The 60,948-nt window shown below is 33.5% G+C and overlaps 2 pseudogenes across 1 annotated transcript; one reads left to right on the top strand and one right to left on the bottom strand.

The window, feature by feature from the left end:
• Window positions 1-15,460: 15,460 nt before the first annotated feature.
• On the top strand, window positions 15,461-16,145 carry LOC149557808 (prolyl 4-hydroxylase 1 pseudogene; annotated as a pseudogene).
• A 10,567-nt stretch (window positions 16,146-26,712) lies between these two features.
• Window positions 26,713-28,907, bottom strand: LOC149557807 (putative anthocyanidin reductase; annotated as a pseudogene). The gene is made up of 5 exons (XR_016364921.1): window positions 28,560-28,907; window positions 28,099-28,207; window positions 27,415-27,762; window positions 27,034-27,254; window positions 26,713-26,955 (listed from the first exon to the last, which is right to left on the bottom strand). The product of XR_016364921.1 is annotated as a putative anthocyanidin reductase (transcript).
• Between the last annotated feature and the right edge of the window lie 32,041 nt (window positions 28,908-60,948).

The raw sequence follows: 60,948 nt of genomic DNA, 5'->3' as shown, positions 1-60,948 counted from the left end.
ACATTGGAAGTCATCTAATATAACCAAAGTGAAGGTGTTTGAACCATTTTGGAATTCTAGAGACGTTACAAAGTAAGATTTCTAGAAAGCCCTTGGGTAAAGGGGCTAGAAAGGATGGTTTTATAAAAACCATTGTAAAGTTGATCACGAGACCAAAAAAATAAAAGAATCCTTGCATTTGAGTCATCTCTTAAGACTGTTTTGGGTCATCGGAGTTCCAAAAGTCAAGGGATTGTGAGTTTCTTTGTAAATGGCCTTAAACTAGGCCTGGTTTGCAGACTAAAATAGCTAGTTTTGAGTCTTTATAATAGTTGGTATGTACTAGGTGCATGGTGCATGGTAATCTAGCCTTCTGGTGTTGTCAGTTTTGATTGTTCTAGAAAATCACTTTCAGTTTGGTATTGGAAATAGTTTGGAGTTGGAGGAAAAATGATGGGGAGGATCTTGAACAAGGTTCTAGCCTCAACTACTAGAACTCACTCCAGGCTTTCTCCTAGCCTCTTAGGGTATTTCTTCTATACCCTATTCCAAGGGAATCTTCTCTCTATTCCCTTATTACACTAATCCTCACCAATCAACTCAAAACTCTATTTCACCATGGGGTCCCCCTAGTGCTCTCATTGCACCGTTCTTCACAACTAGCTTCAGAGAGTTCATTCTTGGCTATATTTAATTCCAAGGCTTGTATTAGGTCTCATTCAATATTTTTTAGGATCACTAAGTGGATTGGAGTATTGGGTTTCCAATCAATTTGCAGATTGCATAGTTAAGAGGGCTACTAGGACTAATAACAAATCAGACCTTCAAAACTGATTTTTGTATTATATCTCCTCAAACCCTTAAGAAGAACTCAAAATTTTTTATGATTTGGGTACCCTTTTGGCTCCCCTTGAAGATTTTTTAGGTCTGCAAAACCAAGGTCATTCGTACAAGGGATTCCCAAAAATATGCCTATTTACAAGGGTTTCTTATTTGTATGAATAGGAATATAGAGGGTTTTTCCTTCCACCACTCAAATGGACTCTAAACTACTAATCTTCTGGAATTAATTTCCTTCACTCACCACTCTTTCCTTCCATGAATTTGTATTGGACCCAACTGATAGGAAGAGAAGGGATGAATCAATCACTGATTCATGTTTCTAGTCTATCTCTAAGACTTAGGGTGTCCTCCAAGATCACCACATGGATTTATAAGATCTTTTTCAAGCAAATATCCCCCAATCCTAAACCCTTCTCCACTATTTTGAGAAGTTTTCACTTCTTGCTATGTGCCAGGCTGCCATTCTCAATGAAGATCATTCAAAACCTTCAATCAAACTAGGTCTTCTTGACCAATCTTACCAACCACTTGTAGTATCATGGAAGGAGTCTCAAAACCTTGCAATTTACTCCTTTATCATGTCAAAATAGGTTGCTGAAGCATTCTTCCTTACCAATTTCACCAAATTGCTCCAAAATAGAGCTACAAAGAATCAAAGGACAACCTGCTATCCTATCTTGTTTGTTAGCCAAATGGATTGGTGGAGCACTATCCTTTCACCCAAAGAATCTTCTTTCACTCCTCTTCCAACCTCCTTTAGAAACCTCCAACAAAATCCACAATCTTGCAATGTAAAATGCTTATTTATGCAAGTCTTCCCTAACCGGGCTTGCTTTGGCTCGCCTAGGGCAAGAGATTAAAAGTGCTTGCCAGCATTTTGAAGGGCCTTGCTTTTTCCTGAATATAGTACATTGAGTGTAATCATTATCCCCAAAAGGCCATACAATTCCTACAGTGGGATGGTGAGTTATCTCATTTTCTTTACAAAGTGTTGTAAACTGGACAACAAACTATCTAAAAACAAAAGATTTTTACAACTACCAAAGGAAACGCTTTCAAGACAAACTTCCTAAATAAAAATTGTTCTAAATCATGCCATCTAACATTATATCAGGTAAAACATGCAAAAAAAATGAAGAAAAACCTCAAAACTGAAAAAAATAGTCCTTTTGCTCTCAAAATGCATGCTACAACACTTGTTTTTTTTCAAAATGACAACTTCTTCCTCACTTTAGGGTTTCGGAAGTCATTTATACTTCCTCCTAGGTATTTTCCTCCCCTCCTAATGTGTTTCATCAGCCTCTTTATGTTTTAAAGAACAAAACTCCAATTTCTAGCAAAGGACAACATTTTTTTGAAAAATTGCAAAATTGCAATAGAGCAACTTTTGCAATTTTTCTTGCTTGTGCCTTTTTACACTTCCAACTTGTCAAGTAGGTCACCCCTTAGCAATTTCATGCCAGCGACCCTTTCCTAAGTTAGTTACTCATCACTTAAGCTACCCATTACCCCACGGTAAGGTATACCTTGCCTTTTAGGCCATTTTGCACTCTACCTAGGATATTTTGACTTCCTACACCCCAAATACCACACTTAGGTCCAATGACCCTTATTATTATTTAAAAGAGCTCTCTTAGAGCACAACAAAAAAAAAAAAAAAGGTGAGGGACCTATGTTTCAAGGTGCCCCTGCACCACCAACACCCCATTCTATGCTCTTTTCAAACACTTATTTGTTGATTTCATTGCCTAGCCAGGTATGCAAACTCGCCGAGGGCCTCTTGGAAAAAAAAAAAAACCTCTGCAAAACAAGACAAAAATACATATTTACATTTTCTATATAGTCTATTACTTGATTCAAAAAGGCCATCATAGTCTATTACAGTCTATTGCTTTGTACAGACCAACGAACTGGCAACTTTAAAAAGATTTTTCAAACTAGTAAAGAAATTGATAAAAAAAACTCCTAATATTTACCAAAGCATCTACATTCCATACACTATCAAAACACATGAAAATAGGAACCCTATCAATCCATTAAAGGTGTGGATGAAGGGTGAAATCATAAAACTGTCATCAAAATGCTTAGTTTGCTCTTCATTCCAATGTCAAAATTCGTATAAAAGCATGTGCCAACCATCAAACTAACTTGGATTGGTATTAAATACCTCTTACCCATGTGAATCAATAGATCTCATAGGTTTCCAACTGATTCTTGAAGCCCTTATAAAGTTTTAGCACATTTTGTTAATGTTGTCAAGCAACTTTGCAAAGTTGCCAAGTGCAACTTTTGCACTATTGTGCACTTAATGGCTCCATGACCTAAAACATGGTTAAATGAACCTATTTACATGTAATTAAAACTTTTAACATATTTTTCATCTTTCCCACCCTCCTGGGATCTTGGTCAATGTTTGACCATTCTAGGCTCTAACAAGCAATTTAAGCAACTTTGCCAACATAGAAGCAACTTGGGAACTCAAACACAAAAAAAAGCTACAAACACAACTCACACACTTGGGCCTTTATCACATAGCCCTTATTCATGTGGTTTGGCCAAGACCACTACAAGCCAAAAATGATTTAAGAAACTTGGCATATTTCCTAGGTGCTCCTGCACCAACAAAGCTCAAAGCCAATGGGTAGAAGTCAATAGTAGGAAGAAGAAGTTCCCGACTACTAGCCCCTTTTTTAACATGGTTACTAAGAGAAAGTAAAAACCTAATGTGGAAGGTAAGAATTATTTTTTGGGTAGGAAGAATAATAAAGAAATAAGAGAATTGGCAAGTAAAGTTGATATAGTAAATGGGAGACAGTTCACCATCTTGGAGAGTTGTAAAAAAAGTTATAAAGGAATATCATATCATAGAATATTAGAGGATTGAATGCTCCTCATAAGAAGGATATTTTTCAGAATGTGGTTTGGTAGCATAAATAGGATGTGATTTTGGTGCAAGAAACTAAGATGACTAGAGATAAATGGGAAATGCTTTCTTTCTTCAAAATGGAAATTGTTGTTTTGTAGGTGATATTTTCCTTTATAATATGTCATGTATGTTCAAGGAAAGGTGAAGTAACCTTTTTTTGAATTTGGAAGTGGTTGGAGAAGGCACTTTGAGAAAGCCCTAGTTTTGAGGACATAAGACTGAGGGTTTGGTAGTTAGCCTATCGAATGCCCATGGCTAGGTAGATGGGTGTGAAAATATTTTTTTTTAGATCATGATAGAATATTACCATAGCCCGTATAGGGCCTTGGATTAGAAATATTCAGAGTTTCTTTGTAAGTAAAGGGTAATTAGGCATATTTTGTTGAATCCTTAGTGTTGGATCAAATAGCTGGTCCAAAGGAACTCCAAATGAGATTGCTATATGTTGTCATACTCCAATAGTAGTATTTGTAACTATAATTTACTTGTATGGGGTTTGAGAGAAATTGGTAAAAATAAGGAATTACCTGATTCATAGTGATACTAAGATCAAGCCTAGATAATGTCCAAGTAAGGGGTTTTGAATAAACCTATTAAAGATATGCATTTAGACTATTGGAGCAACCTAATTGATATATTTGAAGGCCTTAGAAAGAGTTGGGATAAGCCAATAAATTTGGTAACCCAATTTAAACATTTGGAGGGACCCTTGTGGAGAAGGGTAGGTATTTAGTTTAATGGTTTGAATCTATTCTTGAAACAAGTTATTTGTTGAATGTTTATTACCTTGGGGATCTAGTTTGACTCCTCAAATATTTGGTATCAAATCTAGTAGATCTATTGAGGGGTGAAAAATTAGTTACTTGTGTTGTAGATTGTTATATTGAGAAGATGCCTCCAAAAAAAAAAATATAGAAGGAGATACAAGAGCTGATATAAGCTACTAAAATAATGGATAGAGAGTTGAGGAAACAAAGAGACTAAGATGCAATAAGGTAAAGAGAACTGAGACAAGTAAGCAAGTAAAATGCAACCATCTTGGAAATTTTGGAAGCTTTGGAAAGGATTCCTACGAGGGATGTGCATGAAGAACAAGAAAGTAATGCTTAAGCACTTGATAATCCTCATGGAGAGGATGGAGGGGACTTAGATCTTGAAGAAAGAAGGATGATAAGGTTGTTGAAGATATTTCAATTTGGTAGAAGAAAGACAATAATTGATTTCCATATCTATCATGGCAAGATAGATAGTGAAGAGGTTTTGGGGTTGATAGATTCCCAAGCGAACTATTATAATTATGGAGATATAAGTGAAGTAAAATAAGGTAAAGCTATAAAAAACATAGCTAAGAGGGACAACATTGACATGGTGGAGTAGTGTAATGGAAAAGAAGTTTTGTAAGGGTGGAACAAACATGACCAAATGGTGAAGGATGTGCCTCTTCCATCAAATAATACAATCCAAAAATAGAGGATAAGGAATAACTTGAAAGAAAAGGAGATGAGTTTGATGACCTACATAGAGGAATTTCACAAGTTGAGCATAAGAGGTGGATTAAAGCATAAAGATGAAAATGTTTCAAGGTATCTTAATGGGCTCATATAAAACTTGCAAAATGTGATTACCTTGATTTTTCCTAAGACGCTTAGAGATAGCTTCCAATTGGCTATAAGTGCATAAGATATTGTCAATAGGAAGAAAGAGAGACAAGAAGGTGGTAGAGGAAATGCAAATAGAGGAAGGGGAAGAAAAACAATAATATAGGAATAGGACAAGGAAGAAATGACAAGTGTAATGAACCTTTTTTTCTTATCAAAGAAGAGGCTATAGAGTTGGAGGAAGATTTTGTTTAGGTAGAGGAACATGGATGTTTACAGGAAGGGTAGGGAACAAATCAATTAAGTGTCAATTAAATGATCAAGGTGAAAGGAAGATTAAGAAGAGGGTCAAGAAGTTAGAGCACATAGAGATTCAAATCCTTATGTTTAACTAATTTTAGAGACTAAAGGATAAATGCTGATTTTTATAAGGGGAAAGCAAAAAAAGTGAAACCAAAGCTATTAATTTTTAGAGCACAATATAAGAGTGAAGATAATTTGTAAATGACAAGAAATCATCTAGGTTCCAATGATAGTTTAGTTTCATATGAAATGGTGAACACTTTATATTTGGAATGGTCACTACATAATAGGCCGTATAGAGCATCACATGTAAGTAGTGATGATTTTATTAAAAGATAGATGACTATGAGGTAACTATCCTAAATTGAATGAAATCTCTAGGAATTGATTGGAATCCAGTTCTATATGATTGTGCTCTACTTTAAACAAATGGAAGTTCTGAGCATTGTAAATCTATTTCAAGTCATTAGAATGTGACTTCCCAGAAGTATGTACTTATAACTATTTTAAACTATGTAAAAATCTTCATGAAAGATATGACCCAAATGCATCACCATTGTGTTGAATCTTCTAATATACATCTCCATTAAAATATGTTTTCTGGTGTAAACCTATGAGGAATAGTTGGTCCTAGTTCAGTTGTGTGTCAATATTAGGAATGTGACCAATTAATGCTACAAACCTTAGTATTGACATAATTTAACCATATTGTGGGTTGAATTCAATTGGGTTTGGAAATAATTTATTATTACCATGTGTATGAAATGGTAGAGCAATTCTAAATATAGTAGATAATAGTCTTGCATGTTTGATATTGAGGGATAATGTATGCACATGCTATAACAAAACTAGAGGATCATATTAAATGCAGATTGAAATTTCTATTTGTCATTCAAAGCATAGTAAAAATTTTATTCTAGGAAGTCTATGCTAAAAACTATAGTGTACAAAAAACCATTACTTCATAAATCACTTCAACTCAATCATTACGTTGTACAAACAACCTCATCATATGTCACTTGAACAAACTGATCATGTTACAATAGTGTTAACCTCATGGAACACACATGGGATGAATATACATAATCAACTATTAAGCCTTTCCAACATGCCAACTCTATGATAATAATGAGTCAAATTCCAACAAATTGGAATCCTTAGAGAGAACTATATCTTTCACTGCCCCATTATCATCAGATCGAGACCTATTTTCCTTACTTTTTGATGATTGTGATCCTTTGCAATTCTAGGCATAAGATGATTAGCATACAATGGTACTTGAACAAAGAACACTAATAAATATTGAGGATGTGAATTGATAATACCATTTCGTAGATGATTTTGGCATCTCACCCTTTATCACTTGTGTGTCAACTTTATTAGCCCTCTTCTTTGGTGACCTGCAAATGAAGAATTAGCATAGTAAAAAATCTAAGATAAGATTAATCCACTAAGATTAACACACATGGGATGAATATTCATAATCAACTATTAACCCTTTCCAACATTCCAACTTTATGATAATAATGAGTCAAAGTCCAACAAATTGGAATCCTTAGAGAGAACTATATCTGTCACTGCCCCATTATCATCAGATCGAGACCTATTTTCCTTCTTACTTTTTGATAATTGTGATCCTCTGCAATTCCAGGCATAAGATGATTAGCATACAATGGTACTTGAACAAAGAACACTAATAAATATTGAAGATGTGAATTGATAATACCATTTTGTAGATGATTTTGGCATCTCACCCTTTATCACTTGTGCGTCAACTTTATTAGCCCTCTTCTTTGGTGACCTACAAGTGAAGAACTAGCACAGTAAAAAATCTAAGATAAGATTAAAAAAATGGGTCCTATTAAAGAATATAATATAAATTCAAATAATGTATCTAGATTCTAAACAAATAAAAACTAAATCTCATCACTTACACATCATAACAATACAGTCGACCTTAGTCATGTGATAGTCTTGGGGAAGAGGTTGTAACATTGTATTTGGATCCAATTGATCACTTTTTCTCTCTCCCTCTCTCCCTATTCAATCTAATGAGCCAACTAGATTTGCTCGACATTTTAGTATCTCAAGTATTGCCTCATGGTTTGACTCGCGAACTTTCCAAAGAATCTTATTATGTGGTTTTCCACCATATTTTATCAAGTGGACATGTGATGCAACAACAAGGTTTGAATAATGAAGAATCTTCCTCTCTGTTTGCCAATCCTTGAATAACCACAAGTTAGGATTCTTCATAGGATATTGTCCAAGCCATGTGCCTATTACAACCACCACACCGACATGGTACTCTAAACCTTCACCATCTATAATCGAGTGATCTAATTTTTTTTTTGGCTTCAACACAATGACACAAATAATAATCTATCCCTTCTTCATTGTCTTTAGGTGCAATAATAGCAAAAACATGGCTTGCAGTGACAAATGTACAAAATGCGGTCATTAATTCAAAAAATACTTGGGTAAAAGCTATAAAGTTACATATTGAAATTACAAAGATATATAAATAAATAAATAAATAAATATATATATATATATATATATATATATATATATATTATATTACCAAGTTGCACTAGATCTGACAAGCGGTCAAAGTCAATAGACGAATCCATCTCTACCATTTTCAGTGCTTGTGGTGGACGATAGGTGTCAATTGGGTCCAAAACCCATATATCCCATTTGTCCATCCATTCAGTTGACTCACAGTCATCCCAATTTTCCTTTGCACATGATGGACAATAGCATGCCATTTTTCGTGTGTGGATACTCCATGAACTTGCATCAGAGCTTAGAGTGTAACTCACTAGATCTTGTTAGTGTGCAACAATCTTGATATGGTGCAATGTTAGTATTATCTATCAACCAAAAAAATCTACAAACTGTAGACTCACCTTCCTTACTTGGACCCATTGTAGCGTTACACCATTGGATGATGGATTTTACATCTAGTAATATTGCTCCATCTTTGTACTTTAGTTCTTCACAAGCCAAGGCTCTTTTAATGCATGTGCTTGCGCCATCATGCTCTCCCTTACCATAAATTTTATATTTATTGAATTCTACACAACCTGTGCATCTTACTCAACCAATAGAACATCTGTGCATTCTTGAATTCAGATGCAAATTGTCAGACCAAATAATGTGCTGACGATATGATATGCCCCTATTAGCCAAATCTTCATAAAATAGTTGAAAACAACCATGTACGAACTCCGTAGAATGTGATTAATCATTGCTGATGTAAAACTGGTACTTCCTCAAAATCTTCCTATCATCCTCTATACTTGTAGGTGAATGCATGAATGTTATGTGAACAAATATGGAAACCTGTTGAGATGTATAATACTTTGCTTGCACCTCATTTTGTGGTTGTAGTGTGTAGTTCTCTGCAAAATCTACAACTGAAACAATGGTATCCAATGGAAACATATCCTTGCACAACTTGAAATATGAAAATCCAACCATCGAGCTCTATGGGTATGCCTTGCATACTCGTAAATAATCATTTCACAAAAAATCTTCATGAACTCATACACTGGAATCTTTTCAATGACTAGATCACATATTTTACCATGTCTCCCATCTTTTAGAGCATATGTCATTGTCTTGAATTTTCTGTAATCTACTAATTCATTTCCAATTGAATGCATACTATCCATATGTTGACAAGTTGATAAAAGTTGCAAAGAACCACAAAATAAGCACGTACCATCCAAGCATGATGTCTTTTAAAAATTTTGGTCATCCCCTATTTAACATAAAATGTTGGAGATGAATTCCCTTGAAGATCTTGGTGGCTCTTTTATGTCACAATCTTGCAAAACAAACTGAGAATGCAAAACTATGCATATATGCCTAAAAACATCAAAATGGTTAGAAAATTCAATATGTATCCTACAACAAAAATTTGTGTGTGTGTGATTTATCTTCACATAAAAAGGTTTACCCATCTCAAAAAATCTTTGGCTTATTCAAATTTGAGGATACATACCAATAAATTTTGCAAAAAATTGTGTCTGAGTTGAGTCCAAAAAATGTTTCGCATGTGGCTCATGATTTTGGCTACCAATCCTCCTTCTTACAACATCTCTTTGATTAGGAGAAACACGTGTATTATTTTTCCAAAAAATTTTGATCAATGATTTAAAGCTTCACTAATTTCTTTATCCTTTCGTGGTAGTCTACCTCTAAATGTCCATAACTCATTTTTTGTTGGATCTTCTAATCTCTCACGCCTTAACATGGCTCTCCTTAGGGTACCTCTACCAATTTTTAATGTTTATCTTATCTTTCTCATGAGTCAAGCTTTCTTCATTAGGCTACTTACTATTGTTGATGTGAGTACTTGTCTTGTGATATTACTATCTTTGGCGTGTGATTTATAACCTACTTTGTCATAAGCACTCATTAGATTCTTTACAATATTTTTTTCATTTGAATCCTCCATCGCTCTTAGCCCAAGAATCTTCATGATAGGCCTTAAATTCAAATTTCTCATCATTTCAACAAATAATTGACATTGACCTATAATATTTAATTCTTCAAAAAATAATCTCCACATACTATTAACTTTTCTTTGACAAGTACGCTTGCTAATCTTGTCAGTCATTGATTTCAAAATTTTAGTATCAATATCAATCAAATATTTTGGTCTTCTAAAATGAATTCTAGAAGGTGTTCTAATCTCTTCAATTCTCTCAACATTTTGAACATCAATATAAGGTTGAGTGTATTGTGTACCTTGAACCAAAGATGATGTGCCTTGGCAATAAGATGTAAAAGATGGAATATCACCTACTTGATGTGTTGATGTTGTGCTTTCAACATGACATGATGGAGTGTGTATATCTTCGGATCTACAAATTAGTGTCTCTTCTACATGAGAGGATGATATGCCTTCAACATTGGAAGATGGTACTCCAACATTGGAAGATGGTGTAGCACACGATATGACTCCAACATTGGAGGATGGTGTAGCTTCACAATTCAATTGTCTTCTTGAGCGTAACAATCTCATTCATTCTCTTTGTCTTTCTAATTCTTCCTCTTTTTTTCTTTGTACTGGTGGTTCTTGATCCTCTTCGTAAGTCAATTCTTCATTATTGCTTTGTAATTTTCTTTGTTTACGTTGTAATTTCATTTTATCTCTTTTAATTGTCAAATCTCTCTCCCTATCTTCATTTGTTTGAATCTTTGGTTTCTTCCTTGGCATGATGATGATTTCTACATGTCAAATTATTCAAACATCCAAATTACTTAAAATGTGTAAATTAAAAATTATTCAATTACATATAAAAATTATAATTATTTGAATGAATACACAATATATATCAAATGACTTGTCAAATTTCTAACCATTCCAAAATAACATTTCATTCAAACATACAATTTTCAATGAATTCACTATATATTAAATAACATGTCAAATTATAATCAAATTTGTATCTATATATTGACAAACAATATTTAAAATGGATTGCACTAACCTTTTCTATACAAGGAATATTCAAAAAGTCTTCAAATCATGTATCCAATGATTGAATTTGGTGTTTGGTAACTTCCAAAAGTGTTGAAATAGTGTTTGCTATGATGAAACCTGTGATTTCTGTTGGAATAACAGAGTGCATAACGGACCAAAAGCAAAAAATGGATGAAATGGGCCCCAAGGTTGGTTTTTTACCATTCTTAGGTGATTTGAGATAGTGCATACACACTATAAAGTGTGTATGCACTATGTGAAATCACATCACTCCCCATCTCCCCTACTCCCCATCCTCCCTACTCTCTATCATTCCTACTCTCTCTCCCATCCCCTCCCTCTCTCTCTTCCTACTCTCTCTCCCCTCTCCCATCCTTTTCTCTCTCTCACTCTCTCTCTCCCACCACCTACTCTCTCTACCTCTCTCACCCTCTCTCCTCTCCCATCCCCAACTCTTTAGATCTCTCACACACACTCTTATCCCCCCTATCTCTCTCCCTCTCCCTCTCCTACTGCCTACTTTCTCTCCCCCATCCCCTACTCTCTCTCTCCTCTCCCATCCCCTACTTTGTCTCTCTTACACACATTCCCATTCCCCCTATCTCTCTCCCTCTCGCTCTCCCTCTCCCACTCCCTCTCCTACTGCCTACTATCTCTCTCTCCCTCTCTATTCTCTCTCTCTCCCATCTTGTACGAGCTCTCTCTGCCACCACCTACTCACTCTCACACTCTATCCCATTCCCTACTCTGTCTCTCTTACACACACACTCCCATTCCCCCTCTCCCTCTCCCTCTCCCACTCCCTCTCCCATTTCCTACTTTCTCTCTCCCATCCCCTACTCTCTCTCTCCTCTCCCATCCCCTACTCTCTCACACTCACACTCTCATCCATCCCCTACTCTATCTCTCTTTCACACACACTCCCATCCCCCCTCTCTCTCTCCCTCTCCCACTGCCTACTTTCTCTCCCCCATCCCCTTCTCTTTCTCTCTCCTCTCCCATCCCCTACTCTCTCACACTCACACTCTCTCCCATCCCCTACTCTGTCTCTCTCACACACACTCCCATCCCCCCTCTCTCTTCCCCTCTCCCACCAGCTACTTTCTCTCCCTATTCATCGTACTCTCTCTACCACCCCCTACTCTCACACTCTCACACTCTCTCTCATCCCTACTCTCTCTCTTTCATAGATACACACACTCTTATCCCCCCACTCTCTCCCTCTCCCTCTCTCACTCCCTCCCCTACCGCCTACTATCTCTCTCTCTCTCTCAAGTTCTCTTCCTTCCTCTCTACTCTCTCTCTCTCCCATCCCTTACTCTCACTCTCTCTCCCATCCCCTACCCCGTCTCTCTTACACACACACACACACACACACACACACACACACACACACACACACACACACTCCCATCCCTCCTCTTTCTTTCCCTCTCCCACTACCTACTTTCTCTCCCCCATCACTGTACTCTCTCTCTCTGCCACCCCCTACTCTCACACTCTCACACTCTCTCCCATCCCCTACTCTCTCTCTCTTTCATAGATACACACACTCTTATCCTCCCACTCTTCTTCTCTCCCATCCCCTACTCTCTACATCTGTCACACACACTCCCATTCCCCCTCTCTCTCTCACCCTCTCCCTCTCCCACTCCATCTCCCACCACCTACTTTCTCTCCCCCATCCTCTACTCTCTCTCTCCTCTCCCATCCTCTACTCTCTCACACTCTCACACACTCTCCCATCCCCTACTCTGTCTCTCTTACACACACACACACATCCATCCCCCCTCTCTCCTCTTCCATCCCCTACTTTTTCTCTCACTCACTCTAATCTCTCCCAATCCCTCTCCCACTACCTACTCTCTCTCTCTCTCTCTCTCTCTCTCTCTCTCTCTACTCTCTCTTACATTTTCACACTCTCTCCTATCCCCTACTCTCTCTCTCTCTTTCTCTCTTACACACATTTCTATCCTCCCTTTCTCTCCCTCTCCCACTCGCTCTCCCATTGCCTACTCTCTCTTCCATGCCCTATTCTCTCTCGAGCTACTTTGTCTTCCCCCTCTCCCATTCCATACTCTCTCTCTCACACACACATGCACTCCCATCCTCCTCTCTCTCACTTTTCCTCTTCCACTCCATCTCCCATCACCTACTCTCTCTCTCCCCCATCCCCTACTCTTACTCTCTCTCTCCCAACCTATACTCTCTCTCTAACACTTCCTCTCTCTCCCATCCCCTACTTTCAATCTCTTTCCCCCATCTCGCACTCTCTCTTTTCCACCCCTACTCTCTCTCACACTTCCTCTCTCTCGCATCTTGTACTCTCTCTGCCACCCCTACTCTCTCTCCCATCCTATACTCTCTTTTCCATCCCTACTCTTTCACTTTCTCTCTCCCCTCTCCCATCAACTACTTTCTCTCTATCTCTCTCACACAAACATAGCCATTCCCTTATCCCCCCCACCTAGTTCTCTTATGAAATTTAGGTCTTAACAGTGTGTGCACCCTATAGCATGCACACACTACAGAGAAATCATGTTTTAGATAGTGCATGTGTGCTATAGGGCGCACCCGCTACTGAAAGCTTATTTAAACCCAAGCCTGAGGCTTGGTTTTGCCTTGGAGATCCAAACCAAAGGTTTGGAGTTTATGAACAGGTCTAAGACATGTTTTCCAACAAACATACCAAAGATGATTATTTTTTCTTATGTGCTCCCCTTCAAGATTCCTCATGGTTGGGTATCGATAACATCAGGTTACATAGCATTATAGGTCTCTGTGTTAGCTATCTAACCATATAATTTATTTTTAATTTGAACTATTTCAAACCTTTCATCTATAATTTCTTTTGAATGTATGTTCATTTTTTGTTAGAAACCACCATGTACTAATTGGGCTATAGATTTTAGTTTGTTCATCGACTTTTGCAACAACTTAGTTTTTTAGAAACTAGACTCCATTCTACACACTTTGAAAAAAAAAGTTTGGATTTTAGATTAATTTTCAATTATTTCTAGGGGGAACACATAGATATTTCACATTTTTGGGATGTGTCTAGTTAAAAAATTCATAAAAAAAAATACACATTATAAAATTACCTGAAGAATCTAGGATAAACTACGTAGTGTTAAGTAACTTTTGACCAGAGCGATTAAAGAATTTCATAAAAAAAGTTAAAATTTTAGGGGGGCCACACTTTGTCCTATGTTATGTTTTTTTGGAATAAACAGTACCACTTTTTGTGGCCCCCTTTTTTGAGGACCTAAAACTAAACCATTTTGAAAAAAAATTAGTAGTTTAGAAACTAGATTCAAAGGACTACAACTTTTATTTTTCTCATATCTTAAAATTTTGAGCGTAACTATTTTCAAATTCTTGTTGAAGTTCAAAATTTGTAGATTTCAGGAAAAAGGTGTCCACTTATACCCCCCTTTTGGCACCACAACTTTGTGCACTTACCCTCTTGCTAAAAAAAAGAGTAGTTGTTGCAAACTTGATAAAATGTGTTGAAGATCTATCAGAAGTCAAAGGTAATAGTAAGAAAAGTGAAAATTCTAGCGAGAAGATATTGATATGCACTAACTCTGGATTATTGCTCATGGAGAATATGGAGAACAGATTGGAAAAATAACTTGTTGAGAAGGTAAAATATGATGGGGTTTTGGTCGATAAAGAGTAGATGGTTGGTGTGAAAGAAGCTCTAAGTAAAGGGAAATTTGAAGAATGGCAACTCAAGTCTGAAAATGTGCGGAGCATCCTAGAACATTTTGAGGTGCAGGGTAATGTAGAAGATGTAGAGGAGTTCAAGGCACTTCTTAGATATTTTAAATAGAAGTTTTCAGGTCACTCAACTTACATCAGGTTGTAGAGGTGCTCATAAAGCTTTGGAGAAAATAAGAAAGGATGGTCTAAACCTTGATGAAGAAATTGATAGGCTTCTCAAACTAGTTAACCCCATAAAGAAGACCCAGCGCTAAGGAAAGAAGAAAACCAGTGAGAAGAGGCAAGATGTATGAAAAGAGATCATCATTTAGAGAAGAGCTAGTGAACAAGTGGAGAGCAAGCATCGAAAGGAAGAGATAAAGGAAACTTGTGGCAAGAAGGAGAGGTCCATGTGAAGGAAAAGGAATGATGCCTTGTTACAGGGGAGTTAAAACTGCACAAGAGTCTTCTTGCCATAAGAAAGAAATCACACCCAAATCATTTTTCTTACATGGACTTGTGAGTACTATATGAATTTGTCAATTTAAGTTCAAATCTCTGCTGTGTGATTCTTTGTGTCTTCCATCTAAAAAATGGCTATTGGTGCGATCAAAAATGGTTCTTAGCCTCCTTACATTCATCATTGTTGGCATGTTGATTGGTGTGTTATTTCAATTGACATTCATTCAAGATTTGGAAGAGTCAGTCGAGTCAGGTTTTCCCTTGTATAGAAGAAAAACACATGAAAGTCAAGAAAGATATCCCTACCTGCCCATAGGATTTTTGCCCTGGGAGCAGGATGAAGATGCGAGGATGTTTCAGATTGGATTTTTTAAACTTGAAATAATTTTGTGGTCCCCAAGAATTATTGTTTTCCACAATTTTTTGAGTCTTGAGGAGTGTGATTATTTGATTGCAATTGCTTCAACCTAGACTTCATGTTTCCACTATGATGGATACTAAAACAGGCAAGGGAATTAAAAGTGATGTTCAAAAAAGTTCTGGAATGTTTTTAAATCACCAAGAGAAGAAGTACCCTATGATCCAGGCAATTGAGAAATGAATTTTAGTACACTCTCAAGTACTAGCTGAAAATTGAGAATTAATGTAGATTCTACAATACAAGAAAGGTGAATTTTACAAACCTCATCATGATTATTTCTCAGACGAGCACAATATAAAATGAGGTCAAAGAATTGCAAAAATGCCCATGTATTTGAGTGATGATTTTCAAAGAGGAGAATCCAAAAGAAAAGAAATGCTAGAATCCTCTTGCAAATTTATGAAGTAAGCCGCAGGGGAAGTTGCTTGGAGGAAGACCACGTTAAAGAGAGGCAAAAACAAATAAAGCAATATATCCCACCTTTTTCATGTCCAACATCTTCCAAGAGTTTAAATATAACAATGTACAATATGCTACATGTCTTAAAGACATGGCCTTTTAAAAGGCCATAGGCTCAAGTGGTGGAGCCCGCCCGTGGACGACAGAGATAGCTAGCATAGGGACCAAACTTTTGAACACCAAATCATTTAGAGGTGCCACGTATCACAATGGACATGTAGCGCTATAGCACTTGCCCACAATATAGAGATCTGTCAATTTTAAACAAAGTGGGAATGCACCTGGGTGCCACGTGGCAGTGGGCCCAAGCTGTAGTTCATCAAGAGTAGCTGAAGATGGAACCGTCAGATTTTGCCACGTGGCTAGATCCAACGACTGGCACTTACCTATAGAATAAAGTTGCTCTGAGGTTAAGTAATGCAGGAAAGCACCAAGCTTCCACATGGCAGTGGGCCCAACTGGCGGTGATGTGGTGGGGATAGATCTAGGACCAATAGTAATGTGCCAGGTGGCGATGCTTAGCAGACCAATCAGAGGCCACCACGTGGCACCTAGTGGAAAATGATTATGCAAGGGTCTATGAATTAGAGGTGGACATGTGGCATGCCTGGTCAACAGGGGTTTGACCCGAGATCTATGTATGAGTGAAAATTTGCAAATGAGCCATGTAGAGGGGGTAGATTTTCAAATCAACTTTCAAGGGGTTTCCTGTAGGCGAATATAGGCATATTAGATATCACCAGAACTGGGAGAAGATGAACTTTTTTATTATGAGGTTTTTTTTGCATAGTGCTAATTGGTTCGAGTTATAGCAAGAAATGTAAAATTTGGGCCTTCTTAGTGAAATGGGCAAAAAGTGGAAATATAGTTACATGCATGGTAAAACATGGTAAAAAGGTAGTTGGGGTCAAATTTAGCCACTTTCAAATCAGTTAGTTAAACCTCAAATTGCTTCAGCATTCTTGATGCATATCAGATATTTTGGTTGCATAAAGGTTTTCGTCACTCAATAGGAGATATTTAAAGTCAGTTACAAAATAATGATGGAAACAAAATTAGATCAGCTGGGTAGAAAGAAGAAAGAGGTTTTGCAACTGTAAGGGATGGAATTTCAAGTGGACATATGTTGTCTTTAGATTTGATTTGAGAATTCAATCTCTTCTATATCTTCTTCTTTCTCATCCATTATAGAGGTTGGTTCCAGTTTTTGGAGAAAAATGACTCACTACTATGATACCATTTTTTGGTTCCAATTTTGATGTATTCCCAATACTATGACACCACATTTTCTTCAACAATTTCTCTTGTATGAACAATAGTAGGAGAGATAATATGACAAGTTTAGATCTATTAGGTGTTTCTATGTTTTGATTTCATGCATATGAATGTATTATTTCAAGGAAATCAATACAAAAAATAATAGGTGTTGAGTTTCATTTTAAATCTTGTCTCCTTTATCAGTAATTTTCAACATTTTATCATCTTTGAAAAAAGAGCATAGGTCATAGTTGCAGTCCCTTAAGGTTGTATGTTGTTTCATCGTTTCTTATAATTCAAGGAGTTATGTAAATGCTTTAGGGAAATCAATAGGGTTACAAGTTTATTGAGGAGGATATCAGCTAAGAATGAGATTTAGATTGAATATAGATGTCTATGTACAAGGTGAATGGATAGATCAAATATCTAAAGATATGAATATGTCTCAGGTATCCATATGTATGTGATTGATTCATAGAATTTCCCAATAGATAAGGCACTGATCAGCTACAGAATCATTTTTTCTTACTGCTGCATGTTAGGTGTTTTGCTGAATTCAACATTATTAATCAAATATTTTTTCCCTTTCATGTTGAAGAGCTGAAAATTCTAACCCTCACTTAGCTTATGAATTTCATAGATTTGCATTTAGCTATTGTAGATCTATGTTATTGCATGAGTTATTAGGAGATATAAGGGTTAAATATGCTTTGATAGATTTAGGAGTATGTTTTTTCACTGGTACCATATTGATTGAATCTGAGGTCCACCCAACTAGGTTTTGTAGAACCTAAAGTAGAAGGGTCAAGCCTTATAGTTGGCCCAGTGTCTAAAATGATATGTTAAAGATGGGAGTTAGCAGCCCCTAGATGTACCATATTCTCATCGGGGTAATTTGAAACCTATAGCATTTACAAACACGAACAATATTGATGATAGAAAAAGAACAAGTGGTGGAGGATTTTTCTTAGGAAAGAGGTTGGTCACCTAGACCAACAAGAAATAAAATTGCATATCTCAATCTACTATTGAACCTGAATATGTGGTTGTTGTAGTAAATTGTACAAATGTGGTATGGATCAAACATCCACTTAAAGGTATGAAGGAGGAAATCATTGATCCTGTGGTACTTTATTGTGATAATACTAGTGCTATAAACATATCAAAGAACCTTGTGATGCACACAAAAGCTAAGCAGATTGTAATCAAGTATCATTACTTGAGAGTGTTATTTCAAGACAATAAAGTAATGATGAAATATGTGAATACAAAAGAAAATAGATGGCTAATATATTCACAAAATCTTTACCTAAGGATGCACATGAATATCTTAGAGGTAAACTAGGGGTGATACCCCTATCAAAAGCTACTTAAGAAGCATGAGTAGTGCCTTGCATCAACTAAGCTGAATGTTGTATCTTAAAACTTGATGTAGTAGATATTACTTGAGGAGCTTCGTATAGGCTGAATTATAAGACTTATAGTCACATGCATGGTGATAGAGGGAGAACCTAAATTGATTATATCTTCATACAGAGATGACAAGTCTTTCGCATTGTTGTCAAAGATGGAGATATAAGTACTAAGGGAGACAAGTGGACATAGATACTTGCATATTAGAAAGAGGGAGAGATACTCTAAAGAGGGGGATATAAGATAGAGAAACCTAACCTACAGAGGTATAAGATTGATAAAGCTCACATTACCCTATATAGAGGAAGGATATATAATGATATAGTAAGATTGATAAATCTCACATTACCCTATACCGAGGAAGTATATATATTGATAGAGGGAGAAATTTCAAAGATATTATTTTATTTTTGGTATTGTTGTTGGTATTGGTTTTTCATCAATGCCAAAGAGGGAGATTGTTGATATGAGATTTTTTAAAGTGAAGAACTTGTAATGGAACAATCATTATTTTGTCAATGATGTTAAACTTGCTACTTATTGGTGAGACAATTCCTTTTTGGTTTGAAAGCTAACATTTAGTTGATTGATGAAGAGGATTTGAAAAGAGGAGATAACAATAGCACCTAGAGAAAGGTTGAGGTATTTGGTATGTAAAAGAAGCACTAAGACCAAGTAAGACATTGATACTATAATGTATTATTTATCTACCTAAAGTCTAAAATGAAAGATTACTCAAGTTAAGAATGGAAGAAGATCAAGTAATAAAAGTGTCTGCCAAGTCTTATCGAGCACTCAGTGCAAGCTGAGTAGAAATTAGTAGAAGTTGAGTGAAAATCAAGAGGTCTTTAGAAAAGATGAAAAATAGTGCAAGCCGAGTGATTGTTAGTATATGCTAAGTAAAGTTTAGTTGGTGCCGAGCATAAGTAAACTTTAGTGTTGGCCAAGTGACAAAACAATATAGATGTCAAGTGATAGCAAACAATGTTAAATGAAAGATTTGATGAATCTGAGCCCACTAATTTGATTTCTTTAATTATGTGAATCGTGTGGAAGATAACTATGATGAGCTGGTGACACAAAATTCAAGGGTAAACCATTTTGAGGTAAATTCAAGGAAGACCGTAGAAGAAGTTTCTAGAGGAACCAAATGAAAAAGTGGGTAGATTCATTATATCCTACCTAATCCTACCTAACCCTAAAATGGACAATTGTGGTTAAGTGGAAAAAGATCTAAATTCTCTATTTATAGAGATAGTTGGTTAGAAGCAAAGGTTGTCATGTGCAAGAAACTAAGGAAGATAAGGAGTCTAGGGTATTTCTTCATTCAATGGCCGAACATAGGTGATTGTAGTTGGCATACAAAGCAAGAAGGCTGAAGAGTATGAATTCTTGAAGGGTGAACAAGCTATCAAAGCTAAAGTGTATGAATGCCAAGCACAATGGAGGACTAAAACAAAGATTTGTAATCTGCAAGCGAGTTGTAATTTGTTATCAGATCAAGCTTTAATGATACTTTATAATCATTGCACCAGTTTATGGTAAATCCTTTGGATTAAGGTTGACCTAACAGTCATCTTTAAATCTTTTAACTAGGTGAAATTATAATGGAATGATCTAAAGTTCTCTAACAAGGCTCATTGCTAACAGGGTGATTGAAATCCTTTAACCAAGTCACATTTAACGATGTGTATTATAACCTTTAGGGTTGGCCTTTCATAGGGCATCACTTCAGAAGAGTGAGGATTAGTAGCATGTTACTGGTGGTTTTTCCCAAATTGGGTTTCCATGTAAATCCTTGTGTCAAATTGTGTGAATGTCCTTATGTTGTTTCATGTCTATATTTCTGCAAAGTTGTTTTGACCTAGGACAATAACCTATGGAGTTTAAGTATTGTATGATCTAATGGATGCATGCCAGATAAAGCTTTATGGATATGGGTCTACTAAGCATTGAAAAGTTTTATTTTTACATCTAGACCTTGGATAACTCATTCAAACCCCTTGCTTAGTTATTCTAAAGAATTCCAACACTTATTATGTTGAGCAACCACCACCATCTCTTCTACTAGACAATTAGAGGCAACCCCAAAATTAGTCAACCAATTAGTTGCCCCATTGGCATTATGATAAATTTTTTCTAAGTAGAACTCCATGACATTCAAGAACTTTTGGGTTGTCAATAGTAGTCTTTCTAACTTCTAATTGTTCATTCAATAAATGTTTTCTATGGAGAATGAGAGTCTACGAAGCTACCTAAGAAGCCAAGAAGGCCAAATGAGGATTCAAAATGAGATTATATGTATGTAGGGCCAAATCTCACATTAGTGATAATGGATACGATCATTACAATTGTAGGTTAGAAGTTTGTAAAGCCTAAATGGAAACTTGCACATTTATAGATTAAAAAATGAGAGCACATTGCATAGAAGCCTCTATAGTGCACATTCATCTTGTTTTCTCCAAGTTGTGTGGTTAGGATTCTAAAATAGATGAAAATGAGGCATGGTGAGTGGTTGTAAGTGAATGCCATATATTTTTAGTATTAGGCTATGAAGAGGGTCATGCTAAATGGAGATTTATGAATGAGTGAACTAAGATGACATGTAATAATGTAAACTTGAATTTGGAAGAGTCAAAATTTGAGTATTATGCACTCAAAATTAGAAGATGTATAAAGAACAAGAAATGCAATACTCTGAATCTAGTTCTAAACTACCAAAGGTTTTTAAAAATTTATAATATTAAAAGAGGGTTGGATTCACCATGCACAAAAACTAATAGATAATATTTATAGAAAAACATAATATAGTGTGTGGTGTGCACATCACAAAAGATCTACTTCGATATAGTACTTTAAAAAACCCTCTGGCATAAAGGTAGGTAATTGTTATAGGTAGAAGTTATAAAATATTTATAACTTTTGGTTTAGTATTTTATTTATTATGAACTTTTTTGTAGGTGCATCCTAAAAATCATGTGTATATTTATGCTATATACATAACTTGCATCAATAATTGAAAATGAAAACATTCTTATTTAAGAGTGTATAGAACCAAGTGTAGAACAATAATATTTAATTTTAAATTTTTTTCGTTAAGTAGATTGAAGGTTATTAAGAAAATGATATACATATGTCTCTAAGAACAATGGAGACACTAGTAGGCAAGCACCTACAACATAATGGTAAATTGTGACCCTCTTATCTGAGAGATCTTGGGTTCAAGTCTACTCGAGATTAACTAATAATAATAAATAATCACAAAAAATAAGGATAATTAACTATGGCTTCAACCTGTTACTAATTAAAAAAAACTATGGAGACACTAGCAAAGAAAACTAAACTTTACTATGCTAGTGTTGTCCAAAAGTAGACAAATTTATATGGTTAAAAATATAAGAAGACATGTGAAATTATGGTTGTAATTTTATAAATACCTACTTGATGATGTGTAAACCTAGTGATATAGAAGTTGACAAACCTATTTTGAAGAGGAAAACTTGTAAAATGGGAGGGGAATGAAGTTCTTGAGCCTCATCATTATTATTTGATCCTATTAGCTAGTATTGTCCTGGATTATTCATTTACCAAACCTAAACTTAAGTTATTTGAATTTAAAGTAAGTCGATCATGTTAGAAGTATTTTATTACAGTTTGGGTGGTTGACTAGTTTTTTGTTCCCCATCTTCGTGCACTTGTCCTTACATAAGGGTGTAAATTTAGCCCATTACAAGATATTTGATGAATACCAATAATATTGATCATGTTTCACCAAAACAAGGAGAGATATGGTGTTTACTTAGTTTGACAAATATTTTAGGACTAAAAACTAAGTTAAGCTAAATGTGAATACATGATTGGGCAAAAACCTTAAGCAAAATTGTGTTGGAATTTTTGATCTTGGGGACATAAAGCATTGGGTTTTATGTAAGCGAAAAGAACCCAAATTCAAATGGTAATTTGGGGATCTAGGATAGACGTCAAATTAGGCGGAATTAAAATCATGAAATCTTTAAATTAGCAAAATGTGGCCTAATTGACCTATCACCTATGGGTGAATGATGGAAAATGTATCTAAGAAACTAGTTTTGAATATTTCAAATCATGTTTGGTCTATAATCATAAGTGTATAGGGATGAGTTTTGGTTATGAATGAGAACTTGAATCTTGTGCTTACTTCAATCAATGATGAAGTTATACTCATATTTTTGGTGGGTATACTATAAATAATGTCACAAGTATAAGAAATGTATGGAGACAAGGATAAAGTATAGTTTATATGAGAGTGAAATATTTAGGAGGATTGGGAGGGGGTCTAAAGGAAAGGGAATGACCTATCTCAGAAAGGAAATATCCATACCAAAGCCCTTGAGACAAGAAAAAGGTAGGACCGTGATTTCAAGTTCCATTTGATTTCAAAACCACTCTAATAAAGCTTAAAATCTCTAAAGATGATCATATAAGACTTAAATATAATCAATTTATCATCAAATTGCACTAGAAGAGGGTGTACAATATGCTTAAGTATTAACTTGGACAAGTTTAAGAGATAATTGTGATAAAAATTAGTATGTTGGATAAGAGATGATCTAAAGTATAGTTGGAAAAAAATATGAAAAGGGGACATCCAATGAGAATAATCCAAGGTTCCTAAGAAAGAATGATTAAGTAAAAAATGTGCACAATAAAACATGTTCATATGATGCAAACAAACATGTATGAGAGTTTGTGAGGTTTGAAAAATGTGTTAGAATATGATGCAAATGATTTGTGTGTAGATCATGTGTTGTTGTGTTGTCATTTTTGGAAACATATTTTCTTTAAGCATTTAAATAAGTTATACCAATGTATTTGAAGGGTTAGATTGGAAAATTGTCTAAGTGTCCAAGCAACTAGTGAATAGACAATATTCTAGTTCAGTGAGTTCAATCTAACTATCAAAATCATGTTAAGATGCATAGTTATATAGTTATCACCTACACAATCATATCTAGGTTAGTCTACAAACTCATAGGTTAAGGAATATATTTGTAGGGTTATTATGAATTCAAGTGATCTTTCGATGAAGAACATGAGACAAGATGAAAAATTATGTTTGATTGGTCAATCAATCACTCATATGGCCAATTTTGTTTTGATTTTAAATTTTCATGATTAGAGTATACCTTATAGATTTCTAATTTAGTTTTCAATAGAGTCAATGGAAATACTTATATGGTAGGCTAACACAATTTAACATGGTGGAAAAATATGTTACCAAAGCTAGAAAGAGGTATTATAAATCAATGGTGAGATCAAGATTTTGCATGGTTGACAAAGTTGTGATTGCCAAGGAAGTTTGTTTGATGCATAAAGTGAATAGTATTCAAAGCTAAACTGAACATGTAAGACATGAAGTGTCATATTCATATCATTTCATCTTGGGTCCATCTCAAGAAAAGCCTTAATAGGTTTTTCTGTTATTTATGGACTCTAGCAAGGTCACTTCTAATAGGATGAGAAGGATATCTAATAGGATATATAGATTGTACACTCTAACTAGGTAGCTCTTAGAAGGAGATTGAAATCACTTAACAAGGGTTTCTTAATAGAACTTTGATAGTCTAGCTCTTAATTGGGCTAATGATACTCTTAATTGAGTATACCTTAAAAGTTTGTTGTAATTGCTCCTAATAGGGAAATTTTTATTAAAGCACTAGTGGAACTTTGTGGGCATCATTCCCATTCATGGGTTTCACCCTCTAATAAGGGGTTTTCTAGAAAAAATATTGTGTTGAGTATTCTATGTGTGTGAATGGCTTATGTGTTTGGCTTATATGTGATATTTTCCTTTGCATATTTTTTAATGTTAAAGTTATTTGAGAAGTGTTATGGATTTTTGGCTACACTAATTCATGCACCCCCTCCTTCCCCCTCTCTATCAGTACCTTTGAGGCCTACCAATTAGTATCAAAGCAAAGGGCCATTAAAGAAGCCTAACAAGTTGGGTGTGATACCTAAGAAAGGCATAGAGAGTTATAAGTACAAAATGCAACTAGAAAAAGAGGAGAAGTTGATCAATGGACTAAAATATCAATTAAAGCCATTCGTTGCTAAGAGGCTAGAGCTTTGTGAGAAACTGAATGAAATGGACAAGACTACATTAAATTCTTGTTAGAACATTGATCTAAAGAATATAAGAAACCTAATACAAATCTAATGAAGTAAAATAAGAAGATGAAAAAATAAAAGGAAAAACCAAGGGAGGATATTGAAGGTCAAGTAATTAAGATATGTAAAGAGATAGAAGAAAGAAGAGTTGCAAAGGATGCAAGGAAAATTGCATAAAAAGACAAGAAATTTGCTAAGGATGCCGTAAAGGAAAAAAAGGAAGATCTATTCAAGATTTGACTAGAAAGTTCCATAATGCAAAAAAGGATTCGTGATATAGAAGAAGAAAACTAGTAGATTGCAAGTGAAAATGAAAGATTGAGGGGTAAGAATGAGATCTTGAAGACTGACCTGAAAATTGAAAAGGAAGTCAATGAGAAACTAAAAAAGTATAATAAAAATTTAGAAAATTTGTAATAATAGTTCCCAATGTACGAACCAATAAAAACATGGAACCTTTCTCTTGTGTATATCTAGAGAAAATTTCAATAAACTGCCTGATTTATCCACCTGTATTCAAATAATGAGGTTCTAAAGCCTTTGAAGTCATATGGATGTGATATAATTTAAGAAAAGCTGCAACACCTTGCCACCCACTCAACTAATCCTTGAAATTACAATACCCACTTAGCAAAGTGTAAATTCCAAACTGGATAAATAAATGTAGTCACAATAGCACTGAGAATAAATAAGGGGAAAACATCTTAGAGCATGAACTTAGTGAGCTTGTCCAAATGGGTATTTAATAAATCCTATGAACTTTTTGTTTGTAATTACCAAAGATTTGAAAGAGATATTTAAACTCAAGTCTCCACCTCTGAAACTATGTCACAAAATTATCAAATACATTGTGATTTCTTTGCCTTATTTTGTAGTATTCATCACCTACATCTCTTTTATGTATCACTGTCTCTACACTACTTCTCCCCTTGCCACCAAATAACTTGAAAAACACAAACAAATAAGATAAATGATTTTTTTTAAAACCACACCCAACCACGTGAATTATTTTAAGGTTTCCACCTACCCATGATTCCTAGGTGTGTGGATTATTAGCATTTTTCCTAATTTTGTTAAACTAGATACATAAATGACTACCAAAAAAAGTAGCTATAGCCAATCATAAAACTTGATTAAATACATAAAAATGTGTTTTAAGAAAATGATTCCTAGGTGCATGAACTATTAACATTTCTTTCTAATTTTGTTAAGCTAGATACGAAACCGACTACTAACAAAAGTAGCCATAACCAATAAATACATAAAAATATGTTTTAATAGAATTATTTCAGGAGAGCATACATTAAATGATTTGAGCACAAGTTTCAAAGCACAAATTAATTGTAAAGAAGGATGTGAAAACTATAGTCTCCTTATATCTATAGCCGAGACTAATAAATGATAAAAATAAGTTCAAAACAAAGGTGCATTTCAACCTGTACACTATAATGAATTTATAGGTATTATTCTTATGAATAATTAATTATTAGCAACTAATCATTAAATATAATTTTTAATTAAATATGCATAATTAATTTTAATTTAAAGGAAATGTATGTAAGGTTCATAGGTGATAAACTAATAATTTATCCTTTTCTCTACAAAATTAACTAGGTTGAAATATATTCATACCAAGATTTAAATTTAAAGGATCTAACAAATTAGAAATGTATTATTTAAGTTTACAGAATCAAGATAATTGCAACATCAAATTTATTAAATTTGATCTAAACTTATTAGGATAATTACAAGGTTGATATAAGTTTATATTTAAAGATTTGTGTTGTGTATAATTAATTCAAAAGATTATTTTTCTTGACACATGTTATAGCATCTCTAAGAGCTTGCTCTACACCATATTTATAAGAGAAACCCAGATCCAATAATTTTTTTGGAAGAAAATGGTACATATTTGTTATTAGAATCCTCTTCATAAAACCTGCAATAAACATGAAAGAAAAATGTCATTGATGTTCATATAGAATAATTGTAAAGTACTTAAAAATCATTTACTCACTCAAGTGAAATCTGAGTGAAATCTTCAATTCTCTAGCAAGAAAATCATTAAGAGACTTTAAGAGACTTGATAGTTGCAGAACCAACAAAACAACCATGCCGGCCTTGCAGGATGCTCCATCGAAAATATAGGAGCGTCGAATGTATCCTCGATATGAGCTATTGCTACGGAGCCGAATAAAATTTGAATATGCATTATAACTTCATAGTTTGAAGGGTCCCCTGCCAAAAACAAACAATATTAGTAAGATCCAGAATTGAAACTGTTTTGCTAAACAAAGAGTATTTATTTGTACTTTCAACTCAGATAACATTGGAAAAGAGTATTTATTTGTTCCTTCAACTCAGATAACATAGGAAAAGAGTATGTATCTATGTATACCTCCAATTAGGGCCGATATTACTTTAGAGGATGTCAAATCGTCTGTGTTTGTGAACCAAGGCCCAATAACAAAAGCTGATTGCATTTGGCACCATAATTAAGGGCTGCATGTTCTACTGATGTCTTTTAAGACATATACCAAGCCATAGCATTTTCTTGAGATTTAAGGTAATCCAGAGGGCTCCAACATGACTCATCAATGCATGAATGTGCTAATTCCCCTTTGTCATTCAATGGACAAATAGCAGCGGCTGATGAAGTGAAAACCACTCTCTTAACAGTTTCAGCTCTTGTGCATGCTTTCATCACATTAAGTGCACCATTTACAGCAGGCACAATGTAACCTTCCTGCATCTTATCAGTTTTATAGCAACAATTTCTATTTGCAACAGAATGAAAAACTACTGAATTTAAATAGCAAAAGGTTTCATAATCAAAGTGTTTATTGTAAATTTCAACATTATTTATGAGTAAAATGGATTGAATAATTTAAATTAAGAGTTATAAACAATTTTACACATTATCTACATAAAAATAAAAAATAATTATCTTATTGTAACATATAAAACTATAAGTAACTGCTTTCGTTTTATTTACCGAAATTCATCGATGAAACTCATTTAATATCTAAATTTGTCAAATTTGTGAAATATTTACCTATAACTTTCAAAATACATTACTTACAGGTGAGGATTGAACACCCGTAGGATCGGCCAAATGAAAAACTCCTTCACAACCCTCGACTACAGAATCTAACAAAGGCCTAATAAAGGCCGACATTTTCTCTCGTCTCCTGCAATTTTTGGTGAAAATCCGTCTAAAATTTTAAAAAGAAAAGTCTCTATTTAAATGTTAAACATATATTTTCTTCAAACAGAATCTTTAAAACAAGTTACTTACTGCTAACGATTCAGAAATTTTCAGATCCATAAAAAAGTCAGAGGATTCAGGGTAAGGTTAATAAGTACCTGGATCTTTAACTTATTGCTAAAAAATTACCGAAGTTTTATAGATAACAGCTATGTTTAAGCGTTGGACATGATTTTTTTAAATAAAACCTTTAAAGCACATTATTTAGTGTTTAAGTGTTAAAGATCTGGCAGATCTGAAAAAAACAGAGGGTTCAGGGTAAAGATAAAAGGTACCTGGATCTCTGAGAGTGGTATTCACCGTGTAACCCCTTTCCAGAAGATTTTTAACCAGCCATGATCCGATGTATCCTAATGCTCCAGTTACACCTTTCACAGTCTTCTCAGTCTCATCCGCCATTATTTTTCTCAGGACAGAACCGCGTGGGACATCAGTTCTCTTCCAACTAGGTCTCTCTAACTAATGGTAGATGATTGTGAGAGAAAACGGACCTAAAATAGTGAAGTACAATTATAAGAAGACAGTTCAGAAAGAGAATATATATCGACAAACAATTTTTAACTATTGGTAGGAGAGTGTATTGACTTGTAATCTGTTTTGTATTGCAATCTCAATATTATATTACTACCACTTGCACCTTTGAAGGGTGGAAGACTTACGCTAGTAGTGTTATATATATCACATAATGTTGTGGTATTTTTGCTGTAGAGAATTTTCTCATAATCTATTTGGTCTTATATTAGAACATTTGATGGAATAATGTCATCTTTATTCCAAAAATTAATTAGTTTTCACCAATCATCATCAATTATTTTTTCATACTATATTTATAAATTTTATTAATTAATTTATTAATTTACATATTTTAAAAATTATTTTTCACTAATTTTATTGGTTGATTCCATTTTGTCTTATAAGACCCCTTTTCTGGTAGCTAAGTCCATAATTCATTTTCTTTAGCACAATTTTATATTTAAAAAATAATAAAAAACTATATAAGATATCTAGATAAAAGTAATCATCTAAAGTTTTTAATACATTACCATCAATTCTTTTATCATTATATTTGTTAACATGTACTATACAATCTTCTTATGAAACTACAAATTTACATTCAACTTCATAAATATATTTTGTACATATGCTTTGAATACCAACATAGATGGATTTTTAAAAGTTCACATTGTAGTTTGTTTCTTTTATTAACAAGGAATAGCTTATTAGTTAATCTAAAATGCAATCTGGAATAGTTTAAAATTTACATCATTCACTAATTTACTATTTTACTAACATTTACTTAAAAAAAATATTTAACTAAAAAACCTTTTAATTAGTCATATTATTAATTTATTTTAATATTTGTTTGATTTTCTATGTTAATAATTTAACAAACTATTACAATCAATTAATTCAAACACTTATTCACGGCAAGTACTAGTCACTACGTGGCACTTGCTCTATATGTGCAAAATAGTTACATTTTGTTTCAAGTGAGATTCCTCTAATTTTAGGATACTTGTATATGGATTATTTTGCATTTTGGCATACCTATCCAAGGTAAAAGTGGGTTGAATACGAGGACTATCTAGAGTCTCTACTATAGACGTAGTTGTAAATGTCATTCATTCTTTTTTTATTTTACTGATGTTAATTATTGCCTTCTATAGCATGAGACCCTATAATTTATGTATAGTAAGAGCTCATGGCATGGTGAGTGGGAGTTTTCTTAACCAACCTAATGTGATAGGCACAATTGACATACTCTTTGGAGATTTTTGGTTTCATTATGGCCTACTATATTGTTCAAAACCTACGACAACATACATGGGGACAATTGGTGCCTTACAACCTAGCCCATAAACAATGCCGACAACCTCAATGAGAGTTCTATTAACAAGTCCTTCCTCTATCCATATTTTTGTTGTAAGCATGTTGCATTGTCCTCTTCAAAGGAGTATGATTTTTTCTAGTTGAATTCTTTTTGGATTGTGGTTATGTACTCTCCCTATCTCTACATTTATATCTTTAATACTTACATACATAGGAACCCCTTCTTTCTCCTTCTCTATCTTTATCTTATCTTACCCCCCCTCCCCCACCCTCCCTTTATCTTCTACCTCTCTCTATCTATATGCCATTTCTTCTATTCCTTTATTACCTCCCTATTTTTATCTCTATCAATCTTTTAAGGTTTTTATCTCTATTCTCTCTTTCTATTATTCATCTTACTCATGTTCTTCTTCCCTCTCTCCCTTATCTTTCCCTATATCTCCCTATCCCTCTAATTGTAATTTCCTATATGAAATGGATAACCTAGATTCTTGAAATCAATAATTCAAAACTTTGTCTCCCTTTCTGATTATTAGTACTTTATGTCCCTTCAACTCCAGATTACCTTATACTTAGTCCATAAATAAGACATCATTTTAGTTTTTCTTTATATTTAATCCTTAACATGTCTATTATTTGTATTTCATTTGATCTATTAATTTATTTCCCCCTCTTTACTATCATTTACTTGTGTCCAATTTAGTTAAATTATTTACATAGATTGTGATTTTTAGATTAAATAAATAAATAAATTAAATAAGTACATATGCCAATTAAATTTTAGAACCATCTAATTGATCAATTCAAATCATTCATTTTCAATTAACTAAAAATTACAATTCCTACCATACTTTATTTTTTTGAGTTGAGACGTATTGAACTATTCATCATTGATGGAGTTCCTCTCCTCTCCTAGTTAGTTGGTTCTCCTCAATGCACCTAGTTTTCTGACAACTTTACTATGGTCTCCTAGGGTTCTCAAATCACACATTTCTCAACTAATAATTTATGCATCTCAATGTATTTTTTTATTTAATAAAATCACAAATTTCCTATTAAAGTTTTAGCAAGGTGAAGTAACGTTCCATGCTTTCAATACACCATATCACCTATCTGTGCATCCCCAAAAAAGGGCATTTGCTAAATATATACTTTTACAAAAATAACAAATAGTTACAAGCCATGGAGAGCCACAACATTAACAATAGATGTTAGTTCCTACTAGCTCTTGAACATTGCTGAAAGATATGCTTGTGCATCTTCTTGCATAGGCATTTGAGGCAATATACCATGGCACTTGAGTTTTGTTCATATTAATACTATATCCATTCTGATTAGACTTCTAAAAATTGCTTTAGCTATTGGAAATGTAAACCAATGATCCACTTCACCTGTACAAGTTTTAATTAAATTAGGTTGACGAAGCTTTTGAAAATCATTAGATTGATGAAGGATTAAAAAAATCCGATCTCTATTTTTTAGATAGTACTTAAAAATGATTTATAACTAGTATTAAAAACACTAAAATTTACATAATTCCCACTTAAAATCTCAATTCAATTGTCTCATATCAATTCTCGGATATGATTTAAATGATCTGATATATGTATATATTGTGTAATATTTTTAAAATACACATTTTCAACCAACTCAAAAGCTCTATTCTATTTTAAAATAGATATTTCCAACCAAATATAAAGCTCTATATGAATAGGATATTGAAAAATATAGTTATCTAAGGACTGCCTCCATTTTTATCATTTCTATCATATAACAACCATCATCCGCTTTGGCATAAGTGAGTCTATAACTCTACACTCGGTGTATTGGGATCAGACATTACTACTACCACAGTCTAGTAGATTTACATTTCTCTGTGATGAGTAAATTCTAGCTGGGGGTATTTGCAAGCCTTGTACCATCTTTTATAACACCCAAAAATAAAATCTCTTATCCTCACAAATAGAAAAAATAAACTTACTTTCTTGTGCTAAGTTGGGTTTCTCATATCATTATAAGGAGTGTTGCTTCTAAAAATAAATGCAAACCTTTTTTAACACCTCCATCATTACCTCTTTATATGTTGGATTTTGGATTTGTTCATAGCCTAAGTGCAGTTGAACTCTAGTTTGGCCAATTCCACAAATACTTGTCATTTTTCAAATTTGGCAGTCTGCACTATGGAGTTGAACATGACGATTTCTACTCCAAGCTTAACATTAGAATCTTAGTTGGAAAGGAGTGATGAACATGCATGGGATTTAGTTGTTCTACCATGTATAGATTGTTGGAATAAATCAACAAAGAGAGAGTCATAGTTTGAGTTCTAATAGGAGTTTGTAAAGAACTGGTGATCTGTTCACAGTTCTAGTTTGATGTCAACAATTCTAGTTTGTTGTCAATAAGGCTTAGTTTGCTGTCAATTATTCATAGCTAGATGTAGAGTTCTCTTCCAATTTTATAGGAGAGTAGTTTCTTGTAGTTTATGTATAAATATGCATTACTTATGTTGTTTTGAATAGACAAAATTAGTGAGCTCTTCATTTTCTTTGTTTTATGCTTTGTATTCTTGCTAGTCTATTTTCTAATTTGGTATTAGAGCTTAGGAATGTTGTAATGTTGTTTTGTGTTGTCTCCTATTTAGTGCAACCTTTGTTGATAGTGTTGTAAAATAAGTTCATAAAGAAAGAGATCTAACTCAACCTTCTAGAAGTGGAGCAGCTATGAAGATGCCACGTTTGAGTTGATTTGTTCAAATTTACAACTGGTATATGTTTAGCAATCTGATTTGAGTTCAAGGATTGGTAAATTTTCATTCTTTTTTATTATTTGGTTACTTCAAAAATGACAAGTTTATCTGATTCTTATCTAACTGAGTCAAATAAGTTAGATGGTTCCAATTATGTTAGTTGTCAGTTTAAGATGCATAATCTAATGGAGGGATATAATGCGTGGACCATTATAAATGGTTCTGAGGCTAAGCCTACTATACTTCCAAATGTTGTTCAAGATTGGAAGAAAAGAGAAAGAAAAGCCAAGATTCTTTTACGAATGTCTATAAAAGACACTATCATCCCTCATATAAGGGATATCACTACTTCTACTAGTACTTGGAAATTCTAAAAATGTTTGTATGAGATTACAAATTGAAACAAAATTTTGTTTTTAAAGAGTAAGTTACTTTCAATTAAAATGGAAGAAAATGAAAATGTTAGTAGTTATTATCCAGAATCAAGTATTTAAGGGATAAATTAGTTGACATTAGTGAACCAATTTTAAGAAGTGATTTAGTTACTGTTACTTTGGATGGAATGGTGCATGATTATCAAGTATTTATTACTGGTTTGGCTACAAGAGAAAACACTCCTTTTGAGAATTTGGCAGGTATCCTTCTACAAGAAGAAGAAAAGAAGAAGCATACAGACAATAGATTTCAGAGTGTACATTCAGCTTTGATGGCAACAGACAAGAAGCCATTCAAAGGAAAACAATGACCAAAGAATAAAGAAGGTAACAAATTTCACAATCAAGGGTATAGCGATGAAAAGAGGTATCATGAAGGGGTATCATCTAAACCAAATATGAAGAAAAAAGGTAATTGTATTTTACTGTGGAAATTTTGGACATTATGCTTATGAATGTAGAAAAAAGAAGTATAATGAGTCCAAAAATAATAAATATGAAGGTAATTTTGTGAATGGACATCAAGATACAATAAGTGACAACCTTCATGATTTAAAATGTTTGTTTTTGATTTTTCTCTTTCAATTGAATTAAGTGATTGTAATGATTGGTTTATATATTCTAAATCATCAATTCACATGCCATGTAATAAAAGTTGGTTAAAAAATTTCCAAGAGAAGGATGATGGTAGAAAGATCTATTTAGGAGATAATAGATCACATGATGTAAAAGGATGTGGTGATATAAGTGTGCAATTACCTAATGGCCATGTAAAACAACTTTCTAATGTTATGTATATCCCAAGAATTAAAAATAATTTGATTTTAGTTTTAACAATTACTGATCAAGGTCTAAAAGTTGAGTTCTTGAAGGGAGGTTGCCAAGTTAAAGATATGAAAAATCAAAATAATGTGATTGCTGAAGGAATCAGGATATGAGGCTTGTATAAACTTAATATCAATATGGAAAATCATCATGTAATGGCTTCAACAAGTGTGCCTACTAAAGAGCTATGACATAAGAGGTATGGTCATCTAAATTTAAAAGATTTGATTTCTCTACAAAGAAAAGAGATGGTGCAAGGTCTTCCAATATTTAAGGATGAAAAAATCAGTTGTGATGGATGTGCATTAGGCAAAAAACATAGAAATCAATTTCCAAGAAGAAGAAATGTAAAGGAAAGAACTATTCTTGAACTAGTGCATTCAGATGTGTGTGGTGCCATGCAAACTCAATCACTTGGGGGAGTATCTTACTTTCTTATATTTGTTGATGATTGCACTAGATACACTTGGGTATATTTCTTAAGGAATAATCATGAATTTTTTGAATATTTCAAAGAAGTAAAAACTATGGTAGAAAAAGAAATAACTCATAGTGTTAAGATTCTTAGGTTAGATCAAGGAGGGGAATATACATCAATTTTTTCTGTGAAATATTGTAAAGATAATGACATTCTTAAGCAATATGCAGTGACCCATAGTCCTGAACAAAATAGTATAGCTGAAATGAAAAATAGAACAATTGTTGAATGTGCTAGGAGTATGCTAAAATAAAAAATCTCCCTAATAATGTGTTGGCTGAAGTAGTTAATACAACTATGTATTTTCTAAATAGAAGACCTACCAAGTATCTTCCAAACAAAACTCCTTATGAAGCTTTTCTCAGAATTAAGCTAATTGTTAGTCATTTGAGAATTTTTGGAAGTAAGGCATATTGTCATATTCCAAAAGAGAATAGAAGGAAACTTGATGCAAAGTCATTCAAATGTATATTTTTTGGTTATTGTATTAATCTCAAGACCTACATGATATATAAGCCTACTACTCATAAGGTATTTTCTAGTAGAGATATTATATTTCATGAGTTTGCAGATGATGTTCAAGATGAAGAAAAGGTGGACAAAACCATTTCATTAAAGCTACTTGAAGTAGACAATGGAACTTTAGATATTGTAGACCAAAAAACTCATGATCAAAGTGGGCATGAGACAAGTCAAGTTGAGGCTACTCCATCAAATAATGAAGTAGTAAGAAGATCTACAAGGAAAATCAACACACTAGTCATGTATAATGATTATGGCTTAATGACCCAAATAATGAGTGTAGATGAACCTCAAAATTTTGAGGAAGCTAAGAATCACATAGAATGGATGAATGCAATGCATGAAGAATATGTTTCTATTATGAATAATGAAACTTAGGAACTAACTAAACTATTAGCAAATAAACTTTCTATTAGTTGTAAATGGTTGTTCAAAACAAAGTTTAATGCTGATGGCACTATTGATAAATTCAAAGCTAGATTAGTTGCAAAAGGGTACTCACAAAATAAAGGAATTGATCATGAAGATACTTTTGCACTAGTAACTAAAATGAATACTATTAGACTAATGATTTTACTCACTACTAAATTTTATTGGGTTCTTCATCAAATGGATGTTAAATCAGCATTTTAAATGATGATTTAAGAGAGGATATTTATCTTGTTCAACCCAAAGGTTTTGTAAAAAAAAGAAAAGAGCATTTGGTATGCAAGTTAAAAAAAGGCATTATATGGTCTCAAACAAGCACCAAGGTCATGGTATAAGAAAATTGATAAATTCTTCTTTCAACAAGGATATATCAAGAGTAAAAATGATCCAAATTTGTACATAAAGAATGATGAACATGGGAATGTTGTTTTGATTTCTTTGTATGTGGATGACTTAATCATAACAGGAAGTTCTATAGAGTTGATTGATACAATCAAGGTAGCTCTATCAAAGACATTTGAAATGAAGGATCTTGGAGAAATCTAAGAACCCCAAATAGGCTCTACGCTGATCACTATTTGTTTCCCTAGGTGTAATAATTGTTTTTTGTTTGTTTTTGAATGTTTTAAGATGTTTTTGGGTTTTTGAGTTGATGAAAAGAAAATACAAATATTGAAAACTAATCTACCTCAAATTATAACTCAAATCTGATCAAATTCATTTATTCAGATGGCTCCTAATGTTTGTACAATACTTATTGCTGGAAGCATACATTAAAAACATCATCATTAATAGTTGAAAAAAAAGCCTGATTTTTGTCTCCGATACGCAACCACGCTGCTAGTTGCTTCCTCCTTGGGCAGCGCCTATCAAAAACCGCAATATTAAATCTCTAATTTTTAATTCACTATAGCACTGTACTATTCATAGCACTGTAGCTGCTGTTATAACCCCTTCCAACCTGTAACAGATTCATCCAATTCTTTCCTACTAAACACAATATTGACTCCAGAATGAAGTCAACTCACAGGCAAAATTCAAGTGATATTTCACACCCTCAAATTGCATCAACTCTGAAGATACTACGTCCTCCACAGTCTGAATTCTTCTCAAACTTGTAGAAACCCTTGTTGCCACAACTTCAAGAAATTTCACAAGGAAAAGTTTTTAAGCACTTCTCATAACCTGCTCTTGAAGGAAGACAAGGTTTGTGTATAAGGACTCCTCGACTCCAGAATGAGTCTCCACGCTCAATGTGGGATAAAAGATATAATAATAACATAAAAAATGTTATTACATTAAAACTTAGAAAATCCCTTTTAATTTTTCCATAAGCTTGGACCCACAATTAATTGAAACAATGGCCCCTTTTATGATATCATGACCCTCACTTAAGTTATATATTATAACTTAACAATATAGGCTCAAAACCAATAATGTTTATTTTAACTAAATAAACATTAATATCTCCATTATTACTCAACATTTTTGAATTTTGTTTGGACTAGGAGCTAACATGATAGAACTGCATATGACCATACCCCTTTTCTAAAAATAGCAGGGGTCTATCTTTATAACTCCAAAACTGCTAAAAATAGCCTGACCAAGCCAAACTGAAAGGAAAACTCATCATAAACAAACTCTGGCAACCCAGAAGAGTACTCTGCTTTGGTCCTTGGAGGATCTACACACCAAGGTGACCCTCTATCCAATCTTATTAGCCTACGAGTGTCTCTGATAGGCTAATCACCAGCTAAAGTGATGTCTCTAGCTAGAAGGGGAAATCACAGTCCGCCCTCCCTGAAATTGCTTGTCCTCAAGCAATCTCAACTCTGGATGCTGTAAAATCTCCTCGCTCTCCCAAGTAGCATCCTCTACCGGCAAATCCTTCCACTTTACCAAATATTCTAGGATGGTACGTTTCCTCAAGTTCCTCTCTCTAAAATCAATGATAGCCTCTGGTATCAAAACAAGTTTTCCCTCATCATCCAGGGTTGGTAGTACTGTAGAAGGCACAATATGATGCCCTAGCACCTTTTTGAGGCATGACACATGAAAAACATTGTGCACCTTGCTCTCCGCCGGCAAGTCTAACTCATAAGCCACCTCTCCCACTTTCTTGATAATCCTAAATGGACCATAGTATCGTGGCTTGAGTTTCTCGGCACCACTCTTCTTGAGAGTGGATTAACGGTAAGGCTGCAACATAAGATACACCATGTCTCCAACCTCAAAAGTCCACTCAGTCCTCTTCTGATCTGCATACTACTTTTTCTGATTTTGTGCCTTAGTTAGATTATCCTTGAGAGTCTTAACAAGGTCTTGATACTCCTGTAACAAATCACCTGCACTGGGCACTCTACTATCACTCAAAAGCAGATCCATAAAATTGGGTGCCTCATACCCATACAGAGCCATAAAGGGTGACATCTGAATAGACATGTGATAAGTGGTATTGTAGCAATACTCACAGAGATAAATCCATTTTACCCATGCCCTCTGCTGCCCTGCTATATAATTTCTGAGATATCCCTCCACCCATTTGTTTACTATCTCTATTTGACCATCTGTCTAAGGGTGGTAGCTAGTACTCGGAGTGAGCTCTGTCGCACACAACCTGAATAGCTCCTGCCAAAAGTGACTCATAAACCTGCTGTCTCTGTCACTTACAATGCTCCGAGGTAAGCCATGTAATCTGAATATCTCTTTGAAGAACAACTCTGCCACCTGTGTAGCAGTGATCGAAAAGAAGTGTGCAAACTTTGTAAGGTGATCCACAACCACATATATGCAGTCTCTGCCTTGGGCTCTAGGCAGTCCTATGACAAAGTCCATAGACAAACGCTCCCACTTCCTATCAGGAATCAGAAGTGGCTGAAGTAAACTGGCTGGATAGGAGTGTTCTTGCTTATTCTGCTAGCAAGTGGGACACTCCCTACCATATTGAAGTACCTCTGCTTTGAGCCCTTTCCATGTGAATCGCTCTCTAATCTGTCGGTATGTCTTGTAGAAACCAGGATGTCCTGCCATAGGTGAATCATGAAAAGATTTCAAAACCACCCTCCTCACTATTGAACCTGGGACCAAAAATATTCATCCTTTGTAAATGATGAGCTCATTCACAAGGGTGTATCTGCTGTCCTGAATAGTCCCATCTATGAATCCAGCTGCCCAAGTGTCCTTTGCATACTCTACAAGGATCAAGTGTCTCCAATCCTCCGATATGTCTGTCAATAAGCTCAAATGGGGTCTACGTGATAAGGCATCAGCAACTACATTCTGTGTCCCCTTGAAATATGTAATGTCAAAGTCATAGGACTGTAACTTGTTCACCCACTTTTGTTGCCTATCATTGAGATCTTGCTGCCCTAAAAAGTGTCTTAGGCTATTATGGTCGGTTTTGATACAAAATTTGCTACCTACCAAATATTGCCTGAATTTGGCCAAAGCATGCATAATGGCTAACATCTCCTTATCATATATATTGAAGCTCCGCTCTGGCCCTCTCAATTTCTTACTCTCATAAGCAATAGGGTGCTTCTCTTGCATAAGCACCGCTCCAATGCCCTCTTCGGAAGCATCACAATGTAGCTCAAAAGGTTTGCTGAAATCTGGTAATGCTAACACTGGACAAGAAGTCATCAACCCCTTAAATTTCTCAAAACACTCCTGTGCCTCAAGAGTCCACAAGAAAGCTCCCTTTCTCATCAAATCTGTCAAGGGTGCCGCATGCCTGGAATATCCATCCACAAACCTTCTGTAGAAACCACATAGTCCTAGAAAGCCCCTCAACTGTTTAAGGTTCACCAGTGAAGGCCACTCCACAATGGCACGAATCTTTTCAAGATCCATGCACACGCCCTCTACACTGATGATGTGACCCAAGTACAACAACTCTGTCATGCCCAAATCACACTTCAACTCCTTTGCATACAAGGATTCTCTATCCAATATACCTAGCACCGTGTCCAGGTGAGCCAAGTGCTCCTTCCAAGATCTACTATATACCAAGATATCATCGAAGAAGACAAGTACAAATCTCCTCAACTGAGGATGGAAAACCCTATTCATTGTTGCCTGAAAAGTAGCAGGTGCGTTAGTTAGCCCAAATGGCATAACTACAAACTCAAAATGGCCACAATGACATCTAAAGGCTGTCTTCTTGATATCCTGCTCTCTAACTCTGATCTGGTGATAACCTGATCTCAAATCTATCTTTGAGAAGAAGCAAGCTCCATGAAGCTCATCTATCAACTCATCGATCCTGGGAATGGGGTATCTATTTTTAATCGTCTTCCTATTAAGCACTCTATAATCAATGCACATCCTCAATGTCCCATCCTTCTTCTTTACTAACACCATTGAAGAAGCAAAAGGAGACTTACTTGGTCTAATGTAGCCCATAGCAAGTAAGTCCTTTATGGTTTTCTCAATTTCATCCTTTAACCTCTTCGGATGCCTGTAAGGTGTAATCATGATGGGCTTAGCCCCCTCCTCTAACTCAATGATGTGCTTAATACCTCTGTCTGGTGGTCTACCTAGTGGAATGTCACTGAACACCTTAGAGTGTTTAACTCTAAGCTCCTGAATATCAGGAGGATATTCAATCTTATGCTGTCCCTCCTGTGATGGCATCAACATGCACTCTGCTGCCCACTCTACCTGATCATGTCGAATCAATCTAGCCATTCTACGAAAAGAGACCATCCTGAGATCACTGTCCTTGATTGGCTTAAGAATATGTGTCTTCCCATTCACTTTAAACCTCATCTCCATCTCCTTGAGGTTAAGAGTGAACTCACCAATATCGTGCAACCAACTCATCCCAAGAACTATATCTGTATCTCCCATAGGTACAACATAAAAATCTGCCTTAAAGTCATAATTATTAACTTTCAATGGGAGTCCAGTGATCCTACGATCACATTTGAGGACATAGCCATCCGCTACCCTCACTCTAATTCCCCCAAACTCCTCTATTTGTATGCCACGCTTCTCCACCATCCTAGCATCAATGAAATTATGAGTGGCACCTGTATCAACCAAGGTTATGACTCGCTATCCAGCGAGTAGTCCTCTCATCCGGAATGACCCTTCTTGCTTAATACTAGTGAGACGAGCTTCCCTAAGTTGCCCATCTCCTTCCCCATCCTTGGACTCCATTTTAGACAAGTTTTCAGCCTTGTCTTCCTCTTTTTCACCATATATTTCCTCTATATTAGACTGCTGATCTGAATTATCTGATTCTGATTCCTCATAGTATGCCCACATAACTTTGTTAGCTTTTCCCTTTGGCCTAAGAGGACAATCATGGTTTGCATCATAGGGTCCCTTACAGTAGAAACATAATTTTTTCTTCCTCAAATCATTTAATGTTTCCTTGTCAAAAGGTGCTGGAGTTTTATCTTTAGAATCATTTTTAAAATTAGTCCTCTCTAGTTTTTTATAAAATGGTTTGTTATCCTTACTAGAAGATGCTCCTTTGGATTGAAATTTGTTTGTTGGGATGTTCCATACTTCTTGCCTTTTTCATCGCTTCCTGTAAAGAAATAGGATCAAATGCCTTTATCCAACCTCTCAGTGGTTCGGATAGGCCCTCAATAAAAAGAACTATCAATCTATGCTCTGAAATGTTTGGCACCATGACTGCCAACCGCTGAAATTCACCAATGAAATACTCCAAGTTGCCTATTTGTTTCAGCTGTGCTAAGTCTTGGAAGTAAATCTCTGGATCTTTTTTGTCAAATCTTTCAACCAACCTATCCACAAAGTCCTGGTATTCTGTCACTTGGTTATGCTGAAGTGTTACCATACCATGGTACCACCAATCATGTGCTATTCCCTCCAAATGCAAGGTGGCATATTTGATAGCTTCAATCTCTGTCATTGGCCTCAGTGCCAAAAATGTGTCAAGCTTATGAATCCAAGCTTGAGCTGTCATCTTACCACTCCCATCAAATGTAGGCATAGTAAGCTTGCCTGTAGCCCTCTTCAGCTCACTATTTTGACCTCTAGGCCTCCTATCTTGTCTGAGTGACCTGTAATGCTCTCTCCTCTGATTTACAAGCGTTCAAAGGTCATCCTCTCCCAAACTTGCAGAGCTAATAATTCCCATTCATCATTTGTAGCCATGAGTGCATCTGTGAATATGGGGTCTCCTATCGCCTCCTCTATCGAAGCTTCTTCAAGCTCCTTCGAAACAAATGTAGGGCGTGTAGGCCTATTAGTTGTTCTGGAATGGGTCCATTGTGGTCTCTGATTACCTGTAGCACTCCTGTTATCTCCCTATTCTCCCGGCTCCCCATTTTGTCTAACAGGTGGGTTCATCCTTTCTACCATAGTAGTGAGTGCCTGTAATGCCTGTGCCATCTGCTGCTACCCTGTAACCATAGCACGGTAGAATTCTCTGGTATCCTGATCATCATTATTCCTCCTGTTTCTAGGTGGACTACCATCATGCCTCTCTTCCATATTTCCTGTTTCTTGTAACTGTTCTCTTTCAATCAGAGCTCTCCTACGAGTATGGTACCTGTGTGGTCCAATTTCCGGTGGCTGCATATGACTCCCCAAACCCTCAAGATGGTAGGAATGAGGCTCTGATACTAATGTAAGAACCCCAAATAGGCTCTACACTGATCACTATTTGTTTCCCTGGGTGTAATAATTGTTTTTGGTTTGTTTTTGAATGTTTTAAGTTGTTTTTGGGTTTTTGAGTTGATGAAAAGAAAATACAAATATTGAAAACTAATCTACCTCAAATTATAACTCAAATCTGATCAAATTCATTTATTCAGATGGCTCCTAATGTTTGTACAATACTTATTGCTGGAAGCATACATTAAAACCATCATCATTAATAGTTGAAAAAAAAAACTTGATTTTTGTCTCCGATACGCAACCACGCTGCTGGTTGCTTCCTCCTTGGGCAGCGCCTATCAAAAACCGCAATATTAAATCTCTGATTTTTAATTCACTGTAGCGCTGTACTGTTCACAACATTGTAGCTGCTGTTATAAACCATTCCAACCTGTAACAGATTCATCCAATTCTTTCCTACTAAACACAATATTGACTCCATAATGAAGTCAACTCACAGGCAAAATTCAAGTGATATTTCACACCCTCAAATTGCATCAACTCTGAAGATACTATGTCCTCCACAGTCTAAATTCTTCTCAAACTTGTAGAAACCCTTGTTGCCACAAATTCAAGAAATTTCACAAGGAAAATTTTTTAAGCACTTCTCATAACCTGCTCTTGAAGGAAGACAAGGTTTGTTTATAAGGACTCCTCGACTCCAGAATGAGTCTCCACGCTCAATGTGGGATAAAAGATATAATAATAACATAAAAAATGTTATTACATTAAAACTTAGAAAATCCCTTTTAATTTTTCCATAAGCTTGGACCCACAATTAATTGAAACAATGGCCCCTTTTATGATATCATGACCCTCACTTAAGTTATATATTATAACTTAACAATATAGGCTCAAAACCAATAATGTTTATTTTAACTAAATAAGCATTAATATCTCCATTGTTACTCAACATTTTTGAATGTCTTTTGGACTGGGAGCTAACATGATAGAACTGCATATGACCATACCCCTTTTCTAAAAATAGCAGGGGTCTATCTTTATAACTCCAAAACTGCTAAAAATAGCCTGACCAAGCCAAACTGAAAGGAAAACTCATCATAAACAAACTCTGGCAACCCAGAAGAGTACTCTACTTTGGTCCTTGGAGGATCTCCACACCAAGGTGACCCTCTATCCAATCTTATTAGCCTATGAGGGTCTCTGATAGGCTAATCACTAGCTATAGTGATGTCTCTAGGTAGAAGGGGACATCACAAGAAATGCATTATTGCTTAGGAATTGAGGTGTGGAAACAAAATAGTAAGACTTTGATTTCTCAAAGTAAGTATGCAAAGAAGTTATTCCAAAAGTTTAATATGCAAGATTATAAAGAAACATGTACTCCATTGGAACAAAAGTTCAAGTTCTTCTCTGGCAGTGACACTTTAGAAGTCAATGGGACATTGTATAGGAAAATAGTGGGAAGTCTAAACTACTTAATCACTGCAAGACTTAATATTTCATATTCTATTAGCATACTTAGCTAATTCATCGCTAATCCTCTCAAGCTCCATTGAAATGCAAAAAAAAGAGTTCTTCGATACCTACAAGGAAACATATCTTTTGGCATTGAATATACTAACCATTTGAATGTTGAGTTGATAGGTTACTCTGATTTTGATTGGGTAGGAGATCTAGATGATCGTAATAAAAAATTGGTCATGCATTCAACATAGGATTAGGTGTTGTTTCTTGGATCAACAAGAAGCAACCAACTATTTCTCTTTCATCTACTAAAGCTGAGTACAAAGCATTGTGTAGTGCTACCTGTGAAGTAATTTGGCTAAGGAGAATTCTTGAAGATATGGGACAAAAGAAAGATGGACCTACTCCAATCAAATGTGACAATCAAAGTACAATCAAGTTGACCAATAATCTAGTTTATCATGCAAGATCAAAACACATTGAAACTCAATGTCATTTTGTAAGAGAGAAAGTTCACTCTCAAGAAATAGAGCTGTAATACTGCAACACAAATGATAATATGGTTGATGTATTCACTAAGTCATTGGGAAAAATAAGTTTGTATTAATGTAGAGATATGTTAGGAGTGCATCTTAATTCCCTTGTTTATTAACGAGGAGTGTTGGAATAAATCAACAAAGAGAGAGTCATAGTCTGAGTTCTAATAGGAGTTTGTAAAGAACTGGTGATTTGTTCATAGTTCTAGTTTGCTGTCAACAATTCTAGTTTGCTATCAATAAGGCTTAGTTTATTGTAAATTATTCACAACCAGATGTAGAGTTTATTTCCAATTTTATAGGAGAGTAGTTGGTTGTAGTTTGTGTATAAATATGCATTACTTACGTTGTTTTGAATAGACAAAATTAGTGAGCTCTTCATTTTCTCTGTTTTATGCTTTGTATTCTTGCTAGTCTATTTGAACTAATTTAGACACGAAGCTTGGTGATTTGAATATGCCTGACTTATTTTCTCATGGATTTTATGGGCAGAGACATCTACACATTCAATTGTTTCTCTTTCAAACAAGCTACCTAAAAATCCACCAATTAGAATCCCTTTTTCTGACATTCTATCGGCTTATCCTTATGATGATTGCATTTCATAAATTTTGGAATGATGAATCTATGATAACCCATTTTGTTATTTAGCGACATCATTTTTGCATTTAGCAATGTATGACTGCCAGAAAATTTGAACATTTCGGCCAATGTTTCTCAAGGAGTGAAGCCTATTGACTTAATTAGCTCTGTTGCTGATATTTTTTCTCTATATGCTCAAAGTAATATAGAATTTTAGAATTAATTTATTCTTAAAGTTTGTTACATAGTTAGTTATTTTGATAAACTTTTAAAACTTGAATAAAACTACTTATCTAAGTTTCTACTAGCTCCCACAACTAAAAATAAGATAAAAAATTTAAATTTAAATGTGACACACACTCATTTTACAGTCTTATCACCTTTATCCACCAATATTATTTTTGAGAACAACACTGCTTAGAAATAAAAAAATCTTCAAACTAGATCTTTGTATTTAATTATGCATGATTGTAAGAGAGAATATACCTACAAAAGGAAAATCCATTTACAAGAAGATAGGGTAGTCTAGAAAGAAAAAATATAGGAGAAAGGAACCAATAGTTGAGCTGGGTCTAATAGTCGATTGTTTCTTGTTGGAGAGTGCTCCGATTTATAATCAATTTTATTCAGAATTGTTATCTTGTTGATAAATTAAGATGATAAATGAGACTCATCTATTAAATAAAATCACTTTTATTTTAATTTAATAATTGAGGGGTCACACTTATCCAATCATCTCAAGCTTTAGTTCTTAGTTTATATCTTAATAATTTTAGTTTACTCTTATATTGTTTTATTAGTTCTTATTTTATATCTTAGAATATTATTTTATTACTATAAAACATTATCTATGTTTAAAATTTATTAATTATGTTTCTAATTTTTATTCATTTTGAAATTTATTTAATTTAATTTTAATATTTTTTGATATTTTTATGGCATTATTGGATCTTGTCACTTTCTTATACAAGTTTTATTGTTCTTCACAATGTATAATAGAAATAATTGAAATTATAACAACTAGTCTATAGAATATTGTTGGTACATAAAATGTCCTTGTTAGATTTCCATAAAATAATTTTTAATTCGTCTAATTATTGACACTAATATTGTTGTTTTCAAATTTTAATTTGTGTGATATTAGTTTTTAATATTGTTGACTTTAGCTCTTAATAAAGTATATATTGGATCCCATTGCCTCTATGGCTAGTTTGTCAATGGATGTCATGGAATTCCAATAATCTCAATATTGACTTGTCATTTGAATCATATTATTTAAACATAATTAGTAGATAGATAAAATGAGGTATTGGCAATTTGTCTAAGAGAATGTTTAATCTTGAATTAATTATTGCAACAAAAATATCTTCTTGAAATTTGATTTTGAGTGGAGAATTCATTAAAATATCTCAATTTTGTATTATATCAAATGTAGTCATTTTCATTGTCACTACTAAATTTAAACTATAAGTAGGTATGCTTGTGCCATGCACCCATAAGTAATGTCGATAATTCTTGACTATCTTTTTTCCTTTATTAATTCTTCTTTATAAAACTAGGATCTTCCTTGTTTTACTTTTACCACTTAGCCTGCACCATAATTAATACATAATTACCACCACTCTAAAGGTCCAAATTTTGTTTTAATGTACATACTGAAAATTTGGATGGACTTTTTTATATCTAACAATATTGAAAGATGTTCAGTATATAAAAATTTTATAGGGTCAAGATTTATTATTAATTTTTTATATGACTTCATATTAGAATATTTATTTTAATTGCTATATTGACAAATGTAATATTTCAAAAGTTAATGTAGGTCTCTTATCATAAAATCAAGGAAATCAACATCTTTCGTTATTTGTAGCTATAAGTAAATATATACTTTATCATTAAAGTTAATAAAATTTAACTCAAATCTTACAATACACTTTCTTTAAGTTTTATTTTGAGAATATCAAAATCTCTTTTCAATTGGTGACACATTCTCTCCATAATGGTATATAAGCCCTTAAGACTATTGCAAGTATAATGCAATTTATATATTTTAATTTATTTCTCTATGCTTTATTATAATTATGGTATGCACCATTAAGATTTTGAAGTTCTATCAATACACTATCATAGTTCTAATGTGGTTGAGTGAAGATCTTGAAGTTGTGGAATTGTTAAATAAGGTATGGGATGAATTTAATCAACCTTTCTTAACATGGTATACCTAATTCAAAATTTCCATATTTATATTAATTTCAATTTGAACTTTAAATTTTATTTTTTTTAAATTATTAATAAATAATAAATATGAACAAATGAAATAATCTTATTTAAAGTTGAAATTATTTTTTCCTATATCAAGTATAAGTATATTATTTATAATGAGTAGACCTAGTGTATTCTTTGCATGATTATTATCATGTCTTGGTATTTTAGAGAAAAAAATGTGCACCCTTCTCTATCAATAATTCATTAAACAATTGATTTCATTTAAGGAATATTCACCATATGAACACTTCAATTAAAACTTACAAAAGTCATTTCAAATAAGAATCTAGTTACAAATATTTCTATTGAACTGAGGATTGAAGTGTGAGTATATATGTATAATTGAATATAAAAATTAAGAGTATTTAAGGTTATTTCTAGATATTATAACTACAACCATAATTTCTAGATTACCACATAGACTAGAAAGTAGAAAAAATATGTAAAAAAGACTATATTATACTCAAGAATTAAAATGCAAAATAAATGAATAAACATATAAAATAAAAATATATTAAAAAAATAGAGTTAGATGAAGATTTAATATCAAGTAGTTCACATGAAGCTTTGATAGAATTAAGTATTGAAAATGTTTACAAATCTTAATTGACACTCAACTAAAAGAAAAATATCATCCTACTTGAAATTACCTACTAGTAATAATGAATGATCTTGACATCTCTTGTTGTTGCATTATTTGGTAAATTTTTACCTTTATAAAGTACTGAATTGTTTAATAAGCTCTCTATTATTTAAAAAATCTTGAAATCTTGATGAGTGGCTTCTTATATTCTATAAGAAACTTTTGACACAAACTTATTTGGGTATAAAAGTTATAGAATTATAATTATCATAAAATTTGATAATTAGAAATGACTTATGCCATACATCTAAAGAAAGTTACCCACTCAAATAAAAATTGGTGAACTTATTTTTAACATTGGACATGATAAAAAGAAAAATGCTATGGCTTCAAACATCTGATTAAAAAATATCAAGTATGCCTTTATACATAGTATTTTCAAAATATTAAGTGTCTCCATTGTGGTGTTTTTTAGAGGTGGAGGTGAAGGATCTCAATGGTAAACTAGGGAAGTGGTTACTAGGAAAATCCTTAATGACTCTCATAGATGGCCCAGAGCTAGATTCCTATAGCAAGAGGTTTGTGATGGAGAATCCAATGGCCATTGAATAAGAGGAATCTATAAAGGATCATTTTGAATTCTTGCAAACATGGACCTCTAGTAGGGAAAAACCTATAGAGTGATGGTTAGGATGGGGATTCCTCCAATAAGAATGGATGGAGAGGGGGAAAATAAAGGAAAATGGAAGGGTCAAGGGGTCTATTTCTGTTAGGAGGGATTTCAACTTTAGACAAATTGAAAAAAAAGTTCTAGGGACCACAGGAGTAGAAAGAGATTATAGTGGATACACAACAAGCTTGTAATAAATATATGTAGGTAGTGGCTTCATTCTTATTGATTTACAAATAGAATGGATATAATTTATCTCCTTTTATGAGGAAAATGTTTTTCTTGTAGTTTTTGAAAGACCTACTTAAAATATGGAACGAGGTTAAATTTAAGAATATTTTAGGGAAAAGTTGGTCATAGAATCTAAATTAGAATCTCTTAATGAAAAATCAATATCCCATGGAATGGAGGAAATATATCTCATTAAGGAATTAGTGTTAAAGGTGATTTATACTAAGATTCCAGCCAAGGAGGAAACATTCTAGAAATAGAAATCTAGAGAATCGTGGCTAAAGGAAACTAGTAGAAACATAAAAAAATTTCATAACTTGGTTAAAGTTAGGATATCCAAAAGAAAAATATTATTTGTTAAAGATAGTAATGGTAACATACTCTAGGATCATGAAGTGATAAATAAGGAATCTATCAAGTTTTTTCTAACATTTTTTGTTGTGAATCCATTGATTGGGCTTAATATTGAAATATTTTGGATGAGATCCCCTCTTGTATCTTACCTAGACAAAATGATATTCTAATGAAATTAGTCATTTTGGAGGAAGTCAATGGTGCCCTATTTAGTTTGGGAGGTGAAAAATTACCTAGTTCACATGAATTTATAGCTAATTTTTTTCTTGAGAAATCGTAGTGCATTGTTGGTGAAGAGTTATGGGGAATCATGGAAGAATTAAGGGATGGTGGTTTCATTATTGAAGACCTTAACAATACCTTTATTACTTTGATGCTTAATAAAATTTGGGGTGTTTTCTTGGTGAACAAGCACCTAAGAAAACAAACATGAAAAGAGGCTAAAGGTCATAATATGATCAATATAATTTCATTTGAGTCAATTGGAACAATAATATAAGGATGAAAGCCAAATTTGTAAAAGTTGTACATTCAGGACCTAAATTTATGAAAGGGCCAAAATGGTGTATAATGACATTAACAATCTAGAAAGAATGTACAATTTCTTAAAAAGGTTATTTGTACATTGCTAGAGTGTTTTTACTAAGTTTGATTTCATTTTGCAGAAGTGTCATAAAAGTGAAAAATTGCAAAGTAGTTGTAAAATTTCACTAATTGTTGCAAAAGGGGAGATGAAAGGTCATAGGGGTAGTTGGAAGGATTCTTAATTTTTAAAATAGTATAAATAACATTTATCGGTCATTTGAAATGATAATAGGAGGAGGGAGAGTGTTGTAAACTTACTCTTTTGAATGGTGTTAACTATTTTAAAGTCTTTTTCGAGCCTTGTATGAACCTTTACAACATGAAAATGTTGCACAAAGTGTAATTATTAATAAACTAGGATGAATAACCTTTCTTTTTGTTTTGATTTGGAGTGACTATGTATAGAAAGGAAGACATTATGGATGTTTTAGTGAAAGTTTATGATTGCATATTTGAGATCTTTTGAAAATAGTCGTCTTGAAACATTTGGTATAGATGCATATTAAAGAGTTATGACCAATAAATTAATTCATTTGATGTATATGTGAATTAAATATAATTTATGTTTAATCTAAGTCATTTTTAATGCAGAATTGAGGAAGATATGAAGCTTTTGGTGAAATTTAGTTTTGAATTTTCTTCAATGAAGTTGGAGGGAAGGATCTGTGATAATATAACAATTTAAAAATTGGATAATTTAAATAGATTGCATATTATAAAACTAGATTCATAAAGGTTTAATATTCAATATTTTTGGGATCATTTGGTTTTATTTTGTTAAGTATATTTGATGCCCTAGCAAGAAGAGTTTATGAATTTCTAAGTTTTGGAATGGTAAAATAGGTCTTGGAATAGAGGCCATAACTTGCAAATGGAAATTTGGATTTGGATCATAATTTTATATGTTTTAAAATGCATAGTTTGGAACAATTCCACTAGAGGATTTTCCAAGATGGTGTCTATAACAAATGTTATGAATAATAGAATCAAGTACATAGAAAATAGACATCGTGAACACACAATTGAGAAGTTGAGTAGTGAATTGCTCTATTTGGATAATCAATTTTGTCTAATGGATTGGAAAGAAAGTATTTATATTTAGTGTTTTTGAACTAATTATGTTTGTGATGATATTGATGAGGTTAATTTTAAATCAATGTGTGATGATTGTGATATTGGATGAATTAAGTGCAAGTTGATGTTGAATAAGTTTGTTAAGATTTGGAGTGTGATCTTGTTAGATGCATCTAATAAGTTAAGATCTTGATTGGATAAACTTGATCCTTGGGAATTTTTTTTTTTTTAATGATGGACACTCTACATTAGTCTGTTGGTTACTATAGACCAATGTCCCTATAGAATAAAGTCTATAAATTCATAACCAGGCTAATGGAAAATATACTAAAATTAGTCCTTGGTTCAGTTATCTCAATAGAAAAAAAATGTCTTTGCACCAAATAGGTCAATCTATGAATGGATTATTATGGGACACGAGGCTATTCACCTAGTGAGAAGTGGTACGACAACTAACATGATGATCAACCTTGATATTAGGAAAGCATATGCCAATATTAAAAAGGATTTTATGTTGAGAATATTAGAAAGATTTGGATTTAGTAAGGAGTGGGTTAAGTGGGTTGGTACTTGTGCATAAAAAATCTAATATTGTAAATTATAGTTAGTGGAAGTGCTCAAGGTTTCTTTGAAATTACCATTGGAGTTTGACAAGTTGATCATTTCTCCCCTTTCTATTTAGCATTAAAGTAGAATATTTAGGCTAGCTGATCTCGAAGGTGAGATATTTAGGACTTTGGAAGGGGATTAAAGTTGCAGAAGGATTTGAGCCTTTATTTCACTTGCAATTCATTGATGATACTCATTTGATGGGAGAATATTTGGTGAGAAAGGTTACGAGTACTAGAAATAAACTAAATAAATATGTGGAGACTAAAGAAAATTATATGGGTAGAAGATGGACGTGGATATATATTGATAACTTAGGTTTGGAACAAAGAAGTATATTTTGATAAAGAATATATTTCTCCAATGAGAGTCATTAATAAATTGCAATAGTAAAACTTGTCTATCAGGTTGTTTTAAATGAAAGGATTGTGGAGGATTGGACAAAAAAATTATGTTGGGATATGGGTTTCCTACCTAAAGAATGATCATTTGCATGGTTATGTTAAAGGAAAAATCATTTTTATTTTATTGGACCTCCAAACTATGTCTTATGTGAAGGAGTAGTGGACAATATGGACCATTTATTACTAATATGTACAAATACACTATGGAGTGTTGAGATATGGTCAAAACTAAGTTAGGCTGGTCTTGGCCTTTGAAAAAAATGGCCTTGGATGTCTTTTATATTTGGCCAATTATGAAAAAAAAGATAGTTATAGCAAAAATATTGACTATATACCTGTTTATTGTAATTTGGAAGATTTTCAAAGAAATAACCTATAGGATTTTTTAGGATCTTAAGGAATCAATTGAGGGGGTTTAATGTAGGATTGAAAGATCTATCATGGAGATGTTAAGTACATCCACTATGTATCTCAAATGAAATATTGCTTACATAGTTGAGGATAAATTTTTTTTGTCAGAATGGCTTGGGATAAAAATTAAAAATATGTAGGATGGGTTTTCAAGGTTTTTAATAGAATTAGAAGGGAGAAAGTGGTATGGGATAAGCTAAAAAAATTGTGGTGTAAAACTAATTTTGATGGAGTAGCTTAAAGGAAAGCTAGGGTACTCATGGATTGGTGTAATTATAAGAGATTAGAAAGAAGATACTATGGCTTATGCAACAAAAATACTCAATGAAGGTTTAAATAATGTCACTGAAGCCCATTTTTCTCTTGTTGATTTAAAAAGATATGGATTTTTAAGATAGAGAAGATCCACTTAGAAAAATATTCATTAATAATTGTTAAAGTAATCCAAACTACTAAGATTCAATATTGATACATACAAAGTGTAATCCATGTGATACAAGTGGAACTTGCTTCCTTCAAAGAGTTCAAACTCACGTGTATAGATAAGGGAACATTGAAGCAATAGAGTTATCTAAATGGGTATATAATAAATTGCTTCCTTTTAAGAGTTCAAAATCAGTCATGTGTATAGATAAGGGAATGTCGAATTGGATAAGTTATCCAAATGGACATTTAACTTTGAAAATGAGAATGAAATTATGGTTAAGGACCTATATCCTGTAAGTTTTGAATATGAAGGTAATAAATTTCTATTCATATGTTGATTTCTAAGAATTTATGTTGTGTGGTGAGTAGTTTTCTTTTTTGGAAAATAAATATTGTGTGTTGACCGAGCCATAATTGTAGGATGGAGGCACTCATTAAATAAGTTTCTATTGGATGAAATTGATGCTAAAAAATGAAAGTAATCTTGATGATGAACAAGGTAGAACCGAGTTATGAATTGTAAGTACAAGAGTTAGATTAGTTTTTATATTTTCATTGATGTCAAGCTGATTGGTAGTACTGATTCATGTAAGTTGTAAATCATCTAAATGATGTAGTGTTGAATAGAGAAGTGGAAGCTAAAGTTAGGAGATGAGATGTGAAAGTGATGTTAAGTATGAGAACTTAATTAGGTAAGTGATGAATTATTATATGTAAAGATAATATTGGTTTGATTATTTTACATAACTTGATGAAGTGTTAAGATGATGCACAAGCAAGCTATTTTGGTTGGTAAAGAAAGGAATATATTTTAAAGTGAAAAGGTATGAAATATAGTGAGTCACAATGAGCAAGAAATGGTTGTCAATAAATGAAGAGAAAGGAAGGTTTAAAAAGTCAAGTGTTACTGAGTAGGAGATGGAATTGACCAAGGATGATTATCAAGTGAGCTTAGTGTTAACCAAACACAATGTTAATTAACTAATTAAGGTAATTAACAAGGTAAAAATTTGATGGTGAAGAATTGAGACATGTTTTTAAATCCATGAAAAGTTCAAGCTCGAAGGTGAAGATACATGTGGTAGGATTTGAAAAATGGTTTACCAAGAACCAAATTCAATGAATATTAGTTGGTTAATGACTGTGTGGATGAGAGAAATTCATTGAAACCCTAAGGAGTGAGATAAAGTGGAATATATATATATATATACTTGATGGAAAAGTCATTGAAGGAGTTGATACCAATAAGATCTGAAGTGTGAAGTGGAGAGGAGTGAAAAAGTTAGTGTGATGACTAGTTAGTAAGGAATGATATGAGAAAAATGGTGATCTAAAAAAGCAAGAGGTAGTTGCATATTTATTATATCATTTCACTATTATAATAGAAAATATCTTAACTAAGTGGACTTAATAGTTCTATTTGTAAATCCTTTTGTAAGGTGACATTCCATTGAATATTTTTAAGTCTTTTAGATAGTCCACTTATTGAAGGGAGGAAAAGTATAGATGATCTTTTGTGAAAATTCCCTAACATGTTCACATCTAGCAAATGTATATTTAACCTTTGATTGGGTTGGATTGTAACCGAGCTCACATCAAAAGAGTGATTCATTTTTAGGTGACAATTTCCAAGTGGTTTTTACCCTAAGTGATTTTTCACATTAAAAATATTGGTCTTAATATGTCCATAAATATTTTACATGTAAAAACTATTACTTACTACTGTGAATCAATTCATTAAGTTAAACTATTTATTAAGTTGATGTGCTGATAAAATTATATGTTAGTAAATTTGATGAATTGTTTAAAGAGTTCAAGGATAACTAATGCGCCCCCCCACTTTCACTCATCTAATATTTGGTATTAGAGTGAAGGTTCTTGGAGGAACAAGTTTGAAAGACTTAGGTTAAAGATTTGAAGATGTATAAGAGAGAGGTACCAAAGTTGAATAAGGAGAATTTTCCTTCATGTCAAAGAAAGATGAGCCCATACTGTCTAGAATTGGATACTTTGCATTATACAACATAAATAATCAATACACACTACCACCCCTTGGACCCATGATAGTTGTACAAATGAGAGAAAAGAAACAACACAAGTCCATGATGATAGAGATTTCTTCTTCCTTGATTGATATTGAATTTGATGATGTTAAAGATAGTGCTTTTGCAATGGAAATGCTGGAAAAAATTACACTTATTCATAGAGGAGATAAACATGTGTTGAGAGTAAAGGTTGAAAGTCTAAGAGGGAAATTTTATGACATAAGAATGCAAAAAGGTGAGAATATTGTGCAATATAGTAACAAAGTCAAGGAAGTGGTTAATCCTATCAAAGGAGTTGGAGGAGTTATAAGTGAGGAAGTTGTGGTAAGAAAAATTATTAGACCTCTATTAACTACCCATGCTATTAGATTTTTTCTACCTAGGAGTTGAGATCCATACCTTGCAATGTTATTACTCTTGATGCATTTATCAATAGATAGACTACTTTTGAACTTAATAATTTTGATAATTTCTTAGCTAAGATTGACACTGCGTTAAATTCATCACTAATCATTGTAAGCTCAACTAAACAAAAGATCTCACATTGTAAAAAAAGATGAAAGTGATGAAAATATAAGATAAAGATCTAAAGGCCCTTGAAGCACTGTTGGAAAAGAGGCAATTGAGAGGAAAATAAAAGTAGAAAAGAAAATTACCTTTGATTTGTTTTGAATGTAACAAGTTTGGTCATATTGCATCTATATGTCCTAAAATGAATAGGAATATAATGCCCCACAAGGAAACCCAAGAGAAATTAACCTATAATGTCACAAGTTTGGTAAACATTTGTTTTAAAAGATTAAAACAATCAAGAGATAACATAGCAAAAGAAATGACTAATATACATACATAAGCAATACAATAACAATTACATTTCTCAGGGATTCCACAATGTTGAATCACACACACAAGTTTTATTAAGATTAAATTTGACAAGTAAAAAAACTCCATGTCACGGAATAACCACATGTATGAAATCACAAGAAAGAATATACAAGTACATAAGATGCGACAATGTATAACAAAAATACATAATGATCCTCTGCATAAGACACATGGTATGAAATGCTAAAAAAGTACATCGTGATAAGATATGACATCCTATAAGATCTAAAATAACCAAAATACAAAATATGAGAATATGACCTTAGAACATAATCACAAGATAAGAGGATAGAACAACTACACAAGGTGCATCCAACATCAACATCGAATTGTCAGATCTCAATGGTATAAGAAACACTACAAACTTACCTTGTGGAACCTAAATGGCCCACTCCTAGTCTATTCAGGAGATAATCACAAGTCCAAAATAGACAACACTTCACAACTCATAAAAAGAATATAGGTCAAGGAATCTTGATAGCAATCTATCTCAAAGGGCCCACATACACAAGTACATCTAATCCTAGAGGCAAAAAAGACATGTAGGAAACCTAATATGCAAGTACGTGAGTGTCATCACATGAGTCAACTCTAAGGTTACCCTAGCAATCTCTTAGTACACTGACCCCCTAGTGACTCTATGTGGAATCAATATACTTTCTTATAGAGAAGGCATACTAACAAGGAAAGGTCACAACCCAACATCCTCTCTACTCCCATACTAGCCTATACTAGCACTTGAGACATTGGTGAGGTACCAAACTAACATCTTGTTAATTCATTTTAACCCCATTAATGATCATGTTATCACTTATTAATACTAGTTACAATGAGTTACCCAAGCAACCTCTTTAGGGCTTTAACTACCATTGCAAGCCACTTCCCAACATACACATAGATAGCCTACCCTAAGCTCATAGAAATATACTTCATGAAAATCACCATAAACATCTTAGTTCTATACAAGTGACTAGAATCACACATAGATCACATAACAAATAACCTCAATAGATTGCATTAAGAATCACAACATAAGAGCTTACAAAAGAACTTGTAACCATCATAGAACATAGAATAATCATTTTGACATGAACTAGTGGAAAAATAAACTTGAAAGCCTGCCTCTAGTAACATTCCTATTTGGTCGGGTAAAAAGGTGTTTCCCAACTCACCAATCACAAGATAAAATAACACGACATCACATCCAACCTTACAACAAGTGATTTCCAAGCACTCTAGTTTTTCGTAATATTTCATAAAGTTCATCTTCAATAAAGTTTAAGGGTTTTTTTAATAAAAGTTTCTTAGTTGGTATAGTTCTCCAAGACTTGTTTTGATCATAAATGAAGTTTCAACTTCCCAGTTATATGTCCATGTCTTCCTAATGTCTAGGAATTTATTTGATAAAATCAACACATTCATAGTAATAATTAATTTGTTTATTCATTAGAGAACAATTTCATCTTTAATTATATTTGAAACTAGTTTTAGTAAATTATTAAAATTTAGTCACATTTATAAAATATTAAATTAAGAATATATTTAATATTATTATATTCTAATAGAAACTTAATTAATTTTAAATTGATTTAAAAAAATAACGTTAAATATAATAATTAATAAATATTTTGGTAAAAGAATAAAAAAATTAAAAAAAACTTTATTAAAAGCTTTCCCCAAAGGGGACATTACTGCGACAGTGTGAGCTACATGCAAAGCCCACTGTGTGCAACAATGTATGGTTGTAGTAGCAATAGTGTTGTCATGTAGCATACGTTGTGTTGAGAATAGATTGAAAACAATATAAGAGGGAGATTGTTTGAAGGAGCTTGTTGAGAACATATAAGTATGATCAATATGTTTCAATCATTGTTTTGTCACTAATGTCAAACCTGCTATTTCCTGGTAAGAAAATTGCTTATATGATTTAAGTATTATCACTTTTGATTAATAAAGAGGATATGATCAAAAGATGTAACAATAGCACCTAGAGGAAAGGTTAAGTTATGATTATGTAAAGGAGTTCAAGAATCAGTTAAGAAAGTGATAACATGATGTATTGATAATCTACTTAAGGTTACAAACATTGGTTACACTAAGAAAGTTTAGAAGAACAAGTTACACAAAGTTTGTCTGTAAAGCTTGACTGAGTGGATAGTAGGTGCTAAGAAAAGTCAGTGCATGTCGAGCAGAAAATTAGTTGGAGTTGAGTAAAAGTATATTCTAGTGTATGTTGAGGAGAACAGTGGATGCCAAGTAAAGTTTAGTTGATGCCAAGCACCAGTAAACTTTAGTTCATGCTGAGTAATTTCAAAGAGGATGCCAAGCAATGTAGTATGTGCCAAGGATCAGAAGCTAGATAATTCCAAACTACTACATTCTTTAAAAGATCATGAATTTGATGAATCAGAGCCAACAAGTTTGTTTTCTTGGATTATGTGAACTAGGTGGAAGATAAGGTTGATGAGCTGGATACACAGAATTCAAGTTGAACCATTTTTAGGTGAATTCATAGAGGATTCAAGGAGAAGTTTCTAGAAGAGAAATGGAATATGGGATAGGTTCATTGTATCCTACCTAATCTATCCTAACCCTAAATTGGACGATGGAGAATGAGTAACAAAAGATCTTAATTTCGTATTTATGGGAATGGCTTATTAGAAGCAAAGGCTATTAGGTGTGAGAACCTAAGGAAGACAAGGAGTCAAGGGTTTTTCTTCATCTAGTGACCTAAGATAAAAGTCTATAACAACATGTTAAGCAAGAAGGCTTAAGGGTATAATGCTTCAAGGGTGAACAAGCTATCAAAGCTACAATGAGTGAAAACCAAGCAGAATGGAGGACTAAATAGTGATCTATAATATGTAAATAAAGTTGTAAGTTATTATCAGATCAAGCCTTACTATTACTCTCTTAAAATTGTATCAGTCTAGGGTAAATCCTTTGGATTAAGGTTGACCTAATAGTCATTTGTAAATCCTTTAACTGGGTGACATTCCAAGGGAATAGTCTAAAGTCCTCTAACAAGGCTCACTCCTAATAGGGTGATTGAAATCATTTAATAGGGTCACATTTAATAGTGTGTATTGTAACCTTTAACAGGGTTGGCCATTCATAAGGAATCACTTCAAAAGAGTGAAAAGAGTAGCATGTTACTAGTGATTTTTCCCCAATTGGGTTTCTCCATAAATTATTGTGTTAAGTATGTTGATGAATCTTTTATGTTCATGTTTACATTTCTGCAAGTTGATCTGACAATAACCTAAAAAGTTTTAAGTGATTGCATAATCTTAAGGATACATGCATGATGAATTATTTTTTATGGGTTCACTAAGTTGTGAAAATTTTTATTTATACATTTGGACCTTGGATAACTGATTCACCCCTCCCTTTTAGTTATTCTAAAGTATTCCATCAATTGGTATTAGAGCCATCTACTTAAGAGGACTAGTTTGTAGGTACTAGAAGCACAAATATCAAGATGTCAAAAAGAGAAGTGTCCAAGCTTAATAGAGATAAATTTCTTACATGGAAAAGTTTGATGAAGCTACACCTTGGAGGACTTGGAGGTCATGCACAATCTACCATTACTATTGAGCATGTTGATCCTGTTGGTGCCCAAACTATTGAGGATATGAAATAGAAGAAAGAACACAACTAGGCGATGTTGGAGATTTCCTCTACCCTAATTTATGCCAAATTTTATGATATCAAAGGCCTTGACAGTGCAAAGAAAATGTGGGATGCACTAACCATTATCTATGGAGGAGATGCAAATTTTCTAAGAGCCAAAGTTGAAAATCTTAGAGGTAAGTTTGATGATATGAGAATGGAATAAGGTGAAAATATTGCTCAATATGTTGAAACGATAAAAGAAGTTGTTAATGAAATAAGAGGAGCTACTAGTAATATAGATGATGATACTATACTAAGAAATTTTTTAAGGAAATTATTGCTTGTATATTCTATTAGAGTTTTTGCAATTCAAGAACTAGGATGTATAGTAGGGAATAAACTATCACTTGAAGGTCTAGTAGGTAGACTCACTACTTTTGAGATATCTAATTTTGATAATTACAAACCTAAAAAGATTTAATCTACTTTCAAAGATAAGGTGTCATTGAAGGAACCTAATGAGAAGAAGAAAAAGAAAAAGAAAAAGAATGTGTTTAGTGATAGTGATATAGATGAGGAGGATGTAGAAAAACTTGAGGCACTACTGGAAAGAAGATTCCTCAAAGGTAAAGGCAAGTTCAAATGTAGGTTACCTATCATTTGTTTCAATTACAATGAGGCTGGTCATATTGCTGCTAGACATCCAAATAAGAAGAACTACATAAGTGGTGACAAATACAAGAGTAGAAGAGATGAAGATAACAAGGACTACAAAGGCAAAGCCAAGAAGTCTTTCTATGTTGCTAAAGAGGAAACAAGAGATGATTCTGATGAACATGATGATGAAGTGGTGTATGTTGCAATGAAGGAAGAATCCAATGAAGATGAGGCAACTGTACTTGTGACTTGTGTGAAAAAGAATGATAGATGGATCATTGATAGTGGGTGTTCACATGACATGATTGGAGACAAAAGTAAGTTCATTATCCTAAATTGTTATGATGGAAATAGTGTAATATTTGGTAATGATGCACCATGTTTGATAAAAGGAAAAGGTTCTATCAAACTCACATATAAGATTTTATGTGACAATGCTTACTATGTTGAAGGACTTAACTATAATTTTTTGAGTGTGTCACAACTAAATAATTTGGGATGTAAGGTTGAGTTTGAAAACAAGATTGCTAAGATATATGACACTGATGGGAAATTGATTGGAAAGGGTGATCAAACTAGAAGTAATATATTCTATCTTGACATAGAGGATGCTACTTGTCTTGTTGTAAAATTTGATGATGTATGGCTATGGTACAAGAGGTTATGTCATGTTAATTTTGATAACCTGGTTACTATTAGTAACATGAAGAAAGTTAGAGGTTTTACTAAGTTGAAGAAGCCTGATAATGTAATGTGTAAACAATGTCAGTTAGGCAAAATGACAAAGTCAAGTTTTAAGAGTAAAGCTCATACCTCTAAAGGAATACTAGAGATTGTTCATACTGACTTGTGTGGACCAATTGATGTGTAAAGCTAAAGAGGAGACAAGTAATTTATGCTTCTTGTTGATGACTATTCTAGGATGATGACAATTATGTTTATGAAACTTAAATTTGATGCTTTCCAAATGTTTAAGTGGTACTTAGAAAGAGTTGAGAAGGAAATAGGTAAAAGTCTAAAGTGTTTAATATCTAACAAATGAGGAGAATTTACATCAAATGAGTTTGAGATTTTCTATAATGATAGAGGAATCAAAAGATAGACATCTACCCCTAGAAACCCTCCACAAAATGAAAGTGCTGAAAGAAGGAGAAGATCTATAATGGACTATGCTAGAACACTCATGATGGAGAAGAATATTTTTATGAAATATTGGAGAGAAGCTGTAAGTACAATTTTCTATACCTTGAATCATGTACAAGTCAAGAAAGGTACTCATTCAACACCTTTTGAACTATGGTATGGATACTCACCCAATGTAAAATATTTTAAGGTATTTGGAAGCAAATGTTAAATTCTTAAAGATTTTAGGAATGGTAAACTTGATGCAAAAAGTGAGGA

Source organism: Cupressus sempervirens, chromosome 5, assembly GCF_028749045.1.
Source record: "Cupressus sempervirens isolate cs-2001-9-10 chromosome 5, ASM2874904v1, whole genome shotgun sequence".
NCBI classification, from domain to species: domain Eukaryota; kingdom Viridiplantae; phylum Streptophyta; class Pinopsida; order Cupressales; family Cupressaceae; genus Cupressus; species Cupressus sempervirens.
Note: the sequence above shows the minus strand (reverse complement) of the source record. Positions and strands in the feature narration are given on the sequence as shown.